This window comes from Diospyros lotus, chromosome 6 (assembly GCF_014633365.1).
Source record: "Diospyros lotus cultivar Yz01 chromosome 6, ASM1463336v1, whole genome shotgun sequence".
NCBI classification, from domain to species: Eukaryota; Viridiplantae; Streptophyta; class Magnoliopsida; order Ericales; family Ebenaceae; genus Diospyros; species Diospyros lotus.
In genome coordinates, this window is record NC_068343.1 from 25485471 (window position 1) to 25557559 (window position 72089).

Below are 72089 nucleotides of genomic sequence, written 5' to 3' on the forward strand. Positions count from 1 at the left end.
GTTCAAAAATTTCAATCAGCGTGGGCTCCCTCCCAAACTCCCATTTTTTTAAAAAATATTATATAAAATTTTAATAATAAAATTTTATAAATATTAACAAATTAAATAAATTAAATTTCTTACCATTCGTCTCTTATGCTCCAAGGATATGGAGCCCCCAGTGTGGCTGGAAGGAACGACTCCAGGGCCACCTGTCTCACTCAATCAATTCAATGATGCTTGTGCAAAAAGTTTTTTAAAAGCTTCATCTTATTCCCACTTCTGCATCCAACGATCCCATACATCATCTGGCACAAAAGTCGATTTTCCTTTAACATGCCACCTACGAATCTTGTCAATGTATCGCTTAGCTACCTTTTATGCTCATTCTCTCCTCACTAATGCATCAATTGTAGTATCCCACTGAAATTTTTTTTGCAAACAAAAATTAGATTAAATAGCTGAAATATTTCTACATTGATAATTAATAAAAAAAATTATCAATTTGAATTTAATACTGCAAATTCATTCCAATATAAGCCCTTCGTTTTCAAAGACACTTATTTCAAATGTGACCCTCCTCATGAAGACGTTTCTTGAATATCGTCGATATAATATGGGAAATGTTTACTGTACGACACAAAATTCTCCTGTATACAAATAATAATAATTAGTATAAAAGCTAACACATGTCATAATGTAAAAAAAAAATAAAAAATAAAAAAACAAAGTTACCCGTTGCCATCTTGCTTTATAACATGCGGTGATTCGGACGTAGAAGGGTTGACACCCGAGTGAGATGATGGATGCACCGGTGACTCTGGAGCAAGGGTCGGTGCAGAAGCAACTGTAGGGGTAGCAACATGAGATGCTGGTGGGGGGAGGCCAATAGAACGTTCCCTGAAATATGCGGTGCTGCAATAGATGAGGTTGAAGAAGTAGTGGACCTAGAAAAGTTAGGTCTAGAACCACTGCGTCTTGCACGATAACATCCTCTAACTTTTGTCATACCTACAATGAAATAAATCAATTAGAAAATTCAATATCATTAATAATTAAACATAAGTATTTAAATCATTGATTTTACCTCTAATCACTATCATATAAGTCTACATTTGTGTCATTAGATTCTAAGTTATCATCAAAATCTAATTGAAGAATTTGCTCATCCTCTAATTCGGAGTCATATTCAAACTCTGATCGCAGGACCTGCTCATCATATGATTTGAGCAAAGTCAAAACTCTAACAAGGGAGAGCAAAATCAAAACTCTAATAATTTAATAAATACAATTTGATAATTAAAGAAATCAATCTAAATTTAAACACTCAATTGCAGTTTAATATATTTGTGTATATATATATATATACTAACAATTTACCTTGGCAAATAAACCCTTATCTTAAGGCACAATAAAATTACTTTAATATATTTGTGTGTATGATAAACATTAAATGCAATTAATAAAATATATTAAGATTTAAGTGAATTTATTAAAAAATCACAAAATATTTAAAACTTTTGTGTCCGTTAATTGTACAGAAAAAAGAAGAAAATGATTGATGATATTTATGAAATGGTAGGAATGCAATCCTCAATGATTAGGAAGTCTAATTTCAGATTTGGATCTTCACATTATACAAATCCATACTTTTTTAAAATCGAACTAATTCCGTCAATTAGATTAATTAACCGATTGATAATCTAAAAGGAAAAAAAAAGTCAGTTCTTAAAAAATAATTCAAAATTTTAAAATAGTAATTTGGTCCCTCAATTGCTAGTCCAACTCAGTAAGCCATCTCCATTGATTCCATTTTAATAAATATTAATTAATTAATTAAATACTCTCTATTATATATATATATATATACAAAAATCTTTCCCATTTATAAAGCATTTATTTGTCTGGCAAGTGGCACCATACATTTATTTGTCTGACAAGTGGCACAATTTCTTTGAATTCCATCAAAGAAATTGTGGAATCTCATCCGTCTGATCATTATTATTATTATTATAAGGTTTTGTGGATAAACTTATAGCAGTGTATTATCACATAATACACTGCTATTACATAATAACAGTGTAATTTTGCTTAGGCGGGCAGTGTGTCCGAATAAGCAAAATTGATTATCAGATAATGGCAATGTAATTTCTATAATAGCACAACAAAATCAAAAAAGATTTCAACCGCACCACAAACCATAATATTGAATTCCATAAGTTGGAAGCCAAACAACAAACCATAATATTGAATTAAAATCAAACAGAACAACAACAACAAACCTCAAAAGATTGAACTAACCTCTCTGTTACGGACCGAGTGCGAGCGAGTAAGCGAGAAAACAAGTAAGGGTGAGGTAGCTACGGACCGAGGGGCTAGATCGACAGTGTGGGTGAGGCAGCGAGCAAGGAGCGAGGCAGCGAGTGAGAGCGCGAGGTGAGGGCGAGGGCCAATGGGCGAGGGTGAGGTAGCGGACAAGGGCGAGCCAATGAGGGGAAGGGAGAGAGAGAGGGAGACACAAAGAAGAAGGGTTTTATGGGGGGTCATTTATTTAATATTCAAATTAGTATTATTTAATTAATAAAAATATATAATTAGTATTATTTAATTAATTTCATCATAATTTAAAATTATGATAATTATTAAATAATTTAAATAATAATTTATTGTATTCATTTAAAATATCATAATAAAATAATTTAAATCATCGCATTTCAAATTAATATTAATTTAAAAATATACTTATATTATAAATTTAATAATTATAATAAATTAATTTGATATATTATATAATTTATTATTCATTTTTTACATCAAATAATTAATTTTTTTAATAAATAATATTTACATTAACGAATAACTCCTTATTTACATAAAAAATAAGGACGCATTTTGTGAATTTATTTTAAAAATAATTTCTTTCAATAAAAATTGCATGTTCAAGTTAAGTTTTAAGAATTATTATTATATGTTGAATTTACACTATTATTGTTAAGATATAGTAAATTATTATTTTTTTATGCGAGATAATGTCTCGATTAAGATGCAAGAGAGTTATCCTTTGGTGTCTCTGAGAGGCTTGCAAAGAGAAAAATAAGTTTAGGGCGTAAATGAGATCACTTGCAAATTTTTGATGCATAAGTCAATCTTGTGTTCAAAGTGAAATTATAATTTCACTAAAATTGTGACATATATTAACTTAACATTAAGTTTTCTTATTTATAGAGAGCAAGAGACTGATAAGGTAACCCCTAAATTCCTTTCTAATACAATCTTCCGATATTATTTCAGTTTTGAGATTTCTAAACTTTAGAACAAAAACTTTAACAACATTATGGTTTTATACTTTTTATTTATTTTTCAAATGTAGTGCTTGTTTTCCATTTTGTACATATTTAAAATTTAACAATATTATGATTTTTAAAATTAATATATTTATTTAAATTAAAAATTTGAAATTTTATAAATTAATTTTTTTATATTCATCTCATGTTTAAATGTATATTTAATTTTTTAAATATATTTCATTTTTTATATAATTTCAATATTTATATATTTAAATATCCCTTTAAAGTTTAAATACTAAGAAATTAATTGACTAAAAAATAAAAGAAAATAAAAGGGAAATTAAAATTTGCGACAGATTATTTAATCCATCACTAAAACAACGACGGAATATCCAAATTCGTCGTTAAAAGTAAATTTGCATTTGTGTTATTTTTTTGTTATTTAATAAATATTAAAATTACTTTTTTTTTAATTTTAGCCATGAATTAATATTTCTGTCGCTAAATTTAGTGACGGAAAAGAGTTTACGTCGGTAAATTTTGATAAATAAAAAAACTAAAATTAAATTCTAATTCAGTGATGGAATTATTTTTCCGTCGCTGAACGGAAAAATGTTTCCGTTGCCAAAATTAATGACGGACTTAATTTTCCTTCGTTAAAATTAATGATGGAAAACCAATTCCATCGCTAAATGAAATTTTATTTTTTTTATATTTTTTTATGAAAATTCAGCGACAAAAACTCTTTTCCGTTGCTAAATTTAGCAACGGATTAATATTTCCATCGCTAAAAGAAAGATATTTTTAGTTTCTTAATTTTTTTTAAATTAGTTTAGTGACGAAGTAATTTTTTGTCACTAATTTGTGTTGCTATTCGTCGCTATTCCGTCGCAAAATAGAGAAGGAAATGTCCGTCACTAAATCTCGATTTTCTTGTAGTGTATGCTAAGACCTTGAAACACATGTTGACTTTGAACGTCCTACAATTCTTGAGCCTAAAGGCTAAATCACCTCTTGACCGACGTCGTATCCAAGAAAATCAATATTTTTATAATTTTTCCATTTTTCTGTATTTTATTAAACTCTTATTTCTTCAAAATTACAGAATAAATATCTATCATCTATTTTCTTCAAATATTTTTCTACCTTTATACCTAAAATAATTTTCTAGAAATTATAAAATTAATTTCAGGAAAATCTCATACCTCACATGCCCTTACGCACCAAGCGCATTGACTGAGGGTGAAGTCGATGCATGTAGCTCTCGCACCCTGTCTTCTCCGATTTCGGTCACCGGAGATAGCTCCATTGGCTGATCTGACCCCACCACCTTGTAGCCCTCCTAAAGTTGATCTTAGGTGTACCCTGAGTTGCCCGAAACCACAACTGGAAAAGCCTCAAAAAGGCAGTTACAGGGTTGGCTCCGATGAAGCCTAATTTTTTGATAAGGCTTCTGAAACCCCTTAAAACCTATATCAATCGCCCCCAAATTCTCCATAGATTCTCTAAAAATACAAGGAATGAAAGCCCCTTATTAAGAATGCTTGATTCTCACAAAAACAACACAAATTTGAAGAAAAAATTTAATAAAACCCTCAGCCCTAAACCTTTTATTTATAGCCAATTCTCTGTCACTAACCTCTAAATCCCAAGCTTACTCACCCCTTAAGATCTAGATCAAGCCATTAAGTGGCTCAAGTAGCCCTGAATGATGAGAAAAATGCCACGTTTTACTGGCCAATTTTTTTGGTGACTTCCTGCATTAAATGCAACCCAGACGTGGTCGATTTCGGCCAATGGCCACCATCAGTCGATTCATCATTGTCTGGAGCATCTCCTGGACCCTTTGGGCAACCTTCCTGATGGCCACAGATGGTTGGTCGACAGTCAAAGAGTAGTTAGCCAGATTTTTGTAGGTTTCCCACCTGACTTTCGTTTATTACACTTTAGCCCCTAGATTAATTTCCAATCTTAGTTTGGACCTCTCCTAAAATCCCTTGAAATTTCCAACATTTCCATTAGGCCCCTTGAGTTTCAAACTCCTCATTTCATCCCTAAAACTTTCAAAAAACCCTATTCTTGACCTTATTCGTCCAAAATTTCAATGTTGCACTTAAGCCTGATTGCTCAAAAATCGTATTTTGTGCCCTATTTTGCGAATCCTTTGAATTTACAAGTCCCTAGACCTCCTCCCCCTCATCTTTGATTCTAATTTTCACCTTTTCCACAATTTTTTCTTCAGTCTTGGCCAAAATTCATAAATTATACTTTTGCCCCTAATGTACCAAAAATTACATTTTGACCCAAAAAATTCAATGAATTTCAAAATTTTATATATGTAAATTTCTAGGTATTACATCCTCTCCCTTTATACAATAATTTCATCCTTGAAATCACTCATTCCTAGGACTAAATAAATGTGGGTAAGAAAGTTTTATCTCTACTTCACATTCCCATGTGGCTTCCTATTCGTTGTGATTTCTCCATAGTACTTTCACTAATGGAATGATTTTGTTCCTTAATACCTATTCCCTTTTATCCATGGTTTGAAATGGTTCCTTTCGATAACTTAGATCATCTCGTATCTCAATGGTCTCATTTCGGAGAACCTGTGTCGGATCGGGTTGGTGTTTTCGTAATTGAGACACATGGAAAACATTGTGGATATTTCATAAAACCATAGGTAATGCTAATTTGTAGGCTGCTGGTCCTATTCTCTCCAAAATTTCATATGGACCGATATACCTTGGGCTCAGTTTCCCTTTCATTTTCCCTCAAATTACTATTTTAAATTGGGTATATTTTCAAATATACTCTTTCACCAATTTTAAACTCTTAAGTTCAATCTCCACTGATCATCATATGACTTCTGTCGACTTTAACTGGTCCTCATTCTCTCTTGATTTTTCTTGACTTTTTTTGTGGTGTCCTGAACTCGGGTCCAATCAATCTTGTTTCTTTGGTTTCTACCCAACAGAGGGGAATTCTACATCTTCACCCATACAATGCTTCATAGGGAGCCGTTATAATACTACTGTGATATCCATTGTCATAGGAAAACTCGACCAACGGTAGGTGTTTTTCCCAATTTCCTGAAAAATCAAGAATGCAGGCTGTTAACATGTCTTCTAACATCTGAATTGTCCGCTCGAACTAACTATCTGTTTGAGGATGGTAAGTTGTACTAAGTTTTAGCTGTGCTCCCGTGCATTTATGGAAACTTTCTCAAAATCTTGATGTGAATTATGGATCTTGATTAGATACTATGCTTGCAAGGATTCCATGTAATCGAATGATTTCTTCAATGTATAGTTGTGCTCACACATGTATCGGGTTTCCTATCTTAATAGGCAAAAAATGAGTTGACTTAGTTAGTTGGTTTACTATCACCTAGATAGTATCGTTCCCTTTAGGACTTCGAGGTAAGCTGGTCACGAAATTCATAGAGATGTGATCCCATTTCCACTTAGGGATATCCAAAGGTTGCAATAATCCACCAGGGCACTGATGTTCAATCTTGATACGTTGACAAGTATCGCATTGCACCACATATCAAGCTACATCCTTTTTCATTCTAGGCCACCAATAAATTTCTTTAAGATCCTTGTACATTTTCGTAGCTCCTAGATGTATCGTTACTTTGCTCGGTGAGCTTCTCTTAATATAGCTTGTCAAAAATTCTAATCTTTTGGCACATACATTCTTCCTTGAAACCAAAGTATACCATCATGGTACTTAAAATCGGGTGCAAAGAAAAATAGAAAAATTATGGAAAAATCTTTAAAAATTCTAGGAATTAATGTAATGCCCTGCTTTCCCGGGCGAGTTATAAATTGGGACAATTCCGGGAAAATAAATTTTTTTTCTTTCAAACACTAAAGCTAAACCACATCATTCCTCGAATTCGTCCCAGAATTCCCATACATTAATCTCGAAAGATAATCATTATACACATCAAATGCGGAAACAAAGATCGAAACCTAATATCTTAATATTGATTATAAATCAATTCTTACATCTTCATTAACCACAAGGATATACATCAACATTCCTTAAAACATTTAGAATTCAAAGTAACAGAACTTAAATACATGGGCTACATAACATACATTTCACTTGCCTCGATTTGCGTGCCAACCTCAAAATTTGCACGAGTCTCTTCAACTTTAGCCTCCAAGTATCCTAATCACCGTAATTATTTAAATAAACATTAAAACCTATTTTTTCATAATTTCTGACATTTTCTTTAATTTTCTTTCTATTTTTTCCTAATTTTCCTCAATAAATCCAAACTAAATATTTTTAAAATATTTTCTCAAATATTCTTCTACGAAAATTCATAAAATAATATTCTTGAATTTCTGAGATTTTCTATGAAATTTTACTTACCTCAACTTAGCATCTTCGGCTTCCTAGGTATGAGTGCCTTGATCTCGAAACGCGTGCCTGAACTATTTTCTCGCCCCAAAATCTCTGAAATATTATTGAAACATAATTTCCTATTTTCCAGAATTTTTCTAGGATTCTTCTTTATTTTTTTTTCTATTTTTCTCCATTTCATTTGTTTTCTTCCTTTTTCTTTTTTTTTTTTTCTTTTTTTCCTCTACTTTTTCTTCTTCCTCCTCCTTCTTCTTCCTCCCCCCTCCCCTACATCCTACAACTCCTTTCTTCCTCATTCTTTCTTTTTTTTTTCTTTCTTTCTTTCTTCTTCTTTTTTTCTTCTTCTTCCTCTTCTTCTTCTTCTTCCCCTCATTCTCTTCTTCCTCTGTTTCTTTTCCAGTGCACTGATAGCTTCGCCCAATCACTGCACCGCCTCGCTGCCGGCCTTGTCACTGCCTTCTCCGACCGAGGTCGCTCTCGCCGGCCTTCCCAGAGGCTATCATACCGGCCCCTGACGCTGGCTGCGTTGCAGCCCAGCTGCTGCAATGCAGCTTCGCGGCTGCCATGGCCGCAATTCCAACTTCGCCACCCGACTTTGCGGCTGCCGCCACCACCGGTCACCTCGTCCTTTCACTACCGGCTCGAGCGTCGCCTAGCATCGCCACGAACTGCCATCACCGCAGCAGCCTCCTTGCTCGCTGTAACGGCCTGCCATGGTTGCGCATGGAGCTTGCGGCTATGGCCGCTTGCCTCCAGCTCCCTCACGACCCAGCTCTCTCTCTCTCTCCAGCAAACTCTCGCTTGCTTGCTGTTCTCACTAGGCTAAAATGCATCCAATTTATAGACTTCCCTGCCTTGGCTGCTACTCCATTCGAATGTATATATGAATGTATAAATTACACGTAATCTCAATTCTGACCACATTCTTACTGCCATTATATTCAATCTTACGCAAATCTCGGATGTGGCTGAATTGCAGGAAATCCTTAGCAATAAAGATCTCACAGAGGCTGTCATTTCCTCAAATCTCGTTGGCAATTGCACCAAATCTTGCCATTTAATGCTTCACAGAAGCTTAACTCCCACACGCCTATATATATATATACTTATATATCATATATTTCATTGATAAAATTATGCATTAAATCCCAATTTTTTCTCATAATATCACTTGCGCAATTCCCTAATAGCAAATACACCCTCAAATGCTAAATTAAACTGCATTTTAATACTGAAAATCCATAATTAATAGCTTAAATCTTACTCGATAATGCCGATTTTACCCCAGTATCGACACTGGGTCATCGTTTCATCCCAAAACCATTGAAGGGTTGACTCTTACGGAAAATCGGAGCCTCCCTAGGGTTCCGTTAATTTTTCGGGAGTCTCCTACCACGATTCGATTTTACAGCCTAAATGGCAGTTGTATTTTAGCTGTACCGAAAACTGTTTCTAATATGATTTTTTTCGATACCATAAATCCTATCTTGATACGCTCGTCGAGACCATATAATTTTCCTTAGATAATTTCACTCCGAGGCATTCCTTGCAATCGATTCGATACTAATAACTACTATCAAACCAATGTTTCGATATTCTAAACTCATCGAAATTACGTATCAACCTTATCTACACATGGGGTATTACAATTAATTTGAGGGTTGAAGAGTATGCCCAGAGTAAGGAAATTAATCGGGCACGTGTTTCGAAGTCAGGGCACCCATACCGATGAAGCCTGAGAAGCTAAGTTAAGGTAAGTAAAATTTTCTAGAAAATTTCAAAAAATTAGGAAAGTTATTTTATGAATTGTTATAGATAAATATTTGAGTAATATTTAGTTTGGATTTTTTGAGGAAAACAATAGGAAGAAATAGAGGAAAATTATGAGAAATTTAGGAAAAAATAGAATATTGATATTCTTGAATAAATGTGATAGCCACGGTATGTTGAGGTTACGAATTGAATTCGTTAGAAACTTGACATGAGAATCGAGATATTTTGAGATATGTTTGAGGTAAGTGGTTCTACCCTAAATCTGATTTTAAGTAAATGGTTTATCATGTTGTCATGCCTTAATGTGAGTATATCATGTAGATTGCATTTACATATATTGATGATGAAATATGAATACGTACACAATGATATTATTAATCATGTATTCGCATAAGGGTTTGAGAGTATGGCTTAGGACCGTTGCTTTTCCAAGGGTGCACCCATACACCTTGGCATGTTGCAGGAAACCGTAAAAATGAGAAGTAGCATTAAGGTACGGTCAACTCAAACCGAAATGAAATGAAAAATGATATTTTGCATCCATGCACGGAGTATGTTTATTGTTCCCTTACTTCGATGATTTATCATCTAATTTGAGCTTTGCCCTTGGAATATTCAAACGTTCCAAATGGAGATTGTAGTAGAAACGAGGATGAATGAGGCATGAAATGGCACTTAGCAAAGTGCATGATGAATTAAATGTGTGTTATATAGTCCATGTATTTAAATTCTGCTACTTTGAATTCTAAACGTTTTGAGGAATGATGATGTATAACCTTATTTATGGTTAATGTTAAAGTTAAGGTTCGATTCTAGCTTCCGCATTTGATGTATATGATGATTCTTTTTCGAGATAGATGTATACAAATTTTGGGATGGATATGAGGAATGATATGGTTTAGCATTAGTTTTGAAAGAAAAAAAATTATTATCCCAGAATTATCCTAAGTTATAACACGCCCGAGAAAGTGGGGTGTTACAACACATGCCCCCCCTAAAACGACGTCGTTTGAAATCTTGCTTGGCTAGAAAAATTCCCTTGTGCGCGTGGGGTCTCGATTCCCATCCCAAGCCTGTTACCCTTGTATGCGTTCCACTTGCGCTAGTTGCTTCCCTTAACTATATATGTGCACATTTTAATTTTAAAGGGATCTTCCCCTCATTTTTAGAAATCACATTTAAACACTAAAATTCCTTAAACTTTTAATTACTCCCCAATCCCAAAAATACCTTAAAACCACTAATCCTTAATAAATCATAAATAAATTATCTTAAATATATAAATTAATTACCATTAGTTTTCCCCAAATTAGGGATGATACAATCTCCCCTCTTTATAAAATTTTATCCTTGAAATTTCAGTCATTTGATACCTTTTGTACATACCTTTAACATCAATCATGATCCTTAAATAAATAAGGTTATTTTTCATTTATTTCTTTTTCCATTTCCAAAGTTGCTTCTTGTTCCAAGTGTTAACTCCACTGTACATTCACCATCGAAAGAGTTCTACATCTAAACTGACGATCTTGACATCCTAACACTCGTATGGGTTATTGAGGCATCACTCATCGTGTGCTGTCACTTTTTATCTTCTTTTTCGGTTATAACAAATATTATTGAGTAGCTTAAATCATTCAAAAAAGGGTGAGCCATTTAGACGTGCCAGTGCACGAGTGTAATCATAGCAAAAATTTATATTTTTCGGGTAAGTCCGGATTGATTCATAGGGAGATTACTCTTGGAAGAAGGTAATCACAACAAATCAATTAGCTTAAAGAATATGAGAGTTTTTTGAACTAATAGTAATTGACAGACTGGATATGGTGACATTTTGGGTCAAGACAATTCGAGTGCCAAGCCCAACTGATTCCCATATAGCTTTCCTAAGAATAACAGAAAGTTCAAATGGCTTGAGGTTTAGCCATTAAATACACTACCAAGATGATAATAACTCTTGTTCTAGTAATCCCCATACATGGCATGAAGGATTCTATGTTAAGCAGCTATCATAAATCAGTGTGTAAATAACGTTAAACAAAATGGTTATTCAAGCTTGGGTGTGAGGATGTTTCCAGGTTAAGAAACCTCCATACATGGCATGGAGACTCTGGGTTATGCATACGAACCAATCCAACCCTGAAGTTTTAATGAAGAATAGTTCTCAAGCTATCTTAGTTTCTGTTATTGAACATTTGAAGTTTGGCTACCTTGGGTAATCAGTGGCATTGGATACTATCCTTGTATTGTCCCAAGTTTAGGATTAACCACACATCTTTAGGTAAAATGAACAACTTAAATTAAACTTGACAGATAAGTAATGAACAAAACAAAAATGTGCAATAATTTATAACGGGAAATTGAACTGCTGTTATATTGAAAATTGAACTGAACTACAACTGGTATTGAACTTGCAATGTATGAAGTGAAATAAGCAAAAAGAAAATGAAGAACGAGAATTGAAGTGCGTGTTTAAGATTACAGACCAATATTGAAGATAAGACGGCAAAGCAAAATGTAAAGGAAAAGACTATCTACTTTTTACTGATTCCTATCTAATTCTCAAAATATATATAAAAAAAAAAAAGACTTTGTTGTTATTGTGCTATGTTGCCTTGATTCCAAGGAGGATCATCCATTTTTAAACTTCTTGCTCATGGAGGAAGGGGACCACTTGGTGAATTGTTGCCTAGAAAGTTGCTTGAATTTACTGTTCATGCCACCGCATTTATTTGTGCATTTGTCAGACTGTCTTTGGGATGACATTCAAATGGGTGTTAAAGACATTCGAATGTTAAGCTTGATTTCCATGATTTGCTCTTGTCATTTGAATGTGTGCATTACTCATATGAATGAATTTCACTTTATTGTTCATTTCCTTGTTGATTTTCTCTAGTCATCCAAATGCAACAGTGACTTCATATGGATGAATTTTGACTTTGCTTTCTGATTTCTTCTATGCATTCGAATGAATTTTGTAACATCCGCATAGGTTTGCTTTCATCTGAATGGGTTAGAATCATTCGAATGACTTTCATTTCTTGGTTTCCTGCTTAATGTTCATTCAAATTGGACTAACGTCATCCGAATGATTAATTGGTAGCCTTGACATTCGAATGACTTATTTGGACATTCAAATGGCTTTGCCTTGGCTGCTTCTTTTTCCTTGAATTACTCATCCACATTTGAATACTCTTGATCATGTCTTTGAATTAATGAATTATCTTGACCTTTGATCTTTACCTTCCATTGGCCTATAAATAAGTATTTTTGACATTTTAGCTCATTAAATTGATTAGGGTGAAATAAAAATATGACAAAATTTTGACATTTTTGAGTATCAATCAGATTCCCCCAACCATGATGACCCACATACCCAAAAATCAAAAGCATCTAATGGTTGGATTTTAGTAGATCTAGGTTTTAAACTTTCAATGTAAAATGGAAGTACCCAACAAACTTAGCAAGACATATCTTTAAGTCAAGGTTCACAAACCCAAAGAATTTCTTATGGGTGTGAGATGAGAATAAGTGGGACTTAGACCAAGCAAAGGGACACCATGCGCTGGCTCCCCAATGCGACTCGAGCTCAGTCCTGGATTCATTTTCCCTGTAATGTTGGGTTTCTACGTCCACGATCAGAATACTAATATTTTTGTTTTGGTAGTTTGGAAAAATTCCTATGTTCGCAATCTCCATGAAGGAATATTTTTGTTTTGGGAGTTCGGTAAAACCCCTACGCCCGCAATTAAAAGAATATCCATATTTTATTTTTGCGAGCTATAGTATTGCCTACTTCCGCAATTAGAAAAACTATCCATATTTTGTTTTCATGATTCCGTATAATGCCTATGTCGGCGATTAGAAAGAATATGTATATTTTGTTTTCACAATTCGGCGCAACTCCTACACCCGCATAATGCCCACGTTTGCAATTTTAAAGAATATATATATTTTATTTTCGTGATTTGGCATAAAGTTTATGTCCGCGCCCAGAAAGTGTATTCTTTTTTCGCGGTTCAGCGTAACACCTATATTTGCACTTAGAAAGAATATTTTGTTTTCGTAGTTCAGCGTAATGCCTAAGTCCACAATTAGAAAGAATATCAATATTTTATTTTCGTGGTTCGACATGATGACTCTATCCACAATTAAAGAACATCCATATTTTTGTTTTTGCAGTTTGGCTTAATGCTTACGTCTAAGCTCAGAAAGAGTATTTTGTTTTCACAATTCAGTGTAACGCCTAAGTCCACACCTAAAAGAGTATTTTGTTTTTACTGTTCAGCGTAACACCTACATCTGCGTCAGAAATAATATGCATATTATATATATATATATATATTTAACCCAAATTTATTCTAGGTCTGCACCTTTAGTAACCAAAATCCATCATAGATCTGCTCTTTCAGCAACCCAAATTTGATTCTGCCCGCTTTAATCACTGGTTCCCTCTTATGCATTACACAACTATCACAAGAACTTCCTTCTTGGATCTAGAATTAGATTTGATTTAATGACCCACTTCAAATTTGCCTTCTACTTGCTTCATTTTGCTGCTTCCTTTCGTTATTATATTCAGCCACTATTGTGCCATAGAATTCCTGAGCGTTCATTTAGGGGTATTTTGGTCAATAAGTCCAAGGCAGGCAAATCTCAAAAGTGTCCCGAGTCGGTACATGTTTCCTAAGAAGAAACATTAAGCAAATGTCAAGACAACAACTAGTAATGGCTAAAGGGTGAATAGGTAAGGTTGAAGGGGCAAAGTAGTCCAAGGAAAAAGGGGGTATAAAGGCTAAGTTAAAAGGGAAAAAAAGAAGCAGCAGAAGAGGCTCCAATCTTTCTCTCTCTCTCTCTCTCTAAGAGAAGACCCTTCATCTCGGCAAGGGGGACGCCAGCTTCTCGGCAGTCGTGATGTTTCCTCTCGGCAAGGGCTGTAGCCTCTAGGCGGCTGCGACCACTCCCTTAGTAAGGGTTTCCAGCTTCTCGGCGGCTGTAACCCCTCTCTCATCAAAGGCTATGGGGCTTTCATCAATAGTTGTGTTAGTGTAGGTGCTCTAGACCCAATCAGATTGGGTATGTTGTACACTGACAATTGTAATCATGTTTATTATTTGAATAAGGAGTTGTTCAAATTCACAAGAAGTCATTCTATTAGTTTCTTGTTATTATTTTAATAACCGAATAAAACTAGATAGAAGTCCATATGATGTATACTGTGATTAATCTATAAAGATGTGAGATGATGCATCACAGTTTCTAGACATCATTAAACGTCCCAAGTCGTAGCAATGTTAAGAATGGACATTGACAATTGCAGTAAGACTGGTATGTACTATATTTTTGCTATGTGATAGCAATGGGGGTCTCACACCCATAGGCATGGGGATGCCTAAACAAGTACATAGGTGGCCAATGTTGTAGAACGTGTCACTAGACATGACTTGCCATGAGAATTCATTTTGGTTATATGTTGATGGAATTCTCATACGAGATGTGTGTAACTAATCTTTGGACCTGAGGTTGTCACGGTCATTTCATAACACTACAACAAAATTATCTTTTCGCTACGATTTTTTTTCTACGTAATAAATTTCGTAACAAAATGTTAACATTTTGCTACAAAACTATTAAATTGTAGACAATTTAAAGAGGCTAAAATTTTTCCACCAAATATTGTTTTTAGCTACGAAAATTTTATCTACACTATAAATTTCGTAGTTAAAAATTAATATTTTGCTACATAATTTTTAAATTGTAGACAATTTAAATGAGTTAAATTTTTTACCATCAAATATAATTTTTTAATACAAAAATTTTATCTACGATATTAAATTGTGTAGTTAAAAAATAAGATTTTACAATAAAATTATTAAATTGTAGTTAAATGATAAATATAATTTTTTGAAATTAAAACTAATAAAAAATAAAACAATTTTTTTACACGAAATTACTCCAAATTTTCAAATTAACCTCCAAACTTTCACTGTAGCAAAATCACTCCAAATGTTTTAGCGAAATTCCTCTAATTTTTCACTGTATCGTGCAAACCCAGAAGCTCTTGTGCAAGCCCTGTGTTCTTCTCTTGCAAACCCTTTTCTCACCCTCGTCTTGTGCAAACCCACTCTAGAGCCTTCAATCCCAGCGAAGAACCAGCCGCCTATCCCCGCCGAATCCAAATTCAAAGCCTTCAATCATAGCGAATAACCAACTCTTCATCCCTGCCACATCCAAATCCAAAGCCTTCAATCCCATGTCCCAGCGAATTCTATTTTATTCCCCATCCGCGATTCTTCCCCGGAATCTGTTTCTTCCCCATCCGCGATTCTGTGGAAACCCTCTCCTTCTCTATGACTCGCTTCAAGACTCCTCCGGAAGCATCTCCATAGTCTCCTGATTCAACTCTAGCAACGTCCATGAATATGGTTTGTGCTTTTCCTCCTTGTATAAATCTATGTCCAGAATTGATTCTTTTATTTTTTCCCTAAATTGGTTTTGCCCTTATTGCTTGAATTCCTTGTTTATGTTTTAGTTGTACAAGCACACCATGTGTTTGATAAAATGCCTAATAACAGTGATCTGATCACTCTTGTACACTCTGTGTGTACAATCGTTTAGTTAATTTGACAGTCTGTGTGTGTATGTATATATATATACACATGTACATATTCCATCAAATCAGTTAATTATTTCGTGTTTGGAAATTAAAGAATAAGAAATGCAAATATATTTACTTCATCTGCTATAGAATAATTGCAATGGTTAAACATAAACAATGTAATACAACAGTGTAATTAGTTGGATTACAGTGTAATTAGCAAAGTTTTATCCGTATTAGATTATGACAAAAATTTACCCAGTTGAAGTAATACAACAGTGTAATTAGTTGGATTCTAGAGAATTTAGTTCTATACTTAAGTTGAGTATTTAATTCTATACTTAAGTTGACATCTGTTCAAATCCACCAGTTATGCTAGTAAACTCAAGGATAATTACTTTTACTCTCTCTTATTCATGTTATGATTTACTGCTGATGTAGTTTGTAATCCCTGATCCTTGGGCACATCTAGATTAATTAGCTACCAGTTAATTATTTCTCAAAATATCATTAGACCAATTGATGTATTACTCCAATTGATGTATTATTAGACCACTTTTGAATCAATGTATGCATTAGACCAATTCTAGTGATACTTGTAACCAAAATATTAGACCAATTGATTAATGTATTGGTTGACTGAATATTTGAGCAAGTCCTATAATTAGAATTCACAACAGGAAGCTTGTGGCTGAAAATGGAGTAAATCTTGATAAAAGCCAAAAAGAACATTTTCCTTAATGGTTTAAACAGTGGGTAATTAATTAATTACTTATTTTGACTACATTCATAAGAGTATTGATTTCTCTTACTATTAAATATTCATTTGCCATTGCAGATAACACACTTATACAAGAGCTTCAGCAATCGCTCGAAAACCAACCTAAAAGCAACAAAAAGGTTATCCATAGGGACAATAGAAGCAACAACATTGGCAAATGATTTTGACGCTACTGAATAATTTCTCATGGTAAGTCATTTGAATGCTATTTTATTCCTTTTCTTAACATAATTCTTGTTGTGAACATATTTTGTTTTGTGATTTTTTTTTTGTCTAGGTTACTGTTTAGTTCTTGTGACTTTTGATGTTTAGAGTGTTGTGAACATAAATTTTAGTTACTGTGATTTGTTGATTTTTGTTGTGGTTTGTTGCTGTGAGTAGATCTTTGTTGTGATTTTTGATGTTTAGAGTTTCTATGAACAGAAATTTTAGTTATTGTCATTTGTTGATTTTTATTGTGGTTTGTTGCTGTGAATAGATCTTTTGTTGTGGTTTGTTGCTGTGAATAGATCTTTGTTGTGATTTTTTCTGTTTAGGATTGCTGTGTTCATGATTTTTGTTGAATTTGATGTGATTTGTTGTTGTGAACAGAATTTTAGAAAAATTCCTGTTAGGTATAGTTTCATATATGCCTTGCATTTTCCCTGTTTCTTGATCTTTCCGGTTGGGGCAATTTCTTAATCTTTCCGGTTGGGGCAGTTTTTGATCTTTCCAGTTGTGTTTTTCCAGTTTCATAAGAGGGATTGAATTACTTTATTAAAAAATTTAAGGACTCCAATGAAATGCTTATATTGAAATCCCCAAGTCCAGGCCTTATTATTTCTTGAATAAGCTACATATTCTCCATACATCTTTCTGCTTAACTCCAATCTAGCTTTAGAATTTAGGAAATTTCAATACATGCATGGATTTTTATACACTAACACCTTTGATTTATATTGACTTTTGTTTTCCAAGTTCTTGCGATGCGTAAGTAGCAGAGGATGAAAGCAATAAAGAAAGATGCTTAGAGATAAATTTTCATATTGTATCAAATTTTTAACTATTTTCATTTTAGGATTTAATATTACTATCATTACATGAATTGGTTTTATGTACTAGCCATGTTCAAAATAGTTGAAGATTGTGGCTAACATAATTTTATTTTATGTGGTTAATTGAAAGATTTTGAAGTTATGTATTGTGTTTTAAATTTTGTCTAAATTGTAAAGGTTGGTGTTGGTTTAGAGAAAAATATTATTCTAAAAAAAATGAATTTTTTTTTTGCTATGAAATTGAATTTAGTTATCGTAATGGTTTATTAGTTGTGTATAGAATTAACTATGAAAATTTAAGTTTTGATTAAAAAAATATTGGTAGAGAAAATTAATTAGAGAAAATTAATTTGTTACGAAAATTGGTATTTGAAAATTAATTTGCTACAAAATTTATTACGAAAATTGGTATGTGAAAATCAATTTGCTACGAAAATTGATATGATTACCTACGATTTGTTGTAGTTAAAAATAATTGTTTTATTTACAATTTGACATTCGTAGTAAAAGTTATGTTATTTGCTACGAAAATTGACATCATCAACTACGAAAATTAACATCATCACCTACAAAAATCAATATAATTAGCTACGATATATGTCGTAGCAAAAAACCAATGCTCTCTCTACGTTTACCTGATCGTAGTGAAAAGTGTATTATTCTCTATGAAATCTTAAATCGTAGCTAAATACTATTAGTTACGAGGCTTTGGCTACGATTCGTGCTACGAATAAAATTTCGTAGCTAATTAGTTTTTGCTACGAAAATTGAATTTTTAACTACGAAAAATTTCGTAGAGAAAAGCAAAATTTGTTGTAGTGTAAGAAGACCGGTATGCTTTGACATCGTTTCGATGGGCCTAGACAAAGGCTGCATGTGGGCGATCGTTGGGTATATCGTGAGGCTTATGGAGATGGGTGCATAGCCAAAATGGGACTCGTCTATCCCTTGATAGAGGATGATGTATCTAAGGCGCCTTCGGTGGATATTCACTTTAAATCCATGGCCATGGTGAAAGAGATCAATAAGGAGTTATTGATTTACTTTCTAATTAACTGAAGATATCTGGAAGACCGAAGAAAACTCATGTGATCGTTATCAAGCAACACAGTGCCATACTTGAGATCACATAAGATACATTGACGAGAGGATCGTATTACACAATAACCATGCTCGTGAAAGGTTATTTGCGGATTATGAATCTTTTTGAATAATTGGGTAGGCATGATGCCTTGCTAGAGGCCAATCTTGTCTTATGTGTTTGTACCAACACATTGTCAACATATTCGGGAGCCTAATGAGTCATACGCAATAGGCACGGTCCCTGGCTTAAACTAGGAAAGCGGACGTATGGTTAAGTGGGACGTGAGACACTTCGGTAAGAAGTTGTGCCGTCGTAGGTTTTCACGGGAAAAGAACAAACAGATGTAATGACGTCGATGTGACGAGGGGTCATCATAAAGGAAAGAGTTTCCTAAAAATAACAATTGATTAAATTAGAAAGAAGTTTCTAATTTAATGATTAAATTAGAAAGAAGTTTCTAACTTAATAATTTGGGCTTAATTTAATATTTGGGCTAAATAAAATATTTGGGCCAAATATTAAATTAAATTAAATATTTGGGCTAAATTAAATTTGGGTCAAATATTAAAAAATAAATATTATATTTGGGCTAAATTAGATTTGGGCCAAATATTAAATATTAAATATTTGGGCTTAAATTAGATTTGGGTCAAATATTTTGTAAATGGATTTGGGCCACTTAATTTCTAGTTGGACTAGGATTAATAGGCTAGCCCAATCCATGTCCATTAGGGTTTGGGAAACCCTAGAAGGTTGCTTTTATATAAATAGTCCTTTATGGGATACCCAAATTAAACCATTTATTTTTGTTGGTTTTCAAGAGTTGAAAATCGATTCTTTTCCCGTCCATTCATAAGCCTTGTTAAGAGAAGGAGCTAGCACTCTCATTCCGCTTTCCTCGCCAACGGACGCGTGCCACGTATCACAAGTTAAAGGCCGGACACTTGGATGGTTTGAATCCGCAAACGACTTAAAAATCTAAAGGTTAGATTTACTTTATTATGTATGTAATTGTTTAATTTCGACGTTGATCCAATCGCCGGGATCGGGGTAAGGTTCAAAAATTTTGAACTACGCTGCTTGCCCCGTAGCGATCATTGTTTACTTTCAAGTTGCGCCTTTCTCGACAGTAGCGGCTCAGCTCTCGGTGGTGGCTGCGAACTTACCGTTAGCCATTAGCCTTTCGGCAGCCACCTGGGTTTCTTCCAGGGGTGGCCCTCCTCGTCGTGTCTCCTCTTGGCGAGGCCTCTCGGCAAGACCTCAGTGAGGTCTCTTAGGAAGACCTTTGGCCGAGGTCTCTTGGCGAGACTTATTCTTGTCAGGCTTTTCTCTTTGTCCAGCCTCTTTTGCCAAGCTTTCTCTTACCTAGTCTCTTGCCTCGTGTCTTCCCAAGTTATATATTATTAACACCAGTAGGTGAATATATACATATATATGGCCTATATGCTCACATTGTGGCCAGAATATATGACTCTGTGGGTGAGTACTTTTATAATACGCTTACGTACTTTTGTAATGTGACTGGTCTTCTAAGCTTATAGCAGGCCCCACCTCCATGACTTTGTCCCCTATAACTTTCCATATAGTTCCCAATGATAAACATATAGTCTGCATACACATATGTCCCCCATAACTTTCCATTATAGTTCCCAATGATAAACCCGTAGTGAGGCCCACCTTCTTCCGGAGGGCTCCCCAAGGGGGATTCCTCTTAAGCCCATTCGAGTGCTACTAATGTGAAGGTCCATCCCAGTATCCTGCAACCTTACAATGATTAACCCTCTTTTGTCGGGTAAGGTACAACTATCTTGTGTTCAATGATAGTGTTGTTTCTTTACTTATTGCACTATTTTCTTACATGTACTCACTTAAGCATCAGAAGGCATACGTGGGTGAGGAATCCTCGCATACCTTCTGACCTATTCTTGTGAGTGCAGTTACGCCTCGAGTGCCTAAGAGACCATTATCTGATGGAGAAACCCATTACCGAAAGTCCCCTCAGAGGTCCGTCTGTGACCCCAGCAAGGATATCGCAGACCAGAGTTACCTAACACCCATCTCCACCAACAAACCCCTGCCAGTTGTCCACCTCACTCTGTCTAGGCTCCAGCACTCTCACATTACAAATTTCAATTGTTGTATTTTGGCAACAATAGCCACAATTTCCAATTTTTCCTCCTTGAGTGCTTTACATGTTCTTCTTCTTTGGTAGACTCGCGTAATGATCTAAGACGTGCAACAACTGGTCGCAAAGTTCATGACCTTCAATTTCCATATGAACATCCTCCTCGGCGACTACAAGGAGTTTCGCAAGTTATACCCCGCCAAGGGTAAGAAGAACGCAAACAACATCACGTTTTGGGTCTAGTTCTTATCATGGTGGAAGACGTAGTCTCCATTGTAACACCCTGCTTTCTCAGATGGTGTGTCACTATGCTGGGGCCCATCGTATCCATACATAATCCATTTCCTTATATATTTCTCATACATCAAATGTCATATGTCAAAGGGAACCCCCCCAGGAAATCATTAAAAATGCGGAAGCGATAATCGAAACCTGATATGGTACATACCTGAATTCACCTTATATTATATCATAAAAGATTTGTACCATATATTACATCATATCTTTAACAGCCTTAATACATGAAGAATCCATAATATTCTAACAAGACTAATCATCAATAAAGCATTAGCTAAAATATATTCGAGTTAGCTCGCTGAATCCATCGGCCACGCCATCACGTGCCATCATATCTCAACCTGCTCCTTGCTTAAACTGCAAGTCTCAACTGGAACGTTGAATGTTCCAGGGGCATAACCCATTAGAAGATGAAACTTCTAGTAAGGGTTCAAAAACTTATATATGAATGCATGATGCAATAACATGAACAACATTTTTACCCTTTAATGTAACTTCCCAAGCCCACCAGCCCGGCTAAGAATCCTAGGCAAATCCCGAACCTTTGTAGGATAAGTCTAACGTTATTCCCTCAATGCCCTAGGGGAAATACGGCTACACTCTGGGGGCGACATCCCATTTGTAGGATCATAAACGAGGATAAAAAGCATGCAACGGAAGCGTTTTAATCAAAAAACGTTTCTCGTATTGATTAGAATCTAGGAGACTTACTTTTTCGGCGGATTACCGGACGGAATGGAGCGATTGGAGTAGGATGAGCGGGAACTTCTTCTCGTAGTGGAAACGACAGCTGTCCTGCAATCCTTCGGCTCCTTCGCATCAGAACTCAAAGGCAATCTTTCGATCTTCCGGAGTATGACTCGAACTCGTGGCCTCTCTTTCCGGTGAAGAAGAGCAAAAACGACCTTAGATGAAAAACAAGCAAAGAGAGATATATATAGGGAGAACCCTAGGGTTAAAACCCTAGTGGGCCAAACCCTAATGGGCCAAGTCCATTTAATTAATTTTCTAATTGGGTTAGCCCAATTAATTAATTAAAACCTAATGAACTATTATTTTATTCTAGCCCAATTAATTATGGACCATTCTGAATAAAATAATTCTCTCTTTATGTAATTCATCCAACAAGCCAAATGTATTAAATAATACATGAGTTATATCGAGCTACCCCGGGGACCAAAAGATAAATTATTCGCGGCTACTAAAATGACCAAAATATCCCTGCTACCTAGTAGTTATATTTTGTCATTCTAAGTATTCCAACTATCACCATATGGTAACATTGACCCCACGAATAATTCTGCATATGTAATGTCTTTGACCTACTAGTGTAATGACGAAAATACCCCTCTGCGTAACACCCATCATTTAGAAAGGAATAATGTACTAACACCTCTCTAAATGATTTCTACCATCCTTAGATCACTAGTCCAATAATCCGTGACTACTCGAATGTACTTGCTTATCACTGGGAGCTACCCAGAAGCACACACTCTTAAGTCACGTTCCCAGGGCCCCGGATTATTTGATTATTCTTGGACAATCACAAGGGGGTGAATCACAGAAACTATCTTGTATCAGTCTGTCTTAGCTAATTAGAAACCATACTCCCAACTCAAAAGGTTATTGATCTTTGATAGACCTCACCTACAGTGAATCTAAGAATATAGCTCTAGGTTCACTAGACCACCAACTAATACTCAAGTATTAGAGTACTCGTCCACGTAGTAGCAGTGATAGACTAGCTCCATGATAATTAGTACTTTGTCATCAGCTTCTATCACATGTCCACTCTACGCATTCCGAATGCGCTTGTACAATTAGAGTAAACGGACTGTTTACTGGCTAAGGCAAGCCATCCTCCATTAGGATCTATTGCACAATGATCTTATCATGATAGAATGCCCAGTTCTATCAAAAGATCAAGAGTAATATTTTCTTGCTTATTAAGTACCCATGATTCATGCCTAACTGTGAAGAACGACCCATCACATGAATCACTTACTTAATCGCATGGACACTTTTCCAACAATTAAATGCAAACAATATATGTGCCATAAACTGAATAAAAGAAACATCATTACCATAAATTAAACAAAATGTGTCTTTAGGGCATACATTTCCAACACCATTCATATGCACAAATATCAATATGACAATAATATCGTGCCATGCAAATATCACGACTTTCAATGAAATATGACAAAATGAACATTGCATTCATAAATAGCATGCATATAAGCAATCATATCATAAATATAAGTTCTTGTGAGAAAACCACTCGCCTTTGCCCAAAGATCAAGACACCTCAAAAGCGCGCATCACTTCATTATGCGTGCCTTGACTTCGATTCTCATGCCAACTCTCAAAAGTTGCACTAATCACATCGTCTCGATCACCTCAATCATAAAAATGATATTTTATTACTAAATATCTCAATATTCTATTTGTTCTTTTTTTCCTTCATTTTCTTTCATTTTTCCTCTTCTAAAAATCCCAATAACTACCTCGGGACCATTTCCTCAAATCTATCTTCACAACCATTCATCATAGAGTATGAACTTCAAAGGAAAAATACTGAACTTACCCGGATGTTGCATTTTCACACAAAACGAGGCTCTTTGATGTTAAAATCGAGACACCAGGAATCCCAAACCCAAATATTTTTGCACGGGCCTCCATAAAACATTTTTCTAGATTTTTGGGAACTTTTCCCAAAATTTTCGGAGGCCCCACGCGCTCACACGCGCAGGTGCGTGGGCTGCGCTTGTTGACTAGCGTGTGTGGCCTATGCGCCGGTCACCTTCTCAGGCGCCGGCCATGTCGACGATGTTGGTTTCTTCCACCAAGCTCTTCCTTTTGTCTAGTTGATCAACATGGTCCTTCTTTAGCCTTGAAAGGACAACCCAAAGGCCGTCAATCGGAGGGTTAAAGCCTCGGCTGATCGTTCGCCTCCCTCTTTTCGGCGAGCTACGAATCGCCTTCAAACCTTCACCAAAATGCATCAAAATCTCCAGATTTCTTCTTCAAGCCATGGGCAACAAAGGTCTATGGTTTTGACTCTCAATTGATTCGGAAAGAGCCTTGATTTGGAGCTTCAATTTGCTTTAGAATCGGCCACCATAGACGCCTATTTATAGGCCATTTCGAGCGACCAAATGCCCGACATCGGCCAAACCATTGCCTTAGCAGCTAAACCCTACCTTATATCGCCGTAAAACAGCCTTATTCGACCACCAAAATCGATTTGCAGACTGCGACAAAATGGCCAAACTTCCGATCACTTTTCTCGATTTTCTGGCCATTACGGTGGTTGTTGCCGGCCAACCCCTTTACAAAGAATGCTCCTCTGACCATCCTCTTGCAATCCCTGCGGTCGAAATCCACGGTCAGCGACCGCTCGTGCCTTGGTCGGATATCCATGGCCAAAGTTTGATGAATTTGCACTTAGCCCTTTAACTTTCGGCTATTCTCATTTTGGCCCTTTTCACTTAACCCCTGAACTTTTTATAATTGCTTTCAAAACCCTCAAGTCCTAAAAAAATATTGTTTTGGCCTCCTTCTAGCAATTTTCAAAAACTGCACTTAGGCCCGAATCTTCATTTTGGCCCTAAACCCATTCGTTTTTTCCTGAAACCTCTGAAGGGTTGTTCCTCATGAAAAATTGAAGCCCCATCGAGCTTCTGTTGACTTCTGAGAAGTCGCTTATAACAATTCGATTTTGCAGCCTAATTGGCAGCTGCCTTTTTGCTATACCAAAAATCGTTCCCGATGTCATTTCTTTCGGCACCATAAATCCTATCTCGGGGTGCTCGTTAATGTCACATCATTTTCTTTTGGCATCTCGGCTTCAGGACACTCCCGGTAGTTGATTCGGTCATCTATATGGTAATAAATTACCGTTATACCCTCAATTTATCCTTAAATTCTATTTTTGCCCCAAGATAAATTACCCTTGAGTCCTTTAGAATTTCTCGGGTATTACATTCACACCTCCTTAAAGAAATTTTGGTCTCAAAATTTTCATTTGACCGTCAGGTAACTAAGATATAACATAGCTTATTACTTGAATACCTCAAATCAAATATCTATTTGATCCTCAACAAACACATTTGTTTGCATTCCTTACATGTCCAATGCTTACAAGCATACAGTGTCATTCACATAATTTCTTGTTGTGGCTCATTTTAGACGACCACACATCTTTCATCATTCTAGGCACGCACATCCTACCTCAAAACGTTTGAGAATGCCATCTCACATTTCAAAAATCATAACCCTTGGGCTGGCCATATCATCATTCCATAGACAAGTACACTTGTCAACCACACATGCCTTTTGTATCTCGTTCACTAGATCCAGCTAAACAATCAGGCTAGCCATAAAAAAATAGATGATCCCTTTGGCACTACCATCATAGTCAGCAGGCCAACAAGCCTCCAACATCATCTGACACTCACAGCTATCCACCAGGTCCTGCGTTAGCACCTCTCAGCCACGTGCCCGGTGATACAAAGTAGTGCAGCGGTAGTCCTTAAGGAACTCCATCAATCGTCGCTACCTCTCGTTCAGCTCCTTCTGCGAGAACTCATACCTCAGGCTCCTCGTGGTTTGTGAGCACATCAAAATATCCCACCATTTCATTTCGGTAGTGTCTCCATAACTTCGAGAGCACACACCACTTTTACTAGCTCCAAGTCATAAATCGGGTAGTTCCTTTTGTCCCTTGGCATGATCCACACGCCATCATTTGGTTATGTTGCACTAACATGCAACCCGCTCATTTGAGCTATCACAAGCTCTCACTGCACCCAACAATTTATTCTCATTTGACTCTTTTCCCGAGTCCTATCATAGACAACTATTTCAGGAAGTCCCTTATTAGAACCCCTGACAATAGTTTGCCAACTTCAAAAACTTTCAATCATTTCATAGACAAGTAGGGATCCTATCACAAAGCTCCGGTCCATTGGAACTTGGATCCTAGTCAAACCATAACATTCACGGTGGTACCTAAACTTTGACATCTGACCATCACCTTGGCAGTACACTAAGCAACTTAGATCCTGAGTCCCTGACCCATACCGAGAGTCATATTACTTGCCGCCCCGGTACGTTAATCATAAGCTCATTACTAGCCTTCATACCTTGGTCCCTGGGTTCAGATCCGCTGTTACAAGCCACACACCCATCGTGTTATCGTCATTTTAGAGCCTCCTTGTCCCGTCTCCGAGAGTTGTAATTGACCCGACTCCCGTCACTTCTGATACTTTCATCAATACTAGTCTAAATCTCCAAATCTCATGGATCCTCTATCCTTTTCGGAGTTACATTCACTTAGATTTCCAACCTTTCCTCGAACCGTCCTCTATTAAAAACATTTGGCTCATCCCTCGAAATCTATTAGGACATCTTACTTTTCGAAACTTTCGAATCCTCATGGTGCTTATGACAATCAACTTTGATTTCACGATCACCAACATAGAGCCTCATGCTCTCATCCTCATGCTCTCATCATTTCTTTCACGGTCTGCTTACTACCTAGCAAGCCAATCCTGCTCACAACATCAATCGTGATGTTCCTTAACATTATCCTCAATGTTCCTCATGCATCTCCCTATCCGAGGAGTACACCAATATACTATCAATAGGCACAATTACCAACACGACTTCAATGTAGATGGTAAATTGGTCAAGTCATCAAATCACGACTCCATTGTCATTTTTTGGAATGCCTCAATCCCATATTTTAACCTCAATCGCACATCAATCATAAAAAATATCCCAACCTCTTACAGTTGTTCAATAACTCATCAAATTTGAGGTAAAAGATATCGATTCTTAATTATCACCTCTTTCAAAGCTTAATAATTTACATCCTCAATTAAGCCGCACATGGCTAATCATTCTATAACCTCAAGCTATCATTGGAAATCATCATTTAGAAATAATCTCGATAAATCTTCCAAGAATATATCCTACTATTTTCCAATTGTTCTTACGGCTTTTCACTAACCGCAAGTGCCTATCTCGCATCTCGACAGCTCCTTATTTCCATAACTTGCTGACATCACTTAGCGATACATCTCTCAATTTGCCCAGCAAGGCTACTTAGACAAACCGTCTAGCCATACGAGAGTTCCATTCTCCAAAAATCGAAAATCTCGGATCCTCAATTAATTTGGGTCTGCAGCCTTCTCCTACTACGACCCATCATCTTGTCACATCTGCCATTACTTGATTTTCTCAATCATGTCAAAGATTCGCACAATCTTCAAGACATCAGTCCATAGCTATGCTACCAGCTAGAGCAAATAGGTACTTACGTCACCTACGATACTCCAATCCTCGCTGGATTTCTTCCTTTGAAAACTCTAAAGTTCCATCACGAATCCCTAGATCCTTAATCAATTCTTTCAAGAAATTCCTCAAGAATCTCAAACCGATTTTCCTTAAGATCCCAAATCATATCACAATATCCGGTTCCAATCATCTTCAAAAAACTCGATTTCCTTTGCCACTATGGATTTCTATCCACCATTCATCATAGTGCTTTTAAGCTCTCCTCGTCGGGTCTGACTACCGACAACTTTACCCGATTCTGCAGGTCTATTTGGCATACTAAACCGTAGTCAAAACCTCTATTGACTAGGTCTCCTTATCATTCCTTTACGATCGATACGACCCATCAACCAACTCTTTCCTTTTCAGTACCCGAACTTTACTTTGAGTTAAGACTACCATTTCAGAACTCATCGGTCAAGCCTTTGGACCAGTCATGCTCCACTACCTGAAATCTCATATCGAGAATCCACTGACTCTCACATTTCGTTCTTCAGATCCAGTTGACTATCGGCACCCAACCATTAAATTAGTTCTTTCTAAGTACTACTCTTTCCGTCAGCCGGCACACAACTCTCATCATCACCCCCATCATATGGTAGGTTTACTCCTACATCATATGTCGACCCTCACACGGGTACGTCCCGGGTGAAAACTACATGGTCTCATTGTAGTCCTCTAAGAACTATCATTCATGTCGCTGCCATGAGTCTAACTCCTTCTATAATAACATTCTTTCTAGGCCTTCATCATGGCCTAGTGATTCCATCACCTCATAGGTAGCGCCTACACAGCTCACGAGCATGCATCTTTTCTTTCCATTTCATACGTCAGGTAGCTTTCCCTTTGAGCCACCCAACATTTCCATCTCATGATTCCATTGCCATACTAGACACTGAGGTATTCTATTCCTCGAGTCTTGCACCATTCGTCGTGTCACCTATTCCCAAAATGACTATAAACCCCAATGCAATCCTTAAATAGGACACACAATCTATATTCAATCCATCTCATTTCGGTTCATGAGGCTTCCAGCCTCTATCAATCACAGCTAGTGGCACATCTCGCATCTTAGACCATTGGAATTTAGACCTCCCCACAAGGTACAGACCCTACTAGTTGCCCCAAATCTTCAGCATCTGATCGTCTCCTTAGCAGTTCACTAAGCAAATTAGACCCTGGGTCCCAGACCCCCGTCCCATCGAAGGGCGTGCCACTATGTTGGGGCCCATTGTATACATACATATTCCCTTTCCTTATAAATTTCTCATACATTAAATGCCGTATGTCAAAGGGAAACCCCCCAGCAAATCATTAACAATGCGAAAACAATAATCGAAACCTGATATGGTACATAATCAACTCACTATATTTAAATCAATATAAAAATTCGTACCATATATTACCATCATATCCTCAAATACATAAATACATTAGGACACGTTTCTCGAGATAACATCTAAACACCCTAGGTGCAAATCATATGAAACCTCGAATACATAGCCATTACTTTTCTCATCTGAAACATATATGGATAGATAAATTTTTGGAACCATCTGTTGAATCCATCGGCCACGCCATCACGTGCCGTCATATCTCAACCTGCTTCTTGCTTAAATTGCAAGTCTCAACTAGAACGTTGAATGTTCCAGGGGCATAACCCATTAGAAGATGAAACTTCAAGTGAGGGTCCAAAAACATATATATGAATGCATGATGCAATAACATGAATAACATTTGCCCTTAGTGTAACTTCCCTGGCCTGCAAGCCTGGCTAGGAATTCAAGGCAAATCTCGAACCTCAATAGGATAAGCCTAACGTTATTCCCTCAACGTTCTTGGGGAATTACGGCTACACTCTAGGGGTGACATCCTATTCTCATGCACAAATATTAATATGACAATAATATCGTATCATGCAAATATCACGACTTTCAATGCAATATGACAAAATGAGCATTGCATTCATAAATAGCATGCATTTAAACAATCATATAATAAATATAAGTTCTTGTGAAAAAATCACTCACCAAATCATACTTAGGATAGGAAAACTCACATTTTGAGATAAACTTGCATTTTCTCGAAAAGCGTGAATTGCCTCAATATGCATGCCCCGCCTCGATTCTCGTGCCAACTTTCAAAAGTTGCACCCATCACATCATCTCGATTTCCTCAAACATGAAAATGATATTTTATTACTAAATATCTCAATATTCCATTTATTTTCTTTTTTCCTTCATTTTTCCTTTTAAAAAAATTCCAATAAATACCTCGGGACCATTTCCTCAAATCTATCTTCACAACAATTCATTATATGCTATGAAATTCAAAGGAAAAATACTGAACTTACCCGAATATTGCGTTTTCACGTAAAACAAGGATGTTTGATGCTAAAATCGAGATCTCGAGAACTCCAAATCCAAATCTTTTTTTACAGGACCTAGATCTCGATTTTAGAGGAATTTAGAATTTTTTTTCATAATTTTTGGAGCCCGGACGTGGCCTCACGCGCCCCCACTCGCGAGGCCTAGCTGGGGTGTGCAGTGCACGCGCCGGTCATCTTCTTCCTCCAATTCCACCGCAGCAGCGCCATGCTCTAGTTTAATTGCGAGTTCTCCTTCTTCTGACCTCCGATTAACCTCCCGTTTGAACCTACGGTTTCCCCTTTTCATCCTTTACAAGATGATACCAAAAAATCCCACAAACCAAGCCATTTTCAGACTGCTCAAGCTCATTTTCTGGCTAATCTCGTTTTTCCAACGAGGCTTTGGATCTCCATCATCTCTCAACCAAAATGGTTCAAACTTACTAGAAATGATCTACATCTCATGGGCTTCAAAAGACCCTTATTTTGGACATCCAATTCGTTCATTAACATGGCCGATTTGAAGCTCCAAAAACCCTAACTTTCGGCTACTTATGAACGCCTATTTATAGGCATTTTCGAGCTACCAAAAGCCTTTGGCCGAGCAACACATTGCCTTAAGAGCTTCACCCACCCCTGGATCGACCTTAAATGAGCCTTGACTGACCAAAAAAACAAGTTGCAGGGGCATCATTGCGCAACTAGCAAGCTGGTCGATTTTTCTTCGAAATCCGACCGTTATGATGACTGTTTTCGACTAACCTCTTTACAAAAGTTGGTCTCTCAACCAAGCCTTGTACAACCCCATGGTTGGATTGGTTGAAATCAACGACCAGAGACCTGATGGTCGAATCCTATTGGCCAAACTTTGAAAAATTACAGTTTGGCCCCTTAACTTTTGGGTTATCTCATTTTGGTCCATTTTACTTAACCCCTGAACTTTTCATAATTTCATTTAAGACCCTCAAGTCTTAAAACATCATTTTGACCCCTGAAGATGTTGGAACGGGTAGGTGCTATGGCACACACCAAGAGTGGGGGTGAATTGGTTATTTTAAAAACTTAATTGATAGAACTTGAAAAACTTTTTGATAGAGATTGAGGTTTTAGAGTTTTAAAGCGTAAAGCATAAAAATGACAAATGAATAAAGATAATTATATTAACCAAGTGAGGAATAATGAAATGCTTGGAAAGATAAATATATCAAAGAACACAAGCACAAGAAAACACAAGGATTTATAGTGGTTCGGCTTAACCCAAGCCTAATCCACTACCTTAGCTTCTCATTAAGGATTTTTCAAACCATCCACTAAAACCCTCTACTTAAATCAAGTAGGTCCTCTAGTCCGTGACTAGGAAAAACTTACAAACCTCCCAATATAATGGGCCCTTTAGCTTACTCTAGGACAATTACAGTAATCATGAAAATGAGAGTCTAAGAGTACAAACTCTTAGTTACAAGCTCTCTCCAACTGATAAATTTAGGCTTACAATGAATGTAACAGTGTATACAAAGCCTCAGAAATGTAAATATAGTGAGATAAGATATTGATCGCTCGATGTAAAAATGAAAGCTTGGTGGTTGAAGATATTAAATGTTTTCCAACAACCTTCAATCGATTCTCCCAACCCATATTTATAGTTGATGGTAGATAGATCCAAAAATCCGACCGTTGTGGTGGTTGGGTAAGCATTAAATGTGCCAAAAACTAGCTGTTATAAGTTTCTGCAAAAGATATAGTCGACGGAAGAAAATGCATAGTTGACTATTTTTACAAGTAAAACAAAACATAGTCGACAAACAAGAAAGTATAGTCGACTATCTTCTAACACAAATTTTCCATAGTCGACAGACATAAACATAGTCGACAGATGCAAAAATATGAAGAGGATTTTGAATTTTATGAACAAAAATAGTCGACAGATGAAAATCCATAGTCGACTATCCTTACCTGATAGTCGACAGATGCAAAAACATAGTCGACAGATGCAAAAATATGAAGAGGATTTTGAATTTTATGAACAAAAATAGTCGACAGATGAAAATCCATAGTCGACTATCCTTACCTGATAGTCGACAGATGCAAAAATAGTCGACAGAAGCCTTAAATAGTCGATAGATCAAATCAGTATAGTCGACTATTCTTATGCATAGTTGAATATCCTTAACAGCATAGTCGACTATTTTCAGACATAGTCAACAGAATGAACCACATAGTCGACTATCCATTTTGAAAAAATAAAAACTTAACAAATTCTCATTTCGATTCTTTTGAAAGCAAGTTGAGATTATCAAATATATATTTTGAAACAAATCACACTCAACCATACTCAATATTTCTTCTATAGGTTTTCATACCTTCTTTTAAAACTCATATATTAAAAATTCATTTTCTCATTCACAAAATCCATATAGTAGAGATTGATTTTCATATAATCATTATGAAAACCACTATTTTATTATCTAAGTGTAAAATATCAATCTCCCCCTTTTTGATGATGACAAAACAAGTATGAAAATCAATGAATTCATCATTTTATCTCCCCCTTTTTGTCAAAATCAAAAAGATTAACTACGCCCCCTTTTTGGAATACACTGAGAGCATAAAAAAGAGACACCCCCTTAAACCAAATCTTTTCAATAGAACTGAATTAGAGATAAACATAACCAAGTAAAGATAGTTTTAAGAACTAGAGATAGCTCCCCCTTAAGATGACATTATTAATAAAAGAAAATTTGAGCACATGCCATATACATAAACCTTTCTCATGAGATGCCAAAACAAATTTCATACATATTGCATACTCATGATCACATTAGAGCCGATCTATATCTTTCCATATAATCACTCACATTTAAACAGTCAAAGCGCAAGATCAATTGCATAGCCATACATCATATTATAGGCATATACATCAAATGATCAATATAGGAGTAAAAAAAAATCATTTCAAGCAAATAGAAAGACTCTCTTTGAAAAAGACTCCCCCTTAAACTTATACGGGAGGTTTTAAGATATAGAGACATTTTTCATATAAAAATGGAATAGCAATTTGTCTCAATTCAAATGATTTTTGCAAGAGTAAAATATGACAATGATCATAAATTTGAGGAATGAACCACATGCACTCATATATATATATATATATATATGTTCAAAGAATAAGTGGTCATCCAAAAACATAGATCTAAACAAGTTATGGCGGATTTAATGCAAGACATATTAAGGATAGGCTTTAAGAACATATATTTGTCTTTTGATAATCTTAGCCATACTTGTAATTACATAGGATCATTACATATAGATAACTTCAAGAAGCAAGATGATCTTTTAGCAAATAAAGCTTGATTTCATACTCAAGTAATCATTTGTCACATAAAGATAATCAAGCTATTTCATATAAGAAAAATAGCATTATAAATTATTCAAGACATGAATACTATATGCCATCAAAAATATATCATTTATCAATTTTTTGAGATCTAAGAGATTGATGGCGAAGCCCTTTGATTTAACCAATGATAGATTTGAGAGACATGAAAGATCGAAACTTCTTCAGATAAAATCACTTGAACTTAAGGATTGATAGGGATTTATCTAGAGTTTGATTTCCAATAGATTTGGACATGATACCATTTGATATTTTCTTTTTGAGCAAGATTCCTTGAATTTTTGCTAGGGCTATAGCATTTGTATTGGCACATTTGATTTGGAATATTGTGGGGATTTATGCCATAGTCTTTTTGTTCCATTCATAGGATTCGAGCAACTATATAATCACTTTAAGTGAATGAGAATGGAATGGAAATTCACTTCCTTCTAAACAAAGACACTGGGAATTTTCTTATAACTTGTCTTGGATCACTTGTGATTCAAGGCATAATCATTAAAGTACCCAAAAACATGACATTCAATCATATATTTAATGCCTTTATAAGAGATGAAGCCATAGGTACCATATCCCACTACAAGAAAAATCAGTTTTAGTGACGGAAAAATTCGTCACTAAAAACATAAAATCCGTCACTAAATTTTTCTGTGACGGGGTAAAATCCGTCACTAAAGGGGGCGTGACAGAATTTTAGTGACGGGGTGAGTGCTACCCGTCGCAGATCTGTGACGGGATAGCAATTCCGTCACAGACCTGTGACGGGGCAGTTCTACCCGTCACAAATCTGTGACGGGGGAAGTGCTGCCCGTCACAGATCTGTGACGGGGAAGTACTGCCCGTCACAGATTTGTGACGGGGATTCCCGTCACAAATCTGTGACGGGGAACTGTCCATCACAAATCTGTGACGGATATGACAAGCCGTCACAGATTTGTGACGGGAAGTACTGCCCCGTCACAGATCTATGACGGGCGCTACCCGTCACAAACATTCTTAAAATAAAAAAATAATTAAAACGAACAATTTGTGACGGGTAGTACCCCCATCACAGATCTGCGACGGGAGTACCCGTCACAAATATTCTTAAATATAAAAAAAATAATATTGAATAAATAATATTATTTAAAAATAATAAAATTAATATGATCAATCTGCGACGGGACAACCGTCGCAGATATTTTTTAAATAAAAAAATAATTTTGAAAAAAAATATTAAATTAATATTAATATTTTAAATCAATAATATATTTTTATGAAATTAATATATTTTTAATTTCAAAAAATATATTTTTAATTTTTAAATTTATAAAATTAAAATTTATATTTATTAAAATTAAAATTAAAATTAAAATTTTCTTTTATAAGAATAAAAAAATTTAAAATAACAAGAATTTTTTTAAAAATTTAAATAAAATATTAAAAATAACATTAAATAAAATTAATATTACCCACATTCATATTAAAAATAAAACAAATTTAACATTAATTTTTTAAATAGAATTATCTAATTTATTTCATATGTTAGTTTTAAAATTTTTAATTAAAATTTTATTTATTATTTATTATTTATTATTTTTTATATTTTAAATAGAATTCTTTTATATTTTTAATAGAATTTTTTTAATTTTTTAATGTATACACATAAATATTTTCTTATGACAATAAGAAAATATTAAGTTTATTTTTAGTATATAAACTTAAAATATTTTATTAAGTTTATTTTTAGTATATAAACTTAAAATATTTTATTAAGTTTATTTTTAGTATATAAACTTAAAATATTAAGAAAATATTTTTAGTATATAAACTTAATATTTTTAGAAAATATTAAGTTTCTTAAAATATATGCTTTCTTAAATAGTAAGTTTATTTTTAGTATATAATTTTTTACGTATTTTATTTAAAATTACAATATTTTTCATTAAAAATATATCTAAACTTAAAAATAAAAAAATAAACATTATTTACACATGCACGAGTTTTCTAGTCCAATTATTACATATCAAAATAACTAAATAATTAATTAGTTGTAGTTTAATTATTTAATTAAGCATTACAAATAATATAAACAATTAAACTAAAACTAAACTAATTAATATAAAATTAAACTGCTAAACTAACACAAAAATAATAACTACAAATAAACTAACACAAAAATAAAATAACTACAACTAAACTAACACAAATAAATTATAATTAAACTAACATAATATAATTAAAACTAAAACAAAATAAAAAACATAAAATACTTAGCTTGAGAGCACCGAAGATAACTGAAGAAGAAGAAGAACCAAGAAGATTGTGAAGAACCAAGGAGACAAAGAGACTGTGAAGAAGAAGAAGAACCAAGGAAACTGTGAAGAAGAAGAAAAATCGAGACAGTGAGAGAAAGGGAGGGGGGCCGTTCAAAGGTGTGGAGGAAGAGTGGGAGGGAAAGGGGGGCGGGGGTTATTTTAAAGGAACGACTGCGACGGGGAGTCAGTCCCCGTCACAGAACTGTGACGGGGCGTCAGTCCCGTCGCAAAACTGTGACGGGACTGACAAGTCCTGTCGCAGTTCTGCGACGGGGCGTCAGTCCCCGTCACAAAACTGTGACGGGGCATCAGTCCCGTCGCAATTCTGTGATGGGGCGTCAGTCCCCGTCGCAGAACTACGACGGGACTGACATGTCCCGTCGCAGAACTGTGACGGAACATCAGTCCCTATTTTTGAGATTATTTTTCGTCATTATTTTGTGACGGGATACACTATCCTGTCACTGATTTGAGACGGAAATAGATATCCCGTCCCAATTTTGTGACGGTAATTTCAGACCGTTACTAAACCACTTTAGTGACGTCTTTCCATCACTAAACCCATCACAAATTAGTGACGGGAGCATCCTCGTCACAAAACTCGTCACTAAAACTAATTTTTCTTGTAGTGTCCTAAACTTAGGATTATAACTTAGGATTATTTTATAGAGAGATCTACAATAAGCAAGATGATCCTTTAATTTTTAAAAACAAAGTATGTATTAGAATAATTTCTTACTCAAGCAATACATGAGAGTAAATACTAATTAGCCCAATAAGCATACATGCATGTCATATTATAGCCAAAATGCAAAAACAAGCTTGGCTTTTGACAATTTAGATCACAAGATTTTTGTATATTTTCAAGGGATATAAGATTTTGCATATCACACACAATTTAAAGATGAATCATTAAGAAATTTGGAAGGATGGATTGAAACTCTACAAACATTTCCCAGTTAATCTACTTTGGAACCAATGATTGAGATAAGAAGCATGCCATATGGAAGACATCTTTTGTTTGAAGTGAATGCTCTAATCATTTAAAAAAAAAATGGAATTGTAAACAATATCTCCTTTTATAGATAGAAAACAATTAAAGGTGTTAGGGGTATTTCAATATAAAGATCTAATGGCATCTTCATAAATGATTCTATGGAGTGTAAGAAAGTATTTCCAAACAATTTTTTCTAGATTAATTGTATATGAAAAATCTAGAGAGTCTAAGAAAATCATATGTAAGAACTCTTCCTAGTAAATGTTTTAATCACACAATATATCAAGATGCAATCATCCCTAGTTCACTTATCTTAGGATTGGATTGTAATCTGGCATATAAGTATACACTAAACATGATATTCATCCTACTAGCTATCAAATATAGCAATGGTCCAATCATATTTCTATATAGCTTATTTTCCACCATTTGGCATATCCCATATTTGTTTAGGCTTGATGTACTATTCTTTTGAGATGCAACTTTTCAAAAATATTAAATTTCTTAAGAATATGTAATTTTTTGCTTAGACATAAGGATCCGTTCATCTTCTTTATACTATACTTATCTCAAGTTCCCTTTGCATTAGATTGGCAACTTTGATTCCATAGGGATTTATTTGAGGATTTAAAAAAAAAAATGTTATCTACATAGATTATTTGTAGATTCATAAAATGTCCTTACTATGAGGCTTAGAGTAATGTTATATCTATTTGACCTCTTTTAGATTTTTCCTCCAGAATAAACTTGTTAGGACTTTCATGTCATGACTTAGGGGCTTGTTTTCAACAATATAGTGCCTTGGAGAGTTTGAGCACATAATTCTCATATTGAGGATTCTTAAGATTGGGAGTTTGTTCCACATACACTTCCTTATTTATAACCACTTAAAGACACTCTTGACATTCTCTTGATGAACTCAAAGGATTTGTGGCATGCTAATGCCAACAACATTCTTATGGATTCTAAACTTGCTACGGGAGCCTAGGTTTCATCATGATCTTTTCCTTTTTCTTGACTATACCCTTAAGCTACTAATCTAGCTCTATTATAATTTTGTTTATAAGCACCCTTTTGGTTACTATGATTGGGTGATCCTTAGGTCTTGGAACCAATTGCATACGCCACTTCTTTCAAATTTATTTAACCCTTCTTGCATAGTCATAAACCAATTTTCATCAATTAGAGCTTCCTTAATGTTTTTGGGTTCTATTTGAGAAATGACAAGCTACATATTTTCTCTCTTGAAAATGATGATTTTCTCTTTTCATGAGCTACATTTTCTTCATTAAGCATTTAAACATAATATCATTTGATAGATTTGATTCCTTTGATCTAATGAGAAATTTTCAAATCTTTGTCCTAATTCTTTATCACCACCTTCCTTGGGTTTTGGAACTTCAACCCTTACATAATTAACTATAACTAGAATAAATTCTTCTACTGTTAGAGTTCTTTTGATATATACCCTATATGCTTTACTTTGAGTAGAATATTCTAAGAAAATTCTTTCCTAACTCTTAGCATCAAATTTTTTTTTTTTTAAAGAGTTTTTACCACTGTTAAGAATAAAGCATGTACTACCAAAAAACATGAAAATATGGAATATTTGGTTTATAACTCACAGGGGTTTTCTTTAAGATAGGCTTTATAGAAATCCTATTCAACATATAGCATGAGGTGTTAATGGCTTAGACTAAAAAGGAATTTTATCACATAGCACAATTCTTAGCCATTTATTGTAAATATCTATTTTTCTTTTCAACTACCTCATTTTGTTCTAACACTAGAAAATTCTGACCAATATCATTTTTCTTCACAATAGTGCTTGAATTGTTCATTTCAAAATATCCCCATATTCACTTTCTAATTTTTGAAATACACATACTTTTATCTTTTGAAAATATTTCAAATGGGCTAAATGTTTCACTCTTAGATATAAGAAATATTATCAGGTGAACCTAGAGTAATCATTCATAATAACTAGCATATATTATTTTTCACCTAAGTTTAGAGTTCTCATAGGACCACAAATATCTAAATAAAGTGAAGTTAGAGACCTAGAGATTGTGACTCTGTTGTTAGGCTTAAATAACATATTTATTTGTTAGCCTTTCATGCATGCCTCACAAATATTTTTCATATTTAAGCTTTAGGAAATTTCTCAACAAGCTCATGTTTGGATAGATTATAGAAGCATAATCATATTTGCATGACTTAGTTCATTATGCCATAGATAAATAGATGGGAGATGAAAGATACTAGGCATTTCTCTTATACTGGATGAGAATAAGTCTATGTACAATTTCTATCATGTTTTCTATGATCTTCATTTCATTTGCTTTGAGACAAGATATTGCACATGAATTAGCATTAAAGCCTACTTATGCTAATTAGGAACATCTATCAAGGAAGCATTTTCTAGCATATATCAATAAACTTCATTTTGCCTTTACTCATAAGCATATATCACAACACTATAATTCTCCTTTATTAATTAAGATCTTTAACAAGATCATAGAAGCAAACTTATAACTCAAGATCATCAAAACTTATAAACACAAAGAGTTTAGGGAAAGAAAGATACCACCAAGATTTTAATTAATAAAATCTTTCTTACACTTGGTTGGAAAAATAAGGAGTGATCTTCTTGTTCACTTCCTCTTTCCTTCATGCTTGATTCATCCATAAAGATTTTTCTTTGAGATATATTTAGATGACAAGCAACCTGCAGAAGTAATTATCCACAAGCCTTTGGTGCCCAAACCACCTTGGGATCACCATTATTAGCATAAAGCTCCTCCTTAGGAACCCAAATTTGTTTCAACCTATGTGGATTCTTTCTTTCAAAGCCTTTGTTTCTGAAATGATACCAATAACTAGGATGTGAAGCAAAGGACTTTTGTTTCCTCTTTATGAAAATAGTTTTCTTTTTATCCTTATCCACATTCCAATTAACATGAGAGTTTTTTGGTATCAAAACTTGCTTAGATTCTCGAGGATTAGAACGAGAAATACTAGAATGCATAGTTTCCTTAGGAATCCATTTCATTTTAGGTCCATAATATGATTTCCTTTTTAAAGGGCAATTATATGCAATATAACCTAATTTACAACAGTAAAAACATTTAATTTCATGATAGGTGTGTAAATGTGAGCTTTTGACTTTTGCTCTTGGACTATGAAAAATTTCAACACCTAGTTCATGATCACATGAATTTGAAATCTCTTCTTTTAAAATGGATTTCTCATTTGATGCACTATTCGAGGATTTCAATTCAAACTCTTCCAAAACTTTTTCCTTTAAAAATTCTTTATTGGAAGTAATCAAATATTCATTCTTAGATTTTAAAATTTCCAATTCTTTTGACAATAAATCTAATTTCTTTTGAACAGTCTTATTTTTCAAACATAGCTTTTCAAAATTTTCATATAAATCATTTAAAGCATTCAATAACTCTTCATTTGAAAAATCATTCTCATTGTTATCATTATAAGCATACGAAGAACTAGACTCATGATCAATATCAATAACAAGAGTAGAAATAGAGGTTACCTCATCTTCTTCATTTACTATGAAACACATGTTTGAGCTTTCTTCATTAGGGGCACGGGAACTTCCTTTTTCCTCTATTTGTTGATGATTCAATAAATTTTCAACCTGTGAATTTTCATTAACTTGCTCACAACATTTGTTAGAAAGATATAATGAATCAAGAGTGTTTAGAATATCTTTAGCATTGGAGTATTTAGAAACTTTAACATAAATATCATCATTTAGGGCATGTTGTAAAATATGCATAGCTCTAATATCTAAAGAAAAATTCATTTTATCACGATCATCCCATTCCATCTTTGGTTTTAAAACAAAACCCTTTTCCACAATATACCACAGATAACAATCAATGGATGTCATGAACACACAAATTCTTTTTCTTCAAAAATCATAATAAGAGCCATCAAAATACGGTGCCACATTTATAGGATAACCTTCCTTTAGAGCCATGGATCCCTCATCAGGTTGTTAGACCTTGAAATAAGGAGTTAGGCTTTGATACCAATTGTTGGAATGGGTAGGTGCTATGGCACACACCAAGAGTGGGGGTGAATTGGTTATTTTAAAAACTTATTTGATAGAACTTGAAAAACTTTTTAATAGAGATTGACATTTTAGAGTTTTAAAGCGTAAAGCATAAAAATGACAAATGAACAAAGATAAATATGTTAACCAAGTGAGGAATAATGAAATGTTTGGAAAGATAAATATATCAAAGAACACAAGCACAAGAAAACATAAGGATTTATAGTGGTTTGGCTTAACCCAAGCCTAATCCACTACCTTAGCTCCTCACTAAGGATTTTTCAAACCATCCACTAAAACCCCCTACTTAAACCAAGTAGGTCCTCTAGTCCGTGACTAGGAAAAACTTATAAACCTCCTAATATAATGGGCTATCTAGCTTACGTTAGGACAATTACAGTAATCGTGAAAATAAGAGTCTAAGAGTACAAACTCTTAGTTACAAGCTCTCTCCAACTGATAAATTTAGGCTTACAATGAATGTAACAGTGTATACAAAGCCTCAGAAATGTAAATACAGTGAGAGAAGATATTGATCGCTCGATTTAAAAATGAAAGCTTAGTGGTTGAAGATATTAAATGTTTTCCAACAACCTTCAATCGATTCTCCCATATTTATAGTTGATGGTAGATAGATCCAAAAATTCGACCGTTGTGGTGGTTGGGCAAGCATTAAATGCGCAAAAAACTAGCTGTTATAAGTTTCTGCAAAAGATATAGTCAATAGAAGAAAATGCATAGTTGACTATTTTTACAAGTAAAATAAAACATAGTCGACAGACAAGAAAGCATAGTCGACTATCTTCTAACACAAATTTTCCATAGTCGACAGACACATAAACATAGTCGACAGATGCAAAAATATGAAGAGGATTTTGAATTTTATGAACTAAAATAGTCGACAGATGAAAAATCATAGTCGACTATCCTTACCTGATAGTCGACAGATGCAAAAATAGTTGACAGAAGCCTTAAATAGTCGACAGATCAAATCAGCATAGTCGACTATTTTCAGGCATAGTCAACAGAATGAACCACATAGTTGACTATCCATTTTGAAAAAATGAAAACTTAACAAATCCTCATTTCGATTCTTTTGAAAGCAAGTTGAGATTATCAAATATATATTTTGAAACAAATCACACTCAACCATACTCAATATTTCTTCTATAGGTTTTCATACCTTCTTTCAAAACTCATATATTAAAAATTCATTTTCTCATTCACAAAATCCATATAGTAGAGATTGATTTTGATATAGTCATTATGAAAACCACTATTTTATTATCCAAGAGTAAAATACCAGAAGATTTCAAAAAATCATCGTTTCGGCCTCCCTCTAGTAATTTTCAAAAACTGTACTTAGACCCGAATCTTCGTTTTGGCCCTAAACCCATTCGTTTCTTCCTAAAACCTCTGAAGGGTTATTCCTTACAAAAAACCTAAGCCCCTTCAAGCTTCCATTGACTTCCGATAAGTCTCCTATAAAGATTCGATTTTGCAGCCTAATTGGCAGCTGCCTTTTTGCTATACTAAAAATTGTTCCTGATTCGATTTTTTTCGGTATCATAAATCCTATCTTGGGATACTCATTAATGCCATATAATTTTCCTTTGGAATCTCGGCTCCAGGGTACTCCCGACAGTCGATTCGATCATTCATATGGTAATAAATTACCCTTATACTCTCAATTTATCCTTAAATTCCATTTTTACCCCAAGATAAATTACTCTTGAGTCCTTTAGAATTTCTCGCGTATTACACCTTTAGATTGATATGTGGTCGAGATAGTACCAAATGGAAGTGCGATGAGAACGCGAGATAGCTTTGGGGAATGGTTGGATTATGATATTGTAATAGGAGAACCTTGCTATTGTATGTAATATGATGATGATGTTCCTTAAGCTGGTTAAGGTATTAGTGGTCATAACATGGTCCAATTAAGGTCATGGATTGGGGAGATATGCTAGTGTGTTAAGTAAAGTAGGATATGTAGTAGACTCGGACTTGTGGGAATACTAGAAAATGATGATATAGAATGTCTCAGGGAGAATGTCAGATGTTGTCAATGGAGTTGCGAATGTATCTCGAGATGATGGATTGAGCGAGAATTTCGAGGATGAAACTCTATTAAGGGGGGGGAGAATTGTAACATCCCAAAATTTGGAAAATAAATAATGATTATTAATTTTGGTGTTTCAAGTCATTATGGAGTATTTGAGGAATTAAGAGAAAATGTTTATTTATGTTATTTTGAAAAAATAGGTAAATAAGGTAATTAATAATTCTTGTATTTATGGAGACTATCGGTTAATTGTGAGTTTAAAGAAAATATTAAGTTATTTGGAGATTTAAGGAAAAATAAAAATTTTATGTTTTTTTTGTGGAAATAGGAAATTAAGGGTAATTAATTAAATTATTTGAGAATATTTATGGAAATAAGAAAGGATTAAAATAAAATGATTTGGGTAAATTTTTGAAAATCCGGAGTGTTAGTGTAATAGAGGGAAATGAGAGTTGGGGTGTAGATGAGATTTCTGGAAGTGTTGGGGCGCTTATGTAAAAATTCAAAAGTGGCTGAGAGTCACTATAAAGTTAAATGGGTGCATATATATGTTGAAAGCTTGTGTGGCACGGGCGGTCGTGTGTGAGGGATGCTAGGCGAGGGACGTGGGATCGATTCCGCAAGCGTGCGGGCGAGGCTGGGCATTTTGCTAATTTTAATTTGGCCAGGGGAGGGCTAAAATAACGTCGTTTCAACCTTAAGGCGATGTTGGCGTTCGCGGCTGCTGGTTACTCCATGTGGCGGGACCTTATCCATTTATTTTGGCCAATTCGGGCTGATTTCAAGCAACGTAATCAGTAAGAAAATTTAGAGAAGAAGAAGCAGCGCCGAGGATGAAAATGGAGGGGAATTTGGGATAAATTGGGGACTAAATCAAGTTTAATTGAAGGTTTAATTAGCTAGGTAAGTAAAGAATTATGTATTAATCATTTTGTATGGTTGAAATTTCATTTTGGGTCTAATTTTATTAATTTTGGGACTTTATGCGAATTTACAGCGTGTATTATTTTGGTGGTGTTCAAGCATAAAAATGCTGTAAATAGCTAAATAGAGGCAAGCTCCCTCTACCCTTGCGATCTCTTTTCATTTTGTGAACCCCTCGTCTTCCCTCAATCGTTTCGGTTTCTCGTATTAATTATACGAAATGAGAATTTTATTAGTGTGATTTAATTTAAATTAAATATGAGTCTCGTCGGGATTTTATTTGCTGTGTGTCTATGTGGATAAAAATTATTAGAAGCATTGTATGTTTAAGAATTTTATACGGTCAAATTATTTATATTACACGGTTAGATTTACTTAATGGAAGCTACGAATTTATTTATTACCATGAAAACGTTTTACTTCGCAGTGGGAGTGCAAGAAAGGCAAGGAATGGCTGTGTAAAGGCAAGCTCCTAACCCTTTCCTCATGTTCTTTAATTTCCGTGAGAGACTGTGGTTTCTTGTATTTTATCCCCTCCCTTACGCTAATTTGGCGCTTAGCATTATTTATTGAGAGTATTATTCATTTGGTATAATTTATATTAAATCCGGGACTTCTAGAATTTTATTTGTTGTAAACCTATGGGGGTTTGTACCACCTCCACTCCTTTTGGAATCATGTCGGACCCAGCTTGGGGACTAGGTTCTTAGAGGTACGGGTTTATTTATGGTTCGGCTAGGGCTTTCTAGCAGTGGGGTAGTGGTCGGCTATATGGTGATGTTGGAGTAGACTATCGTACGGCCTTGATGTGAACCGTCGGGCGAACACTCCTAGTCACTGACCGTTGACCGGTGCCGGACACTGCTGATTAATTCTGTCATTATGTGATTCACTGCATGACTCGATATGTTGTATTACTGTTCATGGTTTGATATGCACATAGGTATGGGATGCATGTTGGGGAATTCATTTATTAAGTATGCTTGGTCACGGACATTCTAGTATGGTTAGATTACATCTGGCACGGGCATATACATCACGTGTGGTTTACTATGTGGGCGAAGCATGGCCTGATGCCTGGATGTATAGGCATCAGTGTATCACATTGTTGCGTACTATGCCATTGCATTTTATATGCATTACATGGTTACCGGCAATTCTCTAGTCTCGGATGGGAGGACAATTCCGAGGGAGCCTATGGCTCAGTTATTCTATGGCTTGGGTATCGGGAGGACCGACGCAAGCATTTGGGTGGCGGGAGCACCGACCCGAGACAGCGCCCACAGGTTGTTGGAGATATTTGTTGTCTTTCAGGACAGCGACAAGTTGGTATGGGACTTGGGTGCCGTGTGTCTTATGTGGGCCCCAAGGACTGATATGTGCTTTCATTATGTTATACTATTGTGTTGTAGTGTCTCATGGCTTGTGTGTGTTTGGGGGTTGGTGTTCTGGGGAGAGTTTATTGGATATGCTCAGCCTTCAGCCTTTCTTTCTTTATGCTTGTTGAGTCTATCGACTCACTTTGCTTTCCATCATTCCAGGTAGTGGCAACGTGGGCTATGGGCAAGGGAGTCAGCTTTAGCAGCAGAGTCGGTATGGTGTACAGGTAGTTCCGTCAGTCCCTATCATTGCCCCGTCAGCCCTAGTCAACTCTAATGTTTGTGAGGGATTAACTCTCTATTATTTTTATGTGCCAAGTCATTCCTCGTGTCTCAAGTATGTCAACACAGGAGTCTGTATTTATTTATTTATCATGTGACCGCTGTGCTTGCGGAGTACCCGTAGTGCATGCATGTGTATAGTTTAGTTTCCACTATTTTAATTTTTATGCATGCATGCTAGGGTGGTTTTTGTCTTATGTTTCATTTTTTCCCCTTCCGTAAGCGCTTTCATTCTGGTAGTCCAGATAGTTGGGATATCCATGCGAGAGGGCTTACAATGTGAGTGGAGTGGTGACGAGGGGGATGAATCGGATTGATCAGGATGAGGCGGAAGATGAATCTTCCAGCCTCAACAACAATGAGTCTTTACGCAACCGCGTTCTCCGCCTTCTTCGAGGTTAGGGTTTGCCCTGATCATTCATGAATTCTTTTCTATTGCTTAATTTGTCCCATCATTTAGCTTTTTCTAGGAATTCTGATTGTCGCATTGGACATAAACGCTTATCATCCAGAACTGGAAGGACGAACTGTGTTGTATATTTTTTCTTGCTTGTGTTAGTTTTGTAATTACAATGGACTCAGAATGCATCTATAAGGGTTTTTTTTGCAACGAATTATCTTGATTGGTTGTCAATATACACATTTGGTTGATGAGTAGAAATATACCCACAGTGTGCAACGCTAATATATCTTCATATCGTTCTAGTATATCTTGATTTTTTTTTGTCACAGTAACTGAACTATTACAGAACTGCGGCCTTGAATGTTCCCCAAACAAGCCCATTGTGACTCAAAGATGCTTTTATGTGTCTGTAGGGCCACGTTATGGGCATGTTATGGCTCTTGTAGGGCAAAGGTACCTGATGGCAATTGGTGGAAATGATGGTGAGCCCCTGCATAGATGCTTCCTGTTGTTTTCTTGAGTATCTTTCTCAATTTTGATCCTCAAGCAATAATTTAATGCATGGTTTCAGGCAAGCGACCCTTGGCTGATGTGTGGGTACTTGACACAGCTAAAAACATGCACGAACATGAATTGGACGTGCCATGGATGTGAAGGTCCTTTCACTATAGTTTTTATTACTTTTTTTCCGGTAGGTATTTTTTTTTTTACTTTGTTTTGGGGATACATTACAAATATAACACATTTTGGGTAAGGTATAAAAACACACTGATCCTAGTTTGCCTATAATATAATTGTCCTTTTTATGTTTACAGATTTAGTGCTGCATTTATGTTGGACTAACATTCTTTTTAGCAGTTTGTACATTATCATTATTATATATAAAGTGCCATGTTCATATTAGATTGGTGGGGTTATTTCAATATTTTCATTACTTTTTGGTTATTATATTTATGAACACTATAAATAAAATGAATAGTATTATTTTTTTCATTGTATCCATATCTCTATTTATTGTTACTTTTTTTCAAATAATCAAATTTCATGTTCATTGACGGATTCCTTTATGTACCTCTATCATATTGCTGTTTTGGTACTTTTAATTTTATACAAATGTTGGGTCTTGCCTCCCCTTCTCGAGCAACTATCAAGGTTATTTTATTTTGTCAAAACACCAAATTGGGGAAAATTGATTAAAAAAAAATAGAAAGAAAAAGAAATTTTGCTCTTTGCTCTGCTCTGCTTTCTCTCTCACATGATAAACTCAATTTATGTGTTTATTTATTATAAGATATGGTTTTTATACTATTAACTTTTATTTTTTTGAGGATATTTTAAATCGAATAAGCTTAATTAAGGGAAAAAGTGAGAAATAAGGCTACATCACATATGACATAGGCTAAAAATAGCATAACTAAGGAACTAGAAGGACTATTTTTTAGTAATTTCTACTTATGTATTCTTGTAGTTGAATAGTTTAGCCAAACAGTTGATTAAGAATATGCTGTATTATTTTTTACAAGAACAAATGATGCAGCTAAGGTGAGATAATCCTTCAAATAAAATGACTGACAAAGATATCTTAGAAAAGGTCCATTGGATGACAATCTGTTTGCTTGTTTTGGATCTCAATCTACTCTATATTCAAGGGTTTTTATGTTTTGGTACATTTTAGTGATTGTATGTTATGTAATTTGTGATGAAAACATTTTGGGCTTTGTTAATTCTATTTCTAACATTTTATAAAGAAAACATGAACACTTCTTTGACTCTAATTTTATGTTTTTTTTTTTTTTTGTAGGTCAATGAGACAACAAGACTCTAAAGGAAGCAACTGTTGTCTTGAAGTACACGAACAATTTTATGACTATATATAGTGTTTTGTTGTATATTTTTTAATAGTATATATGATTGTTAAAGTGTTAGTTTTAGTTGAATATCTTTTTTGGTATACATTTTTTAATAGTATATACAATTGTCAAAGTGTTATTTTTAATTAAACATATTTTTTGGTATAATTTGTTGGCAATTAACACTTATATATATACTACTTTTTGTGTGTAAATGTTAATGGATGATGATTACTTTGGTGTTATTTGAATGACATGTTTAATTTTATGAGTTTTATTCCAATTTGATATAGATAATGATATATAGGTTTGATGGTTTATATCAAAGCAGAATGTTTTTATCATTGATGACTAGCAATTGTTTTCATACTATTAAAAAAATATTTTTTTAACGATAAGAATCATACCGTCGCTAATTGTTCACATTATTAACGAGAAGAAATATTGTCGTTATTGGTTTGTGTTTTAATAATTAAAAGTTATTTTTAATAACAGGAATCATATGGTCGCTAATTGTTTAGACTATTAACTACGGGAAATATTGCTATTATTGGGTTATAATTTGGTAGTTAATAATTATTTTTAACGATGAGAATCATACGGTCGCTAATACAATTAATGACGAGTTTATCATTCTCGTCATTAAAGACTTTTATCCTCGAAGGTAATAACGACGACCGATGACAGGAAAATTCCCGTCGTTACAAGTTTTTAACGACCGAAAATCAACTTTCAACGACTAATTTTCCTGTCGTTAAAACTCGTTTTTCTTATAGTGGCTCTCTAAAATTCCAAATAACTATTTTCTAAAAATATTTTTCCAAAACAATTCATAATTTTTTAAGAACTTCAAAAGAAAATTCTAGAATTTATCCCGAAGCTTCATTTGCACGCAAAAAGAGGCTGGTGGTTGTGAAAACTGAGAAATCTGAAAGGCCAAAACCAAAATTTTTTGCACAACCCTCTATATCACAAATTTCTAGGAATTTATCATTTTTTTCATAATTTTCCAAGTCTGAACGCGCCCTCATGCGCCCCAAGAAGAAACTCGTCATGCCCCCACTCGCGGGGGCTGGCTAGCACGTGCATTGCACGCGTCGGTCTTCTTCAACCTCTAGCACGCCGGTGATCACGAGTAGCCCTGGTTTCTCAATGATTTCTCCCCCATCCGAGCTTCGTTTTGCCTCCCATTTGAACTACGCCTTCCTCTCTTCATACTTTACAGGATTATAGCTTCAAATTGGTCGATTGGAACCAATTTTTAACTGCTCAACTCAATTTTTCGGTGAAGCTCATTTTTCCGATGAAGCTTCATATCTCCCTCATTTTTCAACGAAAATTGCTCAAATTTCACAGGAATGATCCTCTAGGCATGTGGAAAAAAACCCCTTATCTGTTTCCCTCAATTTTTGCTCGAACGCTAGAATTTGAGAGTTTAATTTTTCAAAGGCATTCGGCAATCTTTATTTATAGGTAACCCGAGCTTCAAAACACTTAAGGCTTGCTCAAACCAACCGCTCTGAGGCTTCTACCTCCCCTGGATCAACCCAATCACGTCTAAAACTAACCATAAAATAAGATTGCATTACTTCCCAAATTCAGCCGAAAGTTTGGTCGAAAATCTCCAAAATCCGACCATCCTTGTGGCTAATATTGGCCCAAACTTGACCCTAGAGCATGCCCGACCCATTTACTTGAGATCCCAATGGTCGGTAGGTGCTAGTCGGTGACCAGAACTAGCTGGTTGGCCATGGCTGGTGGTTCCAGCTTTAACTTTTGGAATAATTCACTTTGACCCCTATATTTTTCCATTTTGCATTTTGATCCTTTCCTTGAAGCCCCTGATCTTACCAATAGTTCCATTATGACCCTCAACTTCTAAAACTTCCATTTCATTCCTAAAGATTTCAAAAAACATCATTTCAACCTCCATCTGACAATTTTGAAAAATTACATTTAGGCCCGAATTTTCATTTTGGCCGTAAACTCTTTTGTTTCTTCCTGAAACCATTGAAAGGTTGTTCTATATACCATGTATAAACCTCCTCAAGGTTCCGTTGACTTCCCATAAGTCCCCTACAATTATTAAATTTTTTAACCTAAATCATAGTTGTATTTTTGTTATACTGAAAATCGTTCCCAATCCAATTTCTTTCGATGCTATAAATCATGCCTCGAAATACTTGTCAATACCATATTGATTTTCTTAGACATCTCAGCTCCAGGGAACTCCCTGCAATCGATTCGGTCATTCATAGTAGTGAGAAATTATCCTATAACCTCAGTTTATCTATAAATTCCATTTTTTCCCTAAGATAATTTACTCTTGAGTCCTTTAGAAATTCTTGAGTATTACATTCACCCCTTCTTAAAGAAATTTCGTCCTTAAAATTTTCAGCTGCCCACTCAAGTAACTATGATAAATCACAACTCATTACCTGAACACCTCAATCACAAATTGATTTAATTCTTAACAAATCCCCTAGTTTGCATTCGTTACACTTCCAGTGCTTACATGTATACTGTGTTATGTACAAAATTTCCTGTCATGTCTCTTTACAGATGACCACACATATTCCCAAACCTTTAGGCATGCACATCCTATGCCGATACTTTGAGAATGCCAGCTTGCATCTCGAAAATCAGAACCCTTGGGCTGGCTACGATCATCAATCCATAGATAAGTACACTTGTCACACACATGCCTTTTGTATCTCATTCACCAGATCCAGCTAAACTATCAGGCTAGAGATAAAAATAGATGATCCTTTCGGCACTACACTCACAACAGGTTAACAAGCCTCCAACAACTGCCACTCACAGCTATCCACCCGATCATAGTAGGCACGTTCCTACTCCAAGCGTTAGTCATCTCTCTGCCATGCCCCAGGTGATACGAAGTAGTGCAGCAATAGTCCTCAAGGAACTCCATCCACCGTCGCTACCTCTTATTTAGCTCCTTCTATGAGAACCCATACCTTAGGCTCCTCATGGTTCGTGAGCACATCAAATGTCCCACTGTAATGGTAGTGCCTCCATAACCTCGAAAGCACGTACTACAGCTGCCAACTCCAAGTCATACATCTAGTAGTCTACTCTGTGTCTTGGTGTGATCCACACGCATTTATTCGGTCATGTTGCACTAACACGCAACCCAATTCTTTGAGCTATCACAAGCTCTCACAGCATTCGACAAATCATTCTAATTTGACTCTCTTACGAGTCCTATCATGGATACAACTATTTCAGAGGGTCTCTTTACGAACCCTTGATAACAGTTTGCTAACCTACAAAACTTTCAATCATTTCATAGACAGTTAGGGATCCTATTACAATGCTCTAGTCCCTTGGAATTTGGATCCTAGTCAAAACATAACAGTCATGGTGTTACCTAAACTTTGGGCAGCTAACCGTCTCTGTAGTTCACTAAGCAACTCTGACTCATGGGTCCTAAACCCGTATCACAAGACAGCCCAGCCGCTCTGGTCGTTAATCACGAGCTCATCACTAGTCCTCTGCCTTGGTCCCTAGGCTCAGATCCACTATTACATGCTACACACCCATGGTGTTAACATCATTCTAGAGCCTTCTTGTCCCGTCTCCGAGAGTTGTAATTGACCCGACTTTTGTCATTTCTAATACTTCTCTCAATACTAGACTAAATCTCCAAATCTCGCGAATCCTCGATCCTTTTCGGAGTTACACTTACTCAGGTTACCAACCTTTTGCTTGAACCAATCTCTATTCAAAAATTTTGGTTCGCTTCTCGAAACCTATTGGGATATCTGACTTTTAAAAACTTCCGATCCTCATGGTGTTTATGACTATCAATTTTGACCTCACGTTCACCGACATGGAGCCTCATGCTCTCATCATTTCTTTCATGTTTTTCTTATGACCTAGTAAGCCAATCTCTTTCACAGCATCTATAGTGATGTTCCCTAAGAGATCTTAATGTTATCCTCAATGTTCCCCATGCGTCTTCCTATATGAGGAGTACACCAATATATCATTGATAAACACAATCACCAATGCGTCTTTTGCTGGTGCATTGGTCAAATCACAAGGCATCATCAAATCACTACCCAATTGTTGATTTTCGTAAATGCCTCATTCCCTTATCTTAACCTTGATCACATGTCAATCTAAAAAGATATCCCAGCCTATTGCAGTTGTTTAATAATTCATCAAATTCGAGGTAAAAGATATTGACTCTTAATTATAACCTCTTTCAAAGCCTGATAATTTACGCTCTCAATCAAGTCGCACATGGCTAAGCATCTAATATACTCAAACTATCATTGGCAATTTGGATTCATCATTAAGAAATAATCCCGATAAATCTTCTAAAAATACCTCACGGTATTTCCCATTTTTCTTATGGCTTTGTACTGACCACAAGTGCTTGTGCCACATATCAACAGGCTTCTTATTTCCATAATTTGTTGACATCATTTTAATGATTGTCTAGCTATACATCTCCTAATTTTCCTATCAGGACTACCTAAACTAATCGTGTAACCATACGAGAGTTTCATTCTCCAAAATCGAAAATCTTGGATCTCCAAAATCTGACCATCCTCATGGTCACCGTTGGCCCAAACCAGACCCTAGAGCATGCCCGAATCATTTACTCGAGACCCCAATGGTAGATAGGTTCTAGTCGGCGGCCAGAACTGGCAGTCAGCCATGGCTGGTTGCTTCATCTTTAACTTTTGGAATACTGCACTTTGACCCCTATATTTTTCCATTTTGCATTTTGGTCTTTTCCTTGAAGCCCCTGATCTTTCCAATAGTTCCATTATGACCCTAAAGTTCTAAAACTTCCATGTCATTCCTGAAGATTTCAAAAAACATCATTTCAACCTCTCTTTAACAATTTTGAGAAATTACACTTAGGCCTGAATCTCCATTTTGGCCGTAAACCCTTTTGTTTCTTCTTGAAACCACTAAAGGGTTGTTCTACATACCATTTATGAACCTCCTTAAGGTTCTTTTGACTTCTCGAAATTCCCCTACAATTATTCAGTTTTTCAGCCTGAATCGTAATTGTATTTTTGCTGTATAGAAAATAGTTCCCAATCCAATTTCTATCGATACCATAAATCATACCACGAAATACTCGTCAATACCATATTAATTTCCTTAGACATCTAAGCTCCAGGGCACTCCCTACAGTAGATTCAGTCATTCATAGCGGTAAGAAATTACCCTATAACCTCAATTTATCTATAAATTCCATTTTTGCCCCAAGATAATATACTCTTGAGTCCTTTAGAAATTCTCGGGTATCACATGTGAGACCCCCACATATAGGAATTACACGCCTTTTAGCCTAAAAAAGCTTTTTTTTGGCTTTTGGGCTTTTTTGGCCTTTTAATGGTTTTTACCTATGACACAAATACTGTGAACCTAGAAGGTCACACCCTAAGTAGGTACTACGCTGGATTAGCGAATCCAAGCTGGTTGACTATTCTTCCTTCATTAAAGAATTAATGATATTTTTAAAGGGATATTAATTACGAGAATTGTTCTCATTGAGTAATTAATTCTTATATAACATTTTGAATATAATAGTTATACATGTATTATATTATATTAAAAAAATTAATAATAGAAAGGAGATTTAATTAATTAATAAATCAAATGATAACTGTCAAAAGCAATTGACAATTGAATGGATGGGAGTGACATTAGGGACAAGGAGGGGATGGGCTAGCAAAGGCGCATCATGTGCCTAGGACGCTGGCATTGGAATTGGAGAGTAGGAGATTGAAAGATTGCATTTGAGACAAAGCTCCGTGCACATATATATATAATATGTTATAAAATTAATAGATATATATTATTTATTGGGAAGAATAAGGTCGAATAGACTAATATATCTTGAACTTAAGGTCAATTTTTAATTTTATCTAGTTTTGACTTTTGCTTCAATTTGGTTATCAAACTTTCACTTTTGTTTCAATTTTATTCTCGATCCATCAAGCGTGTGTCCCATCTTATGTGACAGTTGATGTGGCATGCTGACATGTCCAATAATAGACACGCCAGCAAAACGATGCCATTTTTGGGTCATATCCCTAATCTTGATAACACATCCCTAACAACACTTATTACTCTTTTGATAGGGTTCTTCTTCTTGCTCCTCAATGACACATCCCTAATCTTGACAACCTTGTCATTTCTTTACTACCCTGATTGAGTCGAATTCCCTTGCTATAACCGGTGATTCAAATAGAGATTCTAATTGGGGATGGGGACTAGATTGGGATTCACCTGGAACCCTAATCCAATTGGGGCCAGGTTTATGTTCTACGGTTGGAAATTCAATGATTGCTCAATTGTGGCCTTCACGGCGGGGCTAGATAAGTTGGCTTCGCGCATGACACGGCTGATGCTTGGGTCATTAAGAATTGATATGATAAGCTACTCGAGCTCCACTTTGACAGCGAGGAGCGACTTCTACTATTGCTCTAGGAAACCACGGTGCTAATGTACCTAAGCATACTTCAGTGCTAAGCGCATTGGAAATGGATAGCTTGATGCTGGAGACTGCGACCTGGCTAATGGGGAGCCACTCGAGCACCATGCTGAAGCAAAGCTTTAGCTCGCGGCACTAGAGAGGGTAGGAAGAGTTTGGGTGAGACCGAATGCAGGCTTGCTTGAGGATCCTAGATGACGAGGCTAGGAGCATCACCACTACGTGCAGCGGCGTCGTCTGGTCGTGGTTTCGGCGATTCTTTCTTTCTGGCCAGAGATTCTTTCTTTCTTTCGTTTAGCAGTTGTTTCTGCGGCGTCGTCTGGTCGTGGTTCCGGCGATTCTTTCTTTCTGGCCAGAGATTCTTTCTTTCTTTCGTTTAGCAGTTGTTTCTGGAAAATGCTTTCTGGGCAGAGCAATTTGCTCAACTTTTTGTGTCATCTTTTCAATTTTTTATACTTGTTTGTTTCTTTGATTGAATCAACCATAAACAACCCAAAAAGGGCATCGATTTGCTGACTTGTCCATTATTGGATACGTCAACATGCTACATCAGTGATAGCATGCATATTTATGCTATATTTTGGCATTTCACCTCAGTCTTATTACGCCATTTGAAGTAATTTTTGCTGATCTTTCATTGTTTCTATTTTATTATACTTCAAATCGTCCTTACACTATTTTCTATCTTACTTCTATGGATCCAGGCTTTCTTAGCTTTAGGAAATATTGGATGAGCTAGAGAAGCAGTTGGAAAAGACTTGAAGTGGCTCATTTCGGGCTTCATGAGGGTAGGCCGGCCTTGGGCAATTGTGGGACTCATCTAAAGGAGCTTGGGCTCACTTTCAAGGAGCAGATTTGGGCTGCTCGATTTTGCTGTTTTGGGCTCACTTATTTTCTGTTGGGCTAGGCCCAACCCTAGCCTTCCTAGCTCTTCCTTTCTTAGCCATGTATTTAAGGCCTCTTAGCACTTATTTCCAGGGGGATTGGAAAGAGAAACGAGAAAAGATTCTGGCCGTTTTTCTTGTTGTTAGCATTTTTCTATTTTCTTCATTTTGTTCCATTTTGTCTTCCTTGCTATAATGATAGGCTAGAGCTATTGTAACTGGTCGTGTATCTTGAACCCGTGTGGAATCTGAGTCCCAAATGAGTTGCAAAAACCTGGTTTGTTTGTTTTAATCTTGTTCATTTCCATTTGGTTTAGTTTGAGCAGATTTTCGAATGCATGGAGTTCATGGCAGGTTTGTGTGAATTTGCATGGATTCATTTTCTGTTAAATGCTTAAGAGAACAGAGTGTTGTAGCCAGTTGGTATAACATCTCGGAAATGAATATAATGTGCTTGAATGGTTGTTCTTGCATAGCTCCGGATGGATTGGATAAAGAGTGAATGGTTGCATTTTGTTTACAAGAGATTTCTGTATTCATTTTGTTATTCCAATCATTCTAATCCTTGGACGGTTGTTGGGGATGCTTTAAGTTTGATTTTCGGAGATTAAAACATCTAACAAGCCAAGATTTATAGGTTGGACGAGGAAGATTTCACAGAGGGGACAAATACACAGCCGGTTGCATTTCATTTACTGATTTTCATCTATCCTTGTCTTTCTGTTTTGTTACTTAGTTTTCTGTCAAACCCCCCCCCCCCTAAACAAACTGTTGTTTATATTGGTTCTCCTTGTTGGTAGAAGAAAGTGAGGCTCCTTGTGAGAGACGACCTAGGGTGCACTTTGCTGCAAACTAGAGAAGAGATATCTAATCTGGAGTGGTTCAACAGCTGCTGGCCAATCAGCTGCCATGTAAGATAGGACACACGCTTGCTAGATCGAGGGTAAAATTGGAACACAAGTGAAAGTTCAATGACCAAATTGAAGTAAAGGTCAAAACTAGATAAAATTGAAAATTAACTTTAAGTTTAGGAATATTAGTTTATTCAGCCAAGAAATAAAGATGGCATCTGGGTAATGCATCGGATGCAAATATGCAATGCCCCAACTATCTCTCTTTTGATTTTCCTCTGATGCGTGCATTGTGCATGCATCTTCTTCTTCTCAAAAATTCTAACACCCACTCCGTTCATCTTCTTCCTTCTTCTTTCATTCTATCCGATTAATCCATCACTTGTATATGGGATATATATTACAACAGCTGAATCGCACGACATCTCCTCTCTCTCGACTATAATATATATATGTTGGAAATATATTTAATGTAGGAAATAGTGCACTAATGGCAGATTAAAGCGGTGTTTGGTCTTCTCCTTGGCCGATTAGAGTTGCTGGTGGGGAGAGGAAATTGATTGCAAGGAGTTGCAATCGTTGGATGCTCCATGGACGAACAAAAGCTCGTCGTCGGAAAATATTAATAGCTGGAAGAATAGACAGCAACGTATGAATTCAGTGAAGGCATTCATCATGGCTGTTGCAAGAAAAAAACATGCATAGCTAAATACGACATCTCTGGTGCGACAAGAGTTCTCAGTAGTCGTGAGTAGGTAGGTATCGATGGCTTGCGGTGGTCGTGGTTTGTTCTCCAATGGTGCCGACAATTATAATGGTAAGTGTTGTCGTTGGTATAACAGTTTGGTATTTTCGATGAGTTCCTGGTGACTGTTCGGTAAGAGTTGTCGTGGTGGATTTATAATCATAGCCCTTTTATGATATCTCGATTAAGTTCCATTGGATGGATAATCTTTGTTGCCTAGAAAAATACCCAAGAGGGGGTGAATTGGGTTTTTCAAAAATTAATAATTTTATCTCTTTTGAAAATTCTTAAATTTGTGATCTTAATATGTGGCGATAGCAATATGATTGATAACAATAAAATCACACAACCATGAGAGACAGAAGATGTTCCAATACTTGTTTCACATCCTGAAATTCCTGATAGGTGCCCTCAAAGAGAGAGAAGATCTGCTATATCAGATGATTAGGTGGTGTGTCTTGGTGAAAATGACTATGATGTTGGTCATGTTATAAATCCAATCTCATATAGCCAAGCTATTTCAAGTACTTGTTCTGATAAATGGTTGGAAGCCCTAGAGGAAGAGATGAAATCTATGGCACACAACAATGTGAGGAAACTATTTGAACAACCTAAACGAGTTAAGCCTATAAGTTGTGAATGGGGGTTCAAAACTAAGAAAGATTCAAAAGGCAATATTGAAAGATACAAGGCAAGATTAGTGGCTAAGGGTTTACTCAAAAATAAGGAGTTGATTACAATGAAACGTTTTCCCCTGTTTCCTCGAAGGATTCCTTTAGAATTATTATGGCACTAGTGGCACACTTTGATCTTGAACTTCATCAGATGGATATTAAAACAACGTTTTTAAAAGGACTCCTATATGAAGAAGTGTATATGTATTAGCCTGAAGGCTTCAAAGAAAATGGAAAAGAACATTTGATATGCAAGTTAAAGAAATCTATTTATGGTTTAAAACAAGCCTCTCGACAATGGTATTTGAAGTTTGATGAGGTAATTACTTCCTTTGGATTTGTTGAAAATAAGATAGACCAATGTATATGTCTTAAGATAAGTGGGAGCAAATTTTTTCTTCTTGTGCTATATGTTGATGATATTCTCCTTACGAGCAATGATTTGAATCTGCTTCATGATACTAAGCAAATGCTTTCCAAGACTTTTGACATAAAAGATCTTGGTGAAGCATCTTTTGTTCTTAGTATTGAAATTAACAGAGACAGGATTCAAGGTTTGTTAGGACTCTCTCAAAGATCATATATAGATCGTGTTCTCAATCACTTTAATATGCAAGACTGTAGAGCTGGGGAGGTGCCTATAACTAAAGGAGAATTGCCTAGTAAGAAAAATTATCCCAAAAATGTAATGGAGCAATAAAAGATGGAAAATGTGCCTTATGCTACTGTTGTTGGAAGTTTGATGTATGCTCAAGTTTGTACTAGGCCCTATATTGCTTTTGTAGTTAGTGTGTTGGGAAGATTTTCTTCTAATCTTGGGCTTGAGCATTGGGTGTTGGCAAAGAAAGTTATGAGATACTTGCAAAGAACAAAGTATTTTATGCTAGTATATAGAAAATAGATCACCTTGAGGTGGTTGGGTATAAAATGTAGATTTTGTTGGGTGTCCTGATGAAAGAAAATCCACTTCTAGATATGTTTTCATGTTGGTCGGTGGGGCAGTTTCATAGAAAAGTGCAAAATAGACACTTGTAGCTTCATCTCCTATGCAAGCAAAGTTTGTAGCATGTTATGGAGGGGCATCACAGGCTATGTGGTTGAAGAACTTTATTTTTGGGCTTTTGATTGTTGATTCCATCTCAAGGTCAATCAAAATTTATTGTGACAATAGTGTTGTAGTTTTCTTCACTAAAAATAATAAAAGTTCTAGTGGTTCCAAACACATAAAGATCAAGTATCTTTCAATCAGAGATATGGTCAAGAAAGGTGATATTATTGTGGAACACATAAATACTCAGGTTATGGTTGTTAATCCATTAACCAAATGACTTAGACCTATTGATTTTAAAAGGCATGTTGTTAATATGGGGATTTTAAAGTCCTTCGATGTGCTTAATTAGTGGGAATTGTTATTTTATTGATTTGGTACTCCCAATTACTGTTATGTAATGAGCTCGGTTATTTTGTTTCATGGATTCATGTTAAAATTTAAAGTTATATGCATGTTAATGTATCTTTTCATGATATTGGATTGGTGATATCACTGTATATTTTGAAGTTGTTATGCTTGTTTCTTTTATCACTATTGAAGGCATCCAGATTTGACTTTCATGGATAGTGATGGTTAAAGGACTGATATTGTAACACCCTGGGTTTTTCGGGTGTGTTATAACTTGGAAAATCTTGGAACTAAATTATTATTATTTATAACTCAACATAATATAACTCCCAAAATTTCCACCTACCTATCTAACATGAATAAATCATCATACATCAAATAAGGTAGCCTAGACATTCATTAATAGCTGAAGCAAAGATCGAACCTAACATCTTAACATTAATCTTAAATTAGATCTTACATTATGGACTTTCAAAACGTTCAGTGTTTCGAGCAGCAGAAACTATAACACCCCCTGTTGTTGGTGTTAAGAGAATGAGAAAGGAAGTTAGGAACTTCCAAAAACTCCATTGAAAAAGTGAAGGATCATTGAAAATAATGGTGCCCTATGAGAGGGGCATTTTGGTAATTTAGATAGTGAAGTCCAATAAAGGGTAATTTAGTAAATTGAAAATAATTCATAGGTGGAATTAAGTGTGGAAGTGAATTAATTTCCCATTTTTGTATTTTTGTGGAGTTAAATGGGATTAATAATTCACAAAGAATATTTTTAATAATTTGGAGTGGAATTCCATAAGGGAATTAAATTATGGAAAATAATGAATATTCGATTATGTTAGGAAATAATTGAATTTTTCACTAAATTAGTGAATTAATGTGGTGATGCCACATGGATAGCTTAGATTAAATCTTGGAAGCCAAGTATGGTATCTTAGAGTGACACATGGTAATGTGTGGTCCAAGATAAAAGAGAATTAAATAAATGAAAAAAGAAATGATAAATGGTCATTCTTGCATTTAATGAGAGGCATGATTGTGTTGGATTAAAAGAAAATCCAAAAAGAAATGGAAAATGGTTAAACATTAATGATGAAAAATGGTCCCATTAAATTAAATGGGAAAGAAATGATATATGTCTCTCAAGTGGTCTTTCATTTGATGGGGTGAAATTAGTCAAATTAAATAAATGAGAAAAATGGCTAATTTTGGAGTAGAAGACCAAGATGATCCAAGGGTGGAGATTTGGTCTTGAAAATTTGGAAGAGATCCAAGGGATGGAATTAAAGGTTCTAATTTGACATGGATTGCCAAATGGGTTTAGAAATTTCAAGAGAAAAATGATGAGTGGTGGAGATTTAATCTCCAAATTAAATTAAAGGCTAGGATTAAATCCTAGCAAAGCACTTGGATTGTGCTTGTTCCATTGGTTGAGATCTTCTCTTGGAAAGTAAATGAAATCTAATGAATGAGACTAAAGAAGGCAAAAGCACATGGATTTTGCTTTCTTGTATAGTTGAGATTTTCTCTGTAAAAGCAAAGGGAAATCAAGGGCTAAGATGAAGTCTTGAATTTGAGATATCAAGACAAGAGAAATGTAAAAATGGAAGGAGAGCCTTTGTCTCAAATTTTTTCCATTTGAAGAGTCTTGAAGAAGAAAGGAAAGAGAAGAAGAAAAATGAAAGAAAGAAAGGTAAGAAAGTGTGCCTATTAGCCATTTTAAGGCTAATTTTTCATTTTTTTAATCTTTTTGTTGAATATAGGATCTTGATTATTCAAGGATCACTTAGGGAGAAGAGATGCAAGGAGCTATAATGATTCTTGAAGACTTCAAAATGGTGTTAAGGTAAGGGATGGCCCTATGTGGAGGTGGCCTTGCAACTTTGTAAATATGTTTGATAAAATTTTTATGTAGCATTTGTTGGAAATGTATGCCCTAAAGACACATTTTGTTTAATTTATGGTAATGATGTTTCTTTTATTCAGTTTATGGCACATATATTGTTTGCATTTATTTGTTGGAAAAGTGTCCATGCTATTAAGTAAGTGATTCATGTGATGGGTCGTTCTTCACAGTTAGGCATGAATCATGGGTACTTAATAAGCAAGAAAATATTACTCTTGATCTTTTGATAGAACTGGGCATTCTATCATGATAAGATCATTGTGCAATAGATCCTAATGGAGGATGGCTTGCCTTAGCCAGTAAACAGTCCGTTTACTCTAATTGTACAAGCGCATTTGGAATGCGTAGAGAGGACCTGTGATAGAAGCTAATGGCAAAGTACTAATTATCATGGAGCTAGTCTATCACTGCTACTACGTGGACGAGTACTCTAATACTTGAGTATTGGTTGGTGGTCTAGTGAACCTAGAGCTATATTCTTAGATTCACTGTAGGTGAGGTCTATCAAAGATCAATAACCTTTTGAGTTGGGAGTATGGTTTCTAATTAGCTAAGACAGACTGATACAAGATAGTTTCTGTGATTCACCCCCTTGTGATTGTCCAAGAATAATCAAATAATCCAGGGCCCTGGGAACGTGACTTAAGAGTGTGTGCTTCTGGGTAGCTCCCAGTGATAAGCAAGTACATTCGAGTAGTCACGGATTATTGGACTAGTGATCTAAGGATGGTAGAGATCATTTAGAGAGGTGTTAGTACATTATTCCTTTCTAAATGATGGGTGTTACGCAGAGGGGTATTTTCGTCATTACACTAGTAGGTCAAAGACATGGCATATGCAAAATTATTCGTGGGGTCAGTGTTACCATATGGTGATAGTTGGAACACTTAGAATGACAAAATATAGCTACTAGGTAGCAGGGATATTTTGGTCATTTTAGTAGCCGTGAATAATTTGTCTTTTGGTCCCTGGGGTAGCTCGATGTAACTCATGTATTTTTAATACATTTGGCTTGTTGGATGAATTATATTGAGAGAGAATTATTTTATTCAGAATGGTCCTTAATTAATTGGGCTAGAATAAAATAATAGTTCATTAGGGTTTTTAATTAATTAATTGGGCTAACCCAATTAGAAAATTAATTAAATGATCTTGGCCCATTAGGGTTTGGCCCACTAGGGTTTTAACCCTAGGGTTCTCCCTATATATTCTCTCTTTATTTGTTTTTTTTTCATCCAAGTCGTTTTCATTCTTCTTCACCGAAGAGAGGCCACGAGTTCGAGTCATACTCCGGAAGATCGAAAGAGTGCGTTTGAGTTCTGATGCGACGGAGCCGAAGGCTAGCAGGACAGCCGTCGTCTCCACCACGCGAAGAAGCTCCCATCGCTCCATTCCGTCCGGTAATCCGCCGCAAAAGTAAGTCTCTTAGACTCTAATCATTACGAGGAACGGTTTTGATTTTAAACCGCTTCCGTTGCATGCTTTGTTTCCTCGTTTATGATCCTTCAGCATTTGCATGTAGTGGTTAAACTTGTATGATGGGAATGTAGTGGACCTATGGCCATATGGAGGACTAGTGTTGTGGGAGGTGTAGGTTGGTGCCTCAAACGTTGATGGGTTGTAAGGATGATAGGACCTAGCCTCATTTGCATGCATTTGGCATACATAATATTGTTTATACTCATATTTACATGCATTGCATCCTTATTGAGCTTTATGGCTCATGAGGTTTTCACCCTCACCTTGTAGGTTGTTCATGTGCCAAGAGAAAAAATGGTGTTGCGAGCTTGAAGTTAGGAAGCTCATGGTGGATATTTGTTAGTTTTATGGCTTGTTGAAGCCTAAGCATGTGTTGTAATTTATTTGGTTGGTAATGGCTTGTTAAAGCTTAAGACCATGGGTGTTTTTTTATTTTGGATGTATGTTTGGTGTTTATTTTGGGTTAGAAAGCCCAAGAGAAAAAAAAAAAAGAAAAAAAGAAAAATGATGGTAGTGGCAGCAGTTGGGGCCACTAAGTGGCTTGTAGGGGGCCTTAGTGGGTAGCAGGCGCTCGCGAGCAGGCAAGACCCTAGAGCCCAAGTGGGCACAGCATGAACCGCTAGGGCGCTAGCCCGCGTGACCAGCACACCGCGGGGCCCCGAGCGCGCTAACAGGCCCCACCAGCCAATTTTTTTTAAAATATTTCAAAAAGTTGGGGATTTTTGTGACATTTCTTGATTGATTTTCTACCCCAGAGGAATTTTCAAAATAAAGGGATTTTTAGAGCATTTTTAAAATAAATTCTGAATTTTTGGAAAATGAAAATTATGAATTTTTTCTCGAATTTTGGGAAAACAAATGGGTGGTTGGAATTTTGAAATATATGGAGCTTGGTGGAATTCTTGGAAAGAAGAAGAATTAAAATAATAATCATGACGATTAGGCTAGCTTCATGAAAAATTAATTAGCCAAGTGTGGAATGGTTAAAGCCCAAATCTACTAGCCGATCCTGGGATTGAGGGAAGGGAAGGACGAAACCTAGTTCCCACCTAGGGCATTTCGTGTCCAAACAAAGTCCGCCCTTCACAAATGGCCTAGCATGTGAGCAGTACAGATGATTGTTCACGAGTGACACCCATAAGTGGGAGCAGGGCGTTATAGTTGGTATCAAAGCAGGGTTACTAGAGTTATGAGTTGGGGATGTCCAGCATAATTTGGATGTAAGTCAAAATTGGATGTGAGATTTGGATGTAAGGTTGATCCGAAGACCTTAAAAGTAGGACATGTGGTCTGAGGACCCTAAGAGTTGGGTTGAGGCATTGAGGTCTGTGGTGATGTGAATGGTGTGCTCGGATATTCCTATTATAGGAATAGGAAAATATCATGGGTTAAGATGATATTTTGTAAGAGGTATAACTAATCCGGGAAAGAATTAGTTGAGCATCCATATGTTGGGGATATGGTCAAGCATGTATGAGGGAATAAAGTTGTTCCCTTAGAGGTGGTGCGATAAGGGTTGTGTGCCTGAGATAGAGTGAGCTATAATGGAAATTAGCTCGAAGCTCATGGAAAGGAGTTGTCAACGGGTTGTGTGACAAGCTCCTGGTAGGGAATGTGCATGTAATGCATATGCATGTCATGGCTAGGGTAGGGATGATGTTAGTAGCTTTTGGAAAGACTCCTGGGGGGGGTGTCGGGTATGAGGTATGCATGATAAATGTATATGGTACGAGGTAATCGTAACGTTATGGCGATCCCGGAGGGGATATGCCTAGGGTATGGGTGGACCTTAGTTGGTTTCATGATGAAACAAGATCTATCCTACGGAAGGATAGTTGGGTGGCAAATGGACCCTAACGGGCATGTTAATGAGATGGAAAATCTCTAGTAGGTCTAGCTGGAATCCAGGGGAATCCAGATTGGGGATAAAGGAGTTGGTCATGCATTTGTATGCGTGTGAGAGCCATTGGATTAGAAGTCTTGGTTGTGAAGGGCCAAGTGACCATTCATGTGATTGATGGATGAGGGGCTAATTAAACTCTCATGGTGACGTTTGGGGTCAAGCGGGACGCCTAAGGTCAGGAGATGAGAGGTGAATAGACCCTCATTGTGATGCTTGGGGTCGGGGATGACGCCTAAGGTCACGAGATCCTTGTTGGGGAGATGAGGAGGTCACCCAATGAGGGGTATAAATAGGTATGTGGGCCGAGGGCGATGAGTTTGTGGCAACAGGACATCCATGAGCTATGTGCACATTAAAAATGCCAACATCGTATGTCGGGTGTGCCAGGGGCGTGATGAGCAACATAGAGGCCCCAAGTTTGTAATTCCAAGTCATGGAAGCCCAAGTGAGACGTGTTGGAAGGCCGAGCTGGGCATAGTGACTGAATGCATTTGTGGGTGTGTAAGGAGAGACGGGAGGTCTCGATTCACCTAGAGAGTAATGGTAGGTGCTCTAGGTTATGGGTGCCGAAACTTGAGGTAGGCTCAGCATGTCGGTTATGGATTGAGAGATCGTTGATGGTCAAGCTTTGGGATGAGCTAGGTGGCGAAGTGAATCATGATGGACGTGGATCCACTATTATAGAAAATTGGGTCTTTCAGATCTTGGTTAGAAACCGTGAAATATGGTTTGGTGGAGTAAGATCAAAAGGCTTCGAGAGTTGAACTGGTGTGGGATGCTCTTATGTGAAGAGAGATATAAAGCTTTGAGGAATAAGGCTCATGGCATAAGGTTGAGATTATTTGGGTAGGGACAACCTAAAGAGGTTGCTTTCACTAGATAAAGGTGAATCATCGCTGCTCTAGAGGTTTTGTCGTAGCATTAAAGCTACGGGTGCAAGGATCGTTGTGACGAATCTAATGCTATGGACCATGTGGCAGAGGACTAATGAGTTGGCTCGAGATGAGGGTAGGTGGCCATGGGTCAGAGCAACTTAGTGAACTGTAGGTGACAATCAGATGCCGAAGATCTGGAGCAGCACCTTCGAAAATTAGTCAAGTGAGACCGATAGTCTCCTGCAAAGGATAAGTCATCTAGAGTAATCTTATGGAGGAATCGTAGAACGTGGTAATGTTTCGATGGATTAGTAGCTGAGTTAGGAAGCTCGGTGAGAAAATGGTTGCAAGCATGGTGGGGTAGCCACCATAGTTTTGATAGCGGAGGTGGGACCAAAAGGCGTGGAGTCATAATACGGGTGCGAAGCAAAGTAGTTTCGGACCTAAGCCATGCTATGGGAAACTAGTGTTGGGCCTAGATGTGCTGGCAAAAGAGCAACATAGTCGTGAGAATCGGAGGTTAGCTCGCTGAATGCACAGGGTGACACAGTGATTGTGCGGATGGTTAGGGGCTGAAGATCTGTGTCATGCACGGTAAGGGTGACGAAGGTTGTGGTTAGTCCCACAACTTAGCTGTGAGTAATAGGAGATGTTGGGGCGTTACACCCAAGTGGGGGAGGGGGGTTAAGCCCTTTGTTTCAGTAAAGCGGTGACGAATCGATATGGCGAAGGTTCAAGCGTTGTAGCATCTCGAGATGTTTGAGAAGAAACCCATGGAAAATAAATGGGTTTAGCGTGGGAATAACGCTACAGTTGATTCCTACCAGTAACGAGTCTAATGCTAGGGACCACTTGATGCAGATGCTTAGTTCACAGGAGAGACTGCAGCCCTCTATGTGAAGTAATCCGTCTACGGTGGAGATGATTAGACACTAAAGACCTAGGGTGTGTTGTAGGTTATGTCTGGGCTAGACCTAAATTTTCGTGAGGGTTGAAGTATCGTGGTAGTGCCTGTAGTTTATCATGGCAATAAAAGGTTTGTGAATCGATTTGGTGATATCTTATGGTGTGCTAACAAGATGCGTTACGATGCTCCTTGCTAAAGGATGCTAATTCAGTTGTGGCTAAATTGGATTGAAATTGATCTGGTAAATTGGGATGATGGACCCAGTGTGACCTTGCAGTAATGTAGGGAGATGGGGTTGATTGGTGGAGTCGATAAATGGCTCCAGAATGTTAAGTGAGTGCCACGGAGGGCAAGACTTACAAGATAAAATCTAACCATGAGATGGAAATATTGAAACGTGTGAAAGTTTTAGGTAGAGGGATCTCTAGATCTCTGGTGTGAGTTGCGGCAGGCTAAGCATGGGGCTAAGGCATGATTGCAGAATTTACAAAGGCTCATAGTTGCGCAAACGAGTGAAATCCTAAATGTGTCGATGTGATAATGAGGAGATGTCCTCATGTAACCCTGGATGGATTCTAGTTAGTGACATAGGATCAATAGCCAGGTGGTAGCACCTGATGGCAATGATGGGAGCTTAAGGCTCGATAACTGTTAACTTAAAGCCTTGTTGATGACCATGTATGCCACTATATGAGGGTTCAGTAAGAATCGATGGCAAGAGTTGTTAGATTTTGAGAAAGAGATCCAAAGTTTTAGAAGGCGATTAGTCGACTTAGAGAGATACCACTCGAATGGTTGTTACTCCAAAACGAGGATTAAATATGGCAGTGTTGAAAGGTGGTCCAGGTAGAACTTGCAATGTTCTCCCAATAAAAGTTGAACATGGGGAAACGACATTGGATGAACTTCCTAATGCACTAAAACTCTAACGTGATGGATCACCTGGGTTTCAGCGGGATGACAAGTGCTTGAGTAGGAAGGTGAGCCGGACAATCTGGCTAGAGCTAATCGAGTTGATTAGATGAAAGTTGAGGGCGAATTTCAGATGTCGCCAATGGGTGACGAGAGCTCGAAGGAAGAGCTTATGGGACGAGATTGGCTCCCAAGAATGGTGTTTAGGTGATGACATCACCTGATAGCTAACATTGATACAGCTAGGGGAATGCCTTGGTGTAGAGGCAATCGATGGCAAATTAACCTCATGGCTAAAAGTTAATGGTTGTGAGAGGAAATCAGCTAGTGGAGCTGTTGTGGCATTAGAGCCAATGTGGTCGCTCACCAAATGATGTGAGCTAATTGAAGCAAAAGGTATAAGAAGAATCCGGGAGAAGCCATAGTTTTTCAGGGGATTAGTAAGTCGTCCGAAAAATGGCAAAGTGATAGGGAAAAGCTAATCCAAGATTAAGGTTGTGTGGGTTAAGTCGATTTGTTAGAGTTGAGATGCAACAACAGCGGAAGGAAATTTGTTTCTGTCATGGTATTGTCCTTGACGAGGAGAAAAAGGGAACCATTATGCATAGTTTAAGTTAGGTGGCTATTGCGAATTGAGAATGAAACTGATTTAAGATAGCCAAAAAGTTTCGTGCCTCTAAAGGATGAGGCTTTGTTGAGGAATGGCGGAATTCGAAAAGTCCCAATGGATTGAAGCTGGGCGAGTGAATTTGGCTAGAAGATCGTTACAAGGGTGGTGGTGTAACCATGTTAGCTTGTTATGGTATGGGATCAAAGGCACGAGTCATCCTATCAGTGCGATGCAATAAGTGATTGTGCAAATGGTAAAGAGCCGGTCACTTGTGTCACGCACTGTAGGATCACTGACTTGTGGTAAGGTTTAACAGCCAAAGTATGGCCTAGCATGGGACATAATTGTGGAAAGTTGAGTTTGGGTGCAGAATTGAAGGGGGTTGCCTAATGAAGAGCCTTGGTAAGGAACCCCTTCTAGTGAGTAGTATTGGCCGATAAGAAAAGACTAAGTATCTCTGTCGATTATGGGAAAAAAACCCCTAGTTGTGAGAGTGTTATGGCATGCATCGTTAAGCTCAAGGTGTAGATTCAGGCAGTGCATGTTATTGGCTGAAGCATGAAATTTTCCACCATAATGTTGGGAATGTTGATTATGCTTAATCATAGTGATAGGTGAAGGTCAGCTGGTCAAGGTAGTAGACCATGTGTTGAATGGTCAAATTTGGCTAGATGAGCCAAATGGTTGCTTCCTATGTAGTGCTAGCATGGTTAGTCGATCAGTAATGAGATGTTGCCATGATGATCGACTCAAGCTATGGATGGATATGAGTGGTGTCATCAAAATGCCATGGTTGAGTAGGTGTCAGCGTGCCTAGTGGGCATTAGGAGTGACACCACTGCGATTGATCAGTCCTAAGACGTTGTCGTGTGTGTTCAGTTTAAAAATCGTGGTCGTGTGTGATCGGCAAGGGAAACGTTGCCATGTGTGATCGGCGTAAAATCGTTGTTGACAGAACAATGATGCATGTTATTGAGATTGATTGGCATTGTTGTGTTGTGGCCTTGGTTTTGGGCTTATGTAGGCAGTTGAAACACATCGGGAGATTGGACGTCATGGCAATAGTCATGTGTTGTGACCAATGATTGGTTGTGGGATTTGGCAAGAGGCCAAAGTGGCATCAGTGGATGAATGTCCTTGTGAGTCAGAGGATTAGTAGCCTAAGCAAAACCTTGAGGTGGGGGTAACCTGAGGAAAATATGAGAAATGGCTAAGCCATGAGGTTCTCAAGTATGGGAATTCGAGAAAAAGTTTGGGAATGTGATTGTATTGAGTAGAAGAGTACAGAGAAGCGAATTTCGAGGACGAAATTCTCAAGGAGGTGGAATGTAACACCCCGTGTTGTTGGTGTTAAGAGAATGAGAAAGGAAGTGAGAAACTTCCAAAAATGGTCACTCTTACATTTAATAAGAGTCATGATTTTGTTGGATTAAAAGAAAATCCAAAAAGAAATAAAAAATGATCAAGCATTAATGATGGAAAATGGTCCCATTAAATTAAATGGGAAAGAAATGATATATGTCTCTCAAGTGATCACTCATGTGATGGGCTGAAATTAGTCAAATTAAATAAATGAGAAAAATGGCTAATTTTGGAGTGGAAGACCAAAATGATCCAAGGGTTGAGACTTGGTCTTGAAAATTTAGAAGAGATCCAAGGGATGGAATTAAATGTTCTAAGTTGGCATGGATTGCCAAATGGGTTTAGAAATTTCAAGAGAAAAAGGATGAGTGGTGGAGATTTAATCTCCAAATTAAATTAATGCTAAGGATTAAATCCTAGCAAGGCACTTGAATTGTGCTTGTTCCAATAGTTGAGATCTTCTCTTGGAAAGTAAATGAAATCTAATGGATGAGATTAAAGAAGGCAAAAGCACATGGGATTGTGCTTTCTTGTAAGGTTGAGATTTCCTCTCTAAAAGCAAAGAGAAATCAAGGGCTAAGATAAAGTCTTGAATTTGAGATATTAAGACAAGAGAAATATAAAAATGGAAGGAGAGCCTTTGTCTCAAATTTTTGCCATTTAAAGAGCCTTGAAGAAGAAAGGAAAGAGAAGAAGAAAAATGAAATAAAGAAAGGTAAGAAAGTGTGCCTATTAACCATTTTAAGGGTTTTTCATTCCTTTAATCTTTTTGTTGAATATAGGATCTTGATTATTCAATGACCACTTAGGGAGAAGAGGTGCAAGGAGCTATAATGATTCTTGAAGACTTCAAAATGGTGTTAAGGTAAAGGATGTCCCCATGTGGAGGTAACCTTGCAACTTGGTAAATATGTTTGATAAACTTTTTATGTAGCATTTGCATGTAGTGATTAAACTTGTATGATGTGAATCTAGTGGACCTATGGCCATATGGAGGACTAGTGCTGTGGGAAGTGTAAGTTGATGCCTCAAACCTTGGTGGGTTGTGAGGATGATAGGATAGCCTCATTTGCATGCATTTGGCATACATAATATTGTTTATACTCATATTTACATGCATTGCACCCTTATTGAACTTTATGACTCATGAGGTTTTCACCCTCACCTTGTAGATTGTTCAAGTGCCAAGAGAAAAAATGAGTGTTGCAAGCTTGAAGTTGGGAAGCTCATGATGGATATTTGTTAGTTTTATGGCTTGTTGAAGCCTAAGCATGTGTTGTAATTTATTTGGTTGGTAATGGCTTGTTAAAGCTTAAGACCATGGGTGTATTTTATTTTGGATGTATGTTTGGTGTTTATTTCGGGTGTTGGAAAAATGATTTTTGTTGGACATGTGAATATTTTTGGTGATTATTTATTTAAGTTAATTTCTGAAAATTTTGGGTTAGAAAGCCCAAGAGAAAAAAAAAAAAAAAAAAAGAAGAAAAATGATGGTAGTGGCAGCAGTTGGGGCCACCAGGTGGCCCACAGGGGGCCTCAGTGGGTAGCAGGTGGACGCGAGGGGTTCGGTCTAGCGCAAGCATGCGAGCTGGCACAGCATGCATAGCTAGTGCACCGCGGGGCCCCAGTCACGCCAACAGTCGGCCAATTTTTTAAAAAAAATCTTGAAAAGTCAGGGATTTGGGGGGGCATTTCTTGATTGATTTTTTTCCCGGGGGAATTTTCAAAATAAAGGGATTTTTCAGGCATTTTTGGAGATAAATGCTGAATTTTGAAAAATAAAAATTATGAATATTTCCTTGAATTTTGGAAAAACCAATGGGCGGTTGGAATTTTGAAATATATGGAGCCCGGTGAAATTCTTGAAAAGAAGAAAAATTAAAATAATAATCATGACGATTGGGCAAGTGTAATACCCGATATTACATGGTATTGAAAATAAATAATTTTTGATTATTTTGAAAGGATCTCGGGTGGTCTGGGAAACCCGAAAGTCAATTTCAAGAAATTAATTAATAAAATTACCGAATTGACGGCAGGGAGTGCCTCGGGACTTGGATGTCCAGGGAAGAAGGTATGAGATTGGTGACCGTCTTGAAATGAGGCTAAGGACGCTGGAAGTAGTCCAAAAGGGAATAAGTTTCGGAATAAATTCTATATAAGCCCTGATGGGTGCCAGTATCGAATGGTCGCAGGGGACCTCCGAGAAGCTGAGGGGACCCTAGGGGTGGTCTGGTTTTGCAATTAAGGCAGCCCTGAAGTGTTTTCAAGTGGAATAAAAATTCCTAAGTGGAATTAAGAGGTTCTCAAGTGCAATTAATGAGAATTAGTGGGGGTTTTATATGTAAATTATATATATATAGGCGTGTGTGGTGAGGAAGCTACAAGGAAGCTTCCTAGTCTTTGCAAATTTTGAACTGGCCGAGAGGAGTAGAGCCGAGAGAGAGAGATGAGAGGGAGAGAGAGCTCATGAGAGAGTGATAGAGAGACCGAGAGAGGGAGATGGCCGAGCTCAACCATGGAAGTAGCAGCCTCGAGCTGCTGTTGCAGTGGCTGAGAGAAGCAAGGCCGATCGACCATGCCTGACGCGAAGAAGCAGCAGTAGCAACCGCGGTGGTGGCCGGCGATGTGCTTACTGCGGAAGGCCAAGGTAGCAAGGCAGCCAAGACCTTTGGTGGTCTGTAATGGCGAACGCAAGGGTCTCGGGCTGGAAGCAGCTGGCTGCGCGCGGGAAGGCCGATTCCGGTGGCTGCAATGGCACAATAGGTTGTGTCGGTCGATAGTGGTGGAGCTGCAGCGGTGGCCGGTGGGCCAGGTGGCCGATGGCCGGCAATAGGGGGGCTGCTACGCACTGTGCGCAGTCGTGGTGAAGAAGAGGAAGGCGCACTTGGGAAGCAGAGGAAGAAGAAGGAAGAAATAAAAAAGAAAAGAAAAAAAAGGAAAAAAGAAAAAGTGAAAAAATAGGGAAAAATTTCAGAAAAATGGGGGAAAGTTCTAGAAATTAAATTGGAGCTTGAGTAGCATGTCAGAAGCTCGAAAATGGGATTTTGGGCACAAGTGGCAGCTCGGGAGGCAATGTCGATGTGGGCGTTTTTTAAATTTCTCTCCAGATGAGTCGAGGTAAATTAATATTTTCTTCCCAAATTATTTGCATTAAGCGAGTTAATGTAGAATAATTATTTGTTAGATTAAACCCTAGGTCGGGATTGTTTGGAAATTATTGATAGCTGATTTATGCCGTGGTTGGTGTTGTTTGGAGTTAGTGTTGATGTGTGGTTTTTGCGATGAATAACAAACGTGTACGCCCTAATGTGATGTTAATGGAGTTGGGGTTTTTGTGTGTTTGCCTCTAGGTTTGACCAGGAAGGTAGTGATCCTAGAGGA

The 72089-nt window shown here is 36.5% G+C and overlaps 1 long non-coding RNA gene across 6 annotated transcripts; it reads left to right on the top strand.

The window, feature by feature from the left end:
• The first annotated feature begins 15433 nt into the window (after positions 1-15433).
• LOC127803083 (uncharacterized) lies at positions 15434-47887 on the top strand. Of its 6 annotated transcripts, XR_008023450.1 has the most exons (6): positions 15434-15844; positions 16856-16987; positions 45345-45409; positions 45710-45861; positions 46281-46349; positions 46439-46955. It is a non-coding gene; the product is annotated as an uncharacterized LOC127803083 (long non-coding RNA). The 6 variants fall into 6 exon arrangements; XR_008023449.1 differs by lacking the exons at positions 45345-45409; positions 45710-45861 and adding an exon at positions 47669-47887 and having other exon boundaries at positions 46439-46558; XR_008023452.1 differs by lacking the exons at positions 45345-45409; positions 45710-45861 and adding an exon at positions 47669-47887 and having other exon boundaries at positions 46439-46523.
• The last annotated feature ends 24202 nt before the right edge of the window (positions 47888-72089 follow it).